The 72,089-nt window shown below is 43.8% G+C and overlaps 1 protein-coding gene across 2 annotated transcripts; it reads left to right on the top strand.

The window, feature by feature from the left end:
- Window positions 1-27,968: 27,968 nt before the first annotated feature.
- Window positions 27,969-64,669, top strand: ELMOD2 (ELMO domain containing 2). Of its 2 annotated transcripts, none has more exons than XM_068279584.1 (9): window positions 27,969-28,042; window positions 32,253-32,398; window positions 36,964-36,992; window positions 41,308-41,405; window positions 45,614-45,743; window positions 49,255-49,388; window positions 52,967-53,035; window positions 64,160-64,293; window positions 64,410-64,669. In XM_068279584.1, exons 1-9 carry the CDS (start codon window positions 27,969-27,971, stop codon window positions 64,547-64,549), a joined length of 954 nt encoding a protein of 317 aa, XP_068135685.1. In that variant the 3' UTR covers window positions 64,550-64,669. The 2 variants fall into 2 exon arrangements, with proteins under 2 accessions (XP_068135685.1, XP_068135691.1); XM_068279590.1 differs by lacking the exon at window positions 27,969-28,042 and adding an exon at window positions 28,049-28,188.
- Window positions 64,670-72,089: the final 7,420 nt, after the last annotated feature.

Here is a 72,089-nt window from a genome sequence, read left to right as displayed (position 1 = left end):
TATACATTACCATACTTTTTCCTATGTTGCTGTCAGTTACAGTAAGTAGTAGAAATCTGAAAGGTTTGGGGCTAGCCCATCTCCCCATGGGGGATTATTAGGGTTTTCTTTATTTTCAAAATCACTTAGTGAATGGCAGTTGCTCAGTCCAACTGCCAGAATAGTGTGCAAACAGGTAGTGGCCTGCATCTGTGTATAGATCCATTTTAGGGAGTGCTTTAGCAAAGAATTAATAAAACACTGAGAATCCCCCATGAAGAGATGGACCAGTCAAAAACCTGTCAGTTCTGTCAGATTTCTACTATTTACTGTAAGTGACAGCAACATAGGAGAAAAGTAATTTATAGCTCATTTTACTCTGGAAGACACATACTTCTTATTTTTATGCGTTGACATGTATTTTTAATTTTGCAATTTTTTGCAACAGTGGTGCTCTAAGTACAAGGAAAGGGGATGACATGAATCCAGAAATAGCAGATAGTTGAGGATAATAGAGTAGAGAGGTCAGGAGCTGAGACATTTGGGTGTCATCAGTTTAGAAGTCATACTAGAAACTGAAAGAGCGTATTCATTTTTCTAGGCCATGAGTATACAGGTCCTAGCATATTGTGATAAAGTTCATTATTTTCTGTAATGTACTAATAAAACATTAGACGTTCATATATTTTAGATTCATTACACACAACTGAAGTAGTTCAAGCCTTTTATTGTTTTAATAATGATGATTTTGGCATACAGCTCATGAAAACGCAAAATTCCTATCTCAAAATTAGCATGTCATGAAAAGGTTCTCTAAACGAGCTATTAACCTAATCATCTGAATCCACTAATTAACTCTAAACACCTGCAAAAGATTCCTGAGGCTTTTAAAAACTCCCAGCCTGGTTCATTACTCAAAACCGCAATCATGGGTAAGACTGCCGACCTGACTGCTGTCCAGAAGGCCATCATTGACACCCTCAAGCAAGAGGGTAAGATACAGAAATAAATTTCTGAACGAATAGGCTGTTCCCAGAGTGCTGTATCAAGGAACCTCAGTGGGATGTCTGTGGGAAGGAAAAAGTGTGGCAGAAAACGCTGCACAACGAGAAGAGGTGACCGGACCCTGAGGAAGATTGTGGAGAAGGACCGATTCCAGACCTTGGGGTACCTGCGGAAGCAGTGGACTGAGTCTGGAGTAGAAACATCCAGAGCCACTGTGTACAGGCGTGTGCAGGAAATGGGCTACAGGTGCCCCATTCCCCAGGTCAAGCCACTTTTGAACCAGAAACAGTGGCAGAAGCGCCTGACCTGGGCTACAGAGAAGCAGCACTGGACTGTTGCTCAGTGGTCCAAAGTACTTTTTTTGGATGAAAGCAACTTTTGCATGTCATTCGGAAATCAAGGTGCCAGAGTCTGGAGGAAGACTGGGGAGAGGGAAATGCCAAAATGCCTGAAGTCCAGAGTCAGTGATGGTCTGGGGTGCGATGTCAGCTGTTGGTCCACTGTGTTTTATCAAGGGCAGGGTCAATGCAGCTATCAGGAGATTTTGGAGCACTTCATGCTTCCATCTGCTGAAAAGCTTTATGGAGATGTAGATTTCATTTTTCAGCACGACCTGGCACCTGCTCACAGTGCCAAAACCACTGGTAAATGGTTTACTGACCATGGTATTACTGTGCTTAATTGGCCTGCCAACTCTCCTGACCTGAACCCCATAGAGAATCTGTGGGATATTGTGAAGAGGAAGTTGAGAGACGCAAGCCCCAACACTCTGGATGAGCTTAAGGCCGCTATCGAAGCATCCTGGGCCTCCATAACACCTGAGCAGTGCCACAGGCTTATTGCCTCCATGCCACGCCGCATTGAAGCAGTCATTTCTGCAAAAGGATTCCCGACCAAGTATTGAGTGCATAACTGAACATAATTATTTAAAAGGTTGAATTTTTTTTTGTTTTACAAACACTTTTCTTTTATTGGTCGGATGAAATATGCTAATTTTTGAGATAGGAATTTTGGGTTTTCATGAGCTGTATGCCAAAATCATCAATATTAAAACAATAAAAGGCTTGAACTACTTCCGTTGTATGTAATGAATCTAAAATATATGAAAGTCTTATGTTTATCAGTACATTAAAGAAAATAATGAACTTCACAATATGCAAATTTTTTGAGAAGGACCTGTAGTTGCCCCCAGCATAGATAGTTGCCCCAGTATAGGTAGGTTGCCCCAGTATAGGTAGCTAATAGAGTAGCCCTCAGCATAGCTAGTATCGTTGCCCCAGTATAGGTAGTATAGATGCCCCAGTACAGGTAGTATAGTTGCCCCAGTATAGGTAGTATAGTTGCCTGCTACACAAATCAAACCCCCCCCCCCCCCCCCCCCCCGACGGCCCTGATTTAATAGCTTCTCGGCTGCTGCTTCCTCTGCAGTCCCCATCCCCTCATGCATGAAGCCGCAGCACGTATACATCAGTATACACACTGCTACATGAGCTGCTACCTGTCACAGCGCACAACGGGTCGCTCTGATTTGAGGTCTGTGTGTAGCGGCTGCAGCTTCATGCAGGAGGGGATGGGGACTGTAGAGGAAGCAGCCGCTGAGAAGGTATTAAGATCAGCAGCCACAGCGAGGGTGGGAGGGAGGCGGGGCGAGATGCTGCTCCTGTGTCCATGCTGCCTGATGCAAAGGCGTCACTTGGCGCCATGAGTGGGACGGAGCTGTGAACCTCAGTGTCGTTGGCTGGTATGCCACATGCTCCAGTATTTCTGCATCTGAAATTTCCTTCCAACTAGCACTCAACATCCTGAAACCGGTCTCACTTCACCCAGGAGTCCTTCATAGTTTGCCTTTAGTCTCCTACCCACAACCCTGTATTCTGCATCAGTTCACCTTCTTCTAGGTTCCCCAGTATTCTCTACCATCCAAGGGTCAGCCTTCTACCGCCATTTATCTCTTCCTATACCCCTGTTTATCTGTTCCAGTGTTCTCTCCACCCCACTGACGTCTTATTGTGACTACTGCTTTCCTCACCCGTCTCCCATCTGGGAGCCGCCCTGTGTTCCTCTCAGCCCATTCTCATCTCAGGAATGGAATAAATCATCTTTTGTACTCGAACTATATTATTTGCTTTCAGTATTTACACTACAAAGTAAGTCAGAATGTGTAAGGAATCCTGCATAAAGCAGATGTTCTCAAACAGAGGCCCTCTGGGTATTTTCAGCAGCTGCCGTCAATGTCATGGTTGAAACAGCCCTTTGTAGGTGATACAAAATGTAAGATTTCTTGCATTCAATCTAACCTGCAGTGTCATAAAAAGTAGGTCTTAACATTTATTTTACAAATAATCAGCTTGTCAAGTGAGCAGTCACACTGTTAAAGCTAGATCAAAATGCACAGTGCTCAATATGCAGGGATTGGATTGCAATAATCATGCAACAGCTTGCACAGAAAGCATAGGTCTCACCAGTTAATGCAGGTACAGTACTGACACTGTGCTCCTCTGTCCACATTTCTGTGCAGCCAGGATGATACTCTAGTGTTGCAGCCTGTGGCGTAGCTGGAGATTATGGGGCCCCATAGCAAAACTTTCATGGGGCCCTCAGATGTAGGTACTCTTGAGTAATGCCACCTGCTCCTAAAATGTGGATATGAGTTGATTGGGCAATTTACATTCTCATAAATTGTACACTACACATTGTCCATGGGCACTGAGACAAAATCAGTGGGTGGAGGAAAACAAGAAAGTAATAAGACAACACATCAAGTACCACCTGGCTCCTCTCTGCACCATAGCAGCTGCTATTGCTATACCCCTGGTTGCAGCCATGCAGAAGCAAGTCACAGATGACAGGCAGTTCCCTCAGTAATCAGTCAGCAGCTTACACAGGAAGCTTAGGTCTCACTGGCTGGTGCTTTTGAGGTAATTCATGCAGGCCCAGAGTAGTGTGCAGATAGCGAGCAGGCTACAAGTGGCTATCAGCACACCCACCAACCACAGATCATGGGTCTCCAACTGACGTATGACACATGCTCCCGACTACTTTCCCCTGTAGTCGGATACTAAATATCGCAGGGGCTTACAGGCTTACTATAACAGAAGCTCTATTATATCAGTGTAACGTGCAGTGCATGCAGATTTGCACTGAATGCAGAATGTCACTTAATGTGGAAATACTGAAGACCAAAACCAGGGTAAATGTGATATAAGGTAAGGGTTTATTTACAAAGTGCAGGATATATACAGGTGAAACTGCAGTTGGTGCATAAACATACATACACGCGTAATCAAGCAACTGTACAAAATAGCAATACGATTGCAGGCAAATGTCTTACGATCAGACATACACAAACCAAATATACAGTATATACAGTGTGCACACAGTGAACCCCCGGACACTAACACACACACACACAGCAATTGGAATGTCATACAAGCCAAGATCAGATACCAGGACATCAAGCAATACAATCGGTAAGCAGAGGAATAGCCAGACAAAGCCAATATCATACACAGGGAAGTCAAGCAAACAGGAATCAGGAAAACATACAAACAGGTACAGGAACAGGAATCAAGAATCTATAACACAAATCAAGGACCGAGTATCAGAATACAGGCCCTAGGGCTATCCACATCAATGAACTAGCAAAGGTGTTCTGTCAGAGCTGGACTATTATATGCTGCAGGATGGTCATGTGACATCTTCAAATGCTGCAGAAACACAGTTCTTGAGCACAGAGACCTCTGCCGGTGGGCAGAGGGAACTTCAGGAGGTTCTTGCTGAGAGAGGGGACATCTGCTGGTGAACAGAGGAAGTCCATGCGACAGTTCACAAATGTCACCAGCAGGAACAGATCGTGACAATCAGGCTTTACTATACCATTATTTCCATATACTTATAATGGTGCTTGCCCAGGACCTGGACATTTAGTTTACTATACCTGAATGTTTACAACATCAACACAATTTGGATAAAGAGGCGCCCCAGTGTAAATAAAATTGGATTAAAAATAAGATAACATAAATAAAAATGAGGTTGCTTACCTCAATAACGAGATCTTTGCATAAACAAAGAAATATTTTAGCACAGGCAACGCATTTCACGGGTCTAAGCCCGCTTCCTCAGGCCAATAACAGTGCCAATTGCAAATAGCCAATCAGCATAAGAAACCTCTGATTGCAAAGCCTTTTTCTCTGATGCACTTAGCACCCTAGCACTGAGCACTTTTTCCCTGATGGTGGCTCCAATTAAGGAGTTGAAACATGTTGGATTAGTGGGGGTTTTACCTTAAAGTGGACCCAAATTAAAAATACAAGATTTCAGAAATAAAATCTATTTTCTAAATTATAATAATAAATAACAGCCTTTTTTCAGCTGCATTATGACAAATATAAAATATTTTACATTTATTGGAGGAACCCCTCCCTTCCTTTCAAATTGCCAGCATTTTTCCGACAAACTGGTGGAGTAGATGGTGTCCGGCAATGGAGGAATTGCTAATGGCTGCCCCCAGTATAACCCTAGCTATGAAAAGAGAAGGGTGAAAAGCATGCACTGAAATGCTCATAGGTTTGAAGGAGTGTTTATCTTTGTATGTGTCAGAGTGGTGCAACTAAATATTTTTAATTAAAAAAATGTTTGGTTTGGGTCCGCTTTAATGTAAGAGAGTAAAAAGCAATTTAGTCGAGGGATAGGATTTTTGATCATTTAAAGATCTGCCTGGATGGCAGAATCATATGATCTACAAATCAGAAGAATCCTACCTTGATCTGTTATAATATCTCTTATGAAAAATTTTATGAAATTATAATTAAATTATAATTAAAAGTTACTTTCTATATATACTTCCAAGAGGATCAATCCTGTGTTTTCACATCTCCTGTTTACGCAGTCCTCTCCCATTCCACCACTCTGCCTCTTGTTCGAGGGCCAAAGTGGTGATGTCTCGCCCCACTTACAGTGCTGGTATTCTTGTGGTTTCCCCCCCCCCCCCACACAGCTTCCCCCGGTGATCTAGTACCCCCCCCCCCACTTGCTACTGGTATTCTAGTGACCCCCCTTATAACTTCCCTTGGTGGTCTACTGAGCCCCTCTCCCACTCACAGTAGTCGCTGGCGGTCTAGTGCTTTCCCCATCCCTATATCGCTTTTCTTGATGATCTACTCTCCCAATTACAGTAGTCCTTGGTGGTTTAGCGATGCCCCTTACAGCTTTCCTTGGTAGTATATTGGTTCCCACTCACAGTAGTCCCTTGTGTTTTAGTGGTCTCTTCTCCCACACTCACATTAGTCCATGGTGGTCTAGTGGTCACCCATCCCCATATAGATTTTCTTGGTGGTCCATCGTCCCATTTAAAGTAGTGCCTGGTGGACTAGTAAAGTCATCTCAGCTATCCTGGTTGGTATAGTGGTTCCCACTCACAGCAGTCCTTGGTGGTCTACGGATTCCCCCTCCCACTTACAGAAGTCTACTGGTCCCCTTATCCCCAAAATGGTTTTCCTTGGTGGTCTAGTGGCCTCTATCCCACTTACAGTATGCATTGGTGATCTAGTGGGCTTCCCCCCCCCCCCCTCCCTATTAGTTCACATTGTTACCTGATATTAGTGTACATACCAAATGTAACTATGTTACGATGCTCAATTTCATCCTCAATGACCAAAGAGAATGTCATAGGAGAATTATTTCTGAGCAGCTGGAATATCAAAGGAGGGAGAAGCAGCCATGTATTAGCAGTTGGGAGTAATACACAAACATTTAAAAAACGGAACATATGCAGTAGGTAAACATTTCAAAGTTAGTAAAATGAAAAAGGGGTACTCCTTGTTCCTTATTGTTGTCCACTCACCTTTGAGAATAATAGTGAGTGCTTTTGATGATTTGGAAATGCTGAAAGAGGTAGGAAAGAACTCCAAAGCAAAGATGTCAATGCTTTCAGTTGGTGCTGGAGCTTATGGGGTTCCTTGTAAGCACCTGAAATAAGCAGCAAAGGTAGTGCAGCCACCTTGTGGTAGCTACAGTGTCTGCTTCCAAAACTCACACACAAATGTCGGGCACATAGTAACATTACAGTTCTTGTTCATTTACATTCTATTTGGATTGTGAATGTGGTGTGAGTTGCACAATTTCCAACCCTCTGATAAGAAAGTATTATCTTTCAGCTTGAAACTTCTTAATGTGTACCTGAGGTGACCTGTAACATAAGATACATTGGGCCTGATTCACAAAGCGGTCCTAACAGTTAGCACGCTGGTGAAAAGCCCTTTATCATGCCTAAACTCAGTTTAGGCATGATAAGTTTAGGCGTGATAAGTTTAAGCACCAACTGGGTTAGCACCGCAGTGCACAGCTGATCAAAAGTTTTGCGCTAGCAAAGTCTGGTGCACTTCGCATAGAGTATAATGGCGCTGCTTTGCGTGCGGGACTTTGTGCGCGATCTAAACTTATCTAAACTTATCATGCCTAAGCTGGCTTCTCACCAGCGTGGTGCAATGGTTATCACGCCTAAAGTCTCTAACTGGGTTAGCATCGCTTTGTGAATCAAGCCCATTATGTGGATGTACAATACCAGTCCTAGCTACAAAGAGTTCCATTTTCCTTAATTTCATAGTAACCAAGCAGCTCAGGGTGACCCAAACTACTAGGAATGTATAGGGGGATAAAAGGGACCAAAAAGCCCTCCTACTAAATAAACCAAAGCTACATGTGGGTTTGATAAGGCTGTGTAAAATTTAAAGCTATAGGCTTGCTATACACCATCGGCTCTGGATGCTTGCTTGGAAGACCCATGAATAAGAGCCCTATATGGCTGCCATATTCCTTTTAAAGAATACCAGTTGCCTGGCAGCCCTGCTGATCTATTTGGCTGCAGTAGTGTCTGAACACCAGAAACAAGCATGCGGCTAATCTTGACCATAATGTCAGAAACACCTCACATGCTTGTTCATGGTCTATCGCTTACAGAGAATCTGAACCTTTAAAAAGCGCCCCTGGGGGGTACTTATCCTGCTCCGTCCCACGGTGGTCTCGCTTGACTGCTCTGAACAGCGGCCATGTAAATATTTACCTTCCAGGCTCCAGCGCAGGCGCAATAGCAGCTCTCGGCTAGGAATCAGGTGGAAATAGCCAATCCCAGTCGGGTCCGCTCTACTGCGCAGTAGAGCGGACAGGACTGGGATCAGGTATTTCTGCCTGATCCCGACCTGAGAGCCACTACTGCGCCTGCGCTGGAGCCTGGAAGGTAAATATTGCAAACACTACTGCGCCTGCGCTGGAGCCTGGAAGGTAAATATTGCAAACACTACTGCGCCTGCGCTGGGGAAGGTAAACTATTGCAGACACTACTGCGCCTGCGCTGGGGAAGGTAACTATTGCAAACACTACTGCGCCTGCGCTGGGGAAGGTAACTATTGCAAACACTACTGCGCCTGCGCTGGGGAAGGTAACTATTGCAAACACTACTGCGCCTGCGCTGGGGAAGGTAACTATTGCAGACACTACTGCGCCTGCGCTGGAGCCTGGAAGGTAAATATTGCAAACACTACTGCGCCTGCGCTGGAGCCTGGAAGGTAAATATTGCAGACACTACTGCGCCTGCGCTGGGGAAGGTAACTATTGCAGACACTACTGCGCCTGCGCCACAGCTTGACAAAATGTCGGCTGTGGTTTACGAGGGGCACAGGGACGGAGGAAGCCTCGTTATGATCCAGAGGCTTTCCCCTCCAGAGGTAAGTGCCCCTCCAGGGACACTTTTTAAAGTTACAGAGTCTCTTTAAAGTATTAGAGGTAGGGGATCAGCAGGATACCCAGGCAACTGGTACTACCCGAGAGGACGCAATAAAAAGATTTTATACTTACCCGGGGCTTCCTCCAGCCCCATCAGCACCTATGCATCCCTTGCCGTCCTTCTGAGTACCTCCATTCGGACGCAATCAGTCCCATTAATCTGGCTCTGTCACACCAGTCACTTCTCCTGTGAAGCTCAGGTTCAAAAAGAGAGAATTACCTTAAGAGAGGGAAGCCTTAGGATCCTATTGAGCCTTCCCTCAGTATCCTCTGCCCTCCTGCTCGGGAGGGCGGCCTCTGCCACCAGTGCGGCCGTGCAGTAGCCACGCATGCGCAGTAGCACGGAGCCTCTCCGGCTTACTGAACATGAGCAACTGTACTGATGGCGAGGAGGAGGTGTGTGGCTCCAATAAGATTGCCGACAATCCGTTAATGGTAATCTTCCAAGGGAAGAGGGGACAGCAGATGGTGAAGAGCAAATCACATCTACACATCTTTAAACAATGCTGTCCTACTGATCAACTGCCTCTAATATGTCTAGTCATAGCCCCTGAACAAGCATGTAGATCAGATGTTTGACTGCATCAGCTGCATGCTTGTTTCAGTTGTATGATTCAGACACTACTGATGCATGAAAAATCAGCAGGACGCCAAGCAACTGGTATTGTTTAAAAGGTAATAAATATAACTCATCTACTAAATAATACATCCACCATCACAAAAAACGCACTTCATAAACAGTTACCTAAACAGTTACCTAGGCAAAATACCCCTCATTCCCAGTCCTAAAATGAGCCCTACCTATCGTCCGACTCACCTATTTATATACATACACAACAAAATAGCCTTACTCGCTTGACAGGCACATCTCCAGAAATACCTGGAAATATACAGAAAGTGTCTGGAGCACTCCAGATTGCAACAAGAGGTTCCCCAGATGAGAGACCCCTAAGACCTAAACCTAAATCTAGTACTACCTTTGGAGCATAAACATCCAACAGTTTCAATATTGATAAAGCAAGTGGTTCTGCTACAGTCTTAAGCTGGCCATACACTGGCCCGATTTGCGCCCGTTTCGACAGCAGATTCGATCACTGGGATCGAATCTGCTGCCAATCGTTCACGCTACACGCCGAATTTCGATCCATTTCGTCCGATCCCGTCGATCGCGCCGTGCGGAAAATAACCGTCGATCGCCCGCGGGTAAAGAGCGCATCGCTAGCGGCGTTCGAGTGCCCGACGACCGACGCCCTCTACTGTTTAAACTTCCTGCCGGGCTAGAAGAAGTGAGGCATGCCGGACCTGGAGACCAGAGCGCAGACGGAGCAGCGGTGACCGGGGGACTGGAGTCGTGCCGGCGGAGCAGGTAATGTATGCGGGCGGGCGGGGGCAGCAGCAGCACCACCACAACAGATTGTGAACGGTTTCAGGCTGAAATCAATTTACAATCTGTTTGCAGTAAAGCATACCTCCCAACATTTCAATGTCCCAAAACGGGACAATTAGGCCACACCCCTGGCCACGCCCCCAACCCACTAGTCACGCCCACCCCAGGGGGAAAAAAAGTTTTGTTTTTTGTAAAATAATTTTGTTATTAAATTACTCCCAAATGGGAGGGTGCCGGGGTGGTGGTGGTGAGGAGGAGGAGGGGGGTGGCCAGGCAGAGAGAGGGGGGAAAAAAAGCCGATCGAGGCACCAGCCCGCCCGGTATGCGGCATGTATGGCCGCCGCCGCCATCATTATCCTTCTCCCTCCCTCCTAATGTGTCCCCCAGTGTCCCCTTCCCCCCCGCACAGTAATATGGGCAGCGGAGCGGGCAGTGAGTCTTACCACTGCCTCTTCGCTGCGTACTGGGATCTCCTCTGATCTTCTCGCTTCCTGTGACGTCACAGGAAGCGAGAAGATCAGAGGAGATCCCGGTACGCAGCGGAGAGGCAGTGGTAAGACTCACTGCCCGCTCCGCTGCCCATATTACTGTGCGGGGGGAAGCCGGGGACACTGGGGGACACATTAGGAAGGAGGGAGGGAGAAATAAATAGCGGCGGTAATCCATCCCGCATGCAGATCCCCGGGGCTGGTGCCTCGATCAATTTTTTTCCTTCTCTCTGCCCAGCGGCCGGGACAGAAGGGGGGCAGCGCGGGATGGCGGGAGGTGCCCCCCAAATCGGTACAGTCCCGATCAAATCGGGACTGTTGGGGACTATGAGTAAAGGTAGCCATACGATCCCTCTCTGATCAGATTCGATCAGAGAGGGATCTATCTGTTGGTCGAATCTGATGGCAAATCGACCAGTGTATGGCCACCTTTAGAGTATAAGAACAAGGTATTGAACTATCTGCACGGATAATTGACCACTAGCATCCTTAAAAGATCAATTCAGTTGAGTATCGTTTTGGTTTGTACAATCATCATTAAGAAGTTGACATGGTGTATAGGACGTGTTTATTTATGTGTTCCTTTTCTTGCCTTATTTCCTCTTCTCTTCTTTCTATCTCCCTTCCCTGCCTCTCCCTTTTTCTTACCTTCTCTTTTTCTCCTCTCTCTTCTCCTTATCTACAGGGTTATGTCATATCTCTCTACGTAAAATAGACACCTCCGCTCCAACCTAGCTTAACAAAACCATTTGTTTCTGAACAAGACTAAGCAAGCTGCTATGACATGTGTATATTGTTTCAAATTTGATTATATTGTTATTGACTCTTCTCAACCCCTGTTTGAAAGGAAAAATTTTTTGAATAAAAATTATTGAAACTAAAAGGAAATAAATATGGCAGCCTTCATATACCTCCCAGGCCAGGTCTCTGCAGAGATTAGGAGAGACCAATGCCATTAGCCTGGCCATTTGTAAGTAGGGGACTGTCTATAGTTATATAATATTCCCAAATCTTACATAAAACCTGAAAGGTAGATTACATTTGAGAAGGAATAAGGGACCAGGGAATATGGCTCCAAACGAGGGACAGTTCTCAGTTATGCTGTAACATATTATGCAGGTATGTCCTTTTCACACTCCACTCTTCTTACTCGTCCAGCACTGTTATTTTGCAAATGTGTAAACAAAATGTATTAGCACAGATAAAGAAATGAGTGTAATATCATACCTCCCAACTTTTTGAGATGAGAAAAAGGGACACTTAAACCACGCCCCTGCCACACCCCTGATCACACCCTCAGCACATCCTTAGTCACGCATGCCATAAAGATTTCATAAATATTATGTTATATTATATTAAAATTATAAGTTGTATAATAATTTAATACACACTGGTCCTTTATATCCTGGTGCATTTTCCTTCATATTAACATTTGAAAATAAGAGATACCGTATATCAATTTAAAAGATGGGAATAAAGTTTAGAGGCAATTAAACACATTTTTCAGTAGAGAAATACATATATTTACATAGAAAGAGAGACAAAGTCCTAAAAGAGGGACAAATGAGGAGGAAAGAGGGACAGGGCTCCCAAAGATGTCCCTCTTTACAGTTTGGGAGCTATGGTAATATGGTCTAAATGCACAGAATCTTCATAACAAGAACACTGTCAGACGCAGAATCGAAAATGCACATGTGCACATTATGCTCGTTCTAGGACTCTGTATTGCGAACACATCTGTTGATCTCCATGACGACGGAGTCACGCGGGGTAAATCTAGCATACGACTGCAGTTGTGTCTGATTGCGCTGCCCTAAGGATTACGCTGCCGCACATGCGCAGTATCAAAATCGTGTAGAGTTACACAGACTCACATGATTTCTTCCATGGTGGTTTAGCACAGGCGCAGATGCAGTAAACTTTTAAGCTGCCCGAGCTGCACAGGCTGGCTGAGGGTGCAGTGCTTCCTGTTCCCCTGTTATTGGCTGGCTGCAGAGTGCTTCCTGTGTCATGGGGGAGGTCAATGGCATAACTCCCAAATGTCCCTCTTTTGGAGGGACAGTCCCTCTTTGGGAGCCCTGTCCCTCTTTCCTCCTCTTTCAGGTCTTTGTCCCTCTTTCTATGTAAATATATATATTTCTCTACTAAAACAATGTGTTTGATTGACTCTAAACTTTATTCCCATCCTTTAAACTGATATATTACTAATTTTAAAGTGTTATGAAGGAAAATAAACCAGGATAGAAAGGACCAGTGTGGTTTGAATTATAAAACAACATATTTTTCTTATGAAATCTTGATGTTATGTGTGACTAGGGGTGTGATGGGGCGTGATCAAGGGGTGTGGCAGGGGCGTGGTTTAAGTGTCCCTTTTTCCCATTTCAAAAAGCTTGGAGGTATGCAATGGTGACTGGAATGATGGATGCTTCACTGCGTTCCTCGCTGCTGGATAAATCCTACTGACTGGCCTGCAGCTTTTTAGAAAGACCACTTTACTTACGGTAAAGTCTTTTCCAGTAGTCATGAGGACAGCACCCCTGGATGAGACTTGTCTCCCTCCCCACTGTGGACAGAAAACTGTTTAAAGAAGAATTTGCATAAGCAATAGGCAGCCACATATAAGATGCTACACCTACCACAGTACCTCAGTTAATAAAAAGATGACACGGACATTTAATGATGCTTACACAAATGTATTTCTCTTCTCTACCCAAATAAGGGCGGGTTGCAGGGGTGCTGTCCTCATGACTACTGGAAAAGACTTTACCGTAAGTAAAGTGGTCTTTCCCAGAACGTCATTTCGGGCAGCACCCCTACAAGAGTTAAAGCCTTAGGGTAGGACCACAGCTTGCAAAACTTTCCTTCTGAAGGATAAAACTGCAGAGGCAGATACATTAAGGCGATAGTGCTTTACAAACGTATTGTGACCTGACCAGTTCGCAGCTCTGCAAATCTGATCTATAGAGGCCCCTGCCCTCTCTGCCCAAGAAGTCGAAATGCCTCCTGTGGAGTGAGCCATGATAGAATTTAATTGCTTCCCCTGTGTCTGCTATGCTGATGAAATAGCCCCCCAAAAAATAATTTATAATCTGTGTAGGATTTAGGCTACTTGCACACCAAGACGTTGCGTTAGGTGCCACGTTAAGGTCGCATAACGTGCACCTAACACAACGTATGGTGCTGCAAGAAAGGACGGTACAGTGAGCCGCGTTAGGCGGCTCTATCCCTATAAGGTCTCCCAGAGTGGCGCTGATTGGCCGGCGGGACCACGTGATGCGGAGCGAGACACTCCGCATCACGTGGTCTCGCCGGCCAATCAGCGGCCGCCAGTGCAGTGAATATTAAGTAGCCATGTGCGCGGCTACTGTAACTGGCTCTCCCCGCCTCCTCTCCGCCCCCCCACTGAGCATGTGCAAACAGTCTAACGCGGCTATAGCCACTCTAACGCCGTAGCATGCTGCACTGTCCGGACAACGTGCAGCTTTACATGTAACGCAACGTGGGCTGTGTGAACAGCCCACTTGTGTTACATTGCTGTGCGTTGGGGGAGCGTTACAGGCGCACGTAACGTCCCTGTGTGTAAGCAGCCTTAAGGAAGATTCCACCCAATTAATGATCTAACCTAGATCTTGTAGGAAGACTATTGTCGTAACAATCTGATCTCTTACCGAATTGGGAGATGTCCACCAAAACAGAAAATCATCAAGGTAACATAAATGTTAACTTTTCATTGTCTAAGAGCAGCCAGAACCTCAGACATTACCTTCATAAACAACCCTGGAGCTGAGGATAATCCGAAGGGCAAAGCATTAAACTGATACATTCTTACCTCTTCCATCTGGATGGTAAACCTTAAGCATTATTGAGAAGACAGATGTATCGGTAATTGAAGATACGCATCTTTTCGGTCTAGAAAGGCTAGGAAATCGTCCTTCTGTAAGAGATGAATAATAGATCGAATCCATCCTGAATTTTCTGTATTTTACCTTCTGGTTTAGACTCTTTAGATTTAGTATGAACCAATAATTTCCCTGTAGCCTCTTCACTAGAAAAAAAACACAGGGCAATAGAATCCCTGTCCTCTGACATTTCGGTACTTCTGGAATTATTTTTTTTTTCTATTATTATTAACAGGGAAAGGACTTCCGATTGTAGGGCTGAAAACGTTATTTGATCCTGCGAGCGGGGAGTAATGCAAAAGTCCTGAAGAGGAGGCTGGCTGAACGCTAAGGTCGCATAACGTGCCCCCAGCGCAACGCATGTGAGCTTTGAAGTTATGCGTTATATAGAGCCGCGTTATGCGTCCGTGATGCATACTTTTTGAAGCATACTATCGGACGAAAACGGCGCATGCGGCAAAGACTGTGGAGACCACGTGATCGGAAAACTCCGCATCACGTGGTCCCGCCAGCCAATAAGCGGCAGTTCCAGGAAGTAAACACTAAAGTGCATATTAATTAGTCATGTGGCTGGCCACAATAGCGGACTCTCCCCTCCTCTCCTGCACGAAAACATAAAAACACACATTACTGAGCATGTGCACACAGTCGAATGCGGCTAAAACCGCATATAATGCACAGTATGCTACACTTTTTTTTAACGTCCAGCGTTACACTGTAACGCAACGTGGGCACTGTGAACAGCCCATTGATTTTTCATTTCTATGAGTTGGGCTGCGTTACAGGTTGCTCTAACGTGCGCCTGTAACGTCCCATTGTGAAAACAGCCTAAATAACCAATGTTTTGTGAATTGTAGTTGCCATGTTTAAAAAAAAAAATCTGCAATTCTCCATCTCACTGGAATACTAGCGCAGTGGAGTAGCTAAGGAGCTGTGGGCCCCGATGCAAGTTTTACAATGGGGCCCCCCAAGCACTCTATACATAGCAATTGATACGGTGCACCAAAACCTGCCAATGGCAACTACAGTGTCAGAGGTGCAAGAAGGGGATGGGGAACAGCTTGTTAATGATTACCACTATTAAAAGTATCTAAAGAAGTGATTATTATGAGCACAGGACCAATAGAGTGCTAATACTGTAGTTGAGGGAGGACCCTTCGGGGCCCCTCTGGCCCAAGGGCCCCGATGCGGTCGCTACCGCTGCACCCCCTATTGCTACGCCCCTGTACTAGCGTCATTGCTTATCTGCCTTCTTGGTAAAAGTGAAGTTGGACTTGGGCTTCTGTGACTTGTAGGGAGCCCATCTCCTGCCCTTAGAGCAGTGGTTCCCAACCTTTTCCGGCCCGTGGAACACTTTCTGACCATATTTTTCTCCGGGGAACGGCGGGGGGGGGGGGGGGGGGTGCGCGTTTCTTTTCGCGACCTAGTGGACAGTGCCGTGCGCAGCAGGCTATGGGGGGGGGGGGGGGGGGGGCTGGGGTCGCGGCTGCATAGCTAGCATAGTTGCCCCAGTATTGGGAGTTTAGTTGCCCCAGTATGGTTAGTATAGTTACCCCAGTATAGCTAGTATAGTGCCCCAGTATAGCTAGTATAGTCTCAGTATGGATAGGTAGTGCCCCTGTATAGTGCCCAGTATGGGTAGGTAGTGCCCCAGTATAGCCAGTAAAGTGCCCAGTATAGCTAGTATAGTGCCCAGTATAGCTAGTATAGTGCCCAGAATAGCTAGTATAGTGCCCAGATAGCTAGTATAGTGCCCAGTATAGGTAGGTAGTGCCCAGTATAGCTAGTATAGTTTCCCCCAGTATAGCTAGTTTAGTTTCCCCACAGTGTAGGTAGTTTAGTTGCCCCCAGTAATAGGCATTACCCATGCGGCCTGGAGTCCTGAAGAGCCGGATTACCGGCGAAACCGGTTGACTATAGCCGTTTGCTATACAGCCTGGTTCCTGCACAGCCTACACTCTGGTCAATTCCGCCTTCCTTACACCTAATGGACTCTTTCCGTGGACATGCGGACAAACGGAGACCCACATAACTACAGGATGGGTAGCTATACTGCTGGTTTATCCGCCTTGCTGGATATTGCTGCTTCATGCTAAAAATGGCTTTCTATCTATGCATTCTATACAGGGAGTACAGAATTATTAGGCAAATGAGTATTTTGACCACATGATCCTCTTTATGCATGTTGTCTTATTCCAAGCTGTATAGGCTCGAAAGCCTACTACCAATTAAGCATATTAGGTGATGTGCATCTCTGTAATGAGAAGGGGTGTGGTCTAATGACATCAACACCCTATATCAGGTGTGCATAATTATTAGGCAACTTCATTTCCTTTGGCAAAATGGGTCAAAAGAAGGACTTGACAGGCTCAGAAAAGTCAAAAATATGAGATATCTTGCAGATGGATGCAGCACTCTTAAAATTGCAAAGCTTCTGAAACGTGATCATCGAACAATCAAGCGTTTCATTCAAAACAGTCAACAGGGTCGCAAGAAGCGTGTGGAAAAACCAAGGCACAAAATAACTGCCCATGAACTGAGAAAAGTCAAGTGTGCAGCTACCAAGATGCCACTTGCCACCAGTTTAGCCATATTTCAGAGCTGCAACATCACTGGAGTGTCCAAAAGCACAAGGTGTGCAATACTCAGAGACATGGCCAAGGTAAGAAAGGCTGAAAGACGACCACCGCTGAACAAGACACACAAGCTGAAATGTCAAGACTGGGCCAAGAAATATCTCAAGACTGATTTTTCTAAGGTTTTATGGACTGATGAAATGAGAGTGAGTATTGATGGTCCAGATGAATGGGCCCGTGGCTGGATTGGTAAAGGACAGAGAGCTCCAGTCCGACTCAGACGCCAGCAAGGTGGAGGTGGAGTACTGGTTTGGGCTGGTATCATCAAAGATGAGCTTGTGGGGCCTTTTGGGTTGAGGATGGAGTCAAGCTCAACTCCCAGTCCTACTGCCAGTTTCTGGAAGACACCTTCTTCAAGCAGTGGTACAGGAAGAAGTCTGCATCCTTCAAGAAAAACATGATTTTCATGCAGGACAATGCTCCATCACACGCGTCCAAGTACTCCACAGCGTGGCTGGCAAGAAAGGGTATAAAAGAAGAAAAACTAATGACATGGCCTCCTTGTTCACCTGATCTGAACCCCTTTGAGAACCTGTGGTCCATCATAAAATGTGAGATTTACAAGGAGGGAAAACAGTACACCTCTCTGAACAGTGTCTGGGAGGCTGTGGTTGCTGCTGCACGCAATGTTGATGGTGAACAGATCAAAACACTGACAGAATCCATGGATGGCAGGCTTTTGAGTGTCCTTGCAAAGAAAGGTGGCTATATTGGTCACTGATTTCTTTTTGTTTTGTTTTTGAATGTCAGAAATGTAGATTTGTGAATGTTGAGATGTTATATTGGTTTCACTGGTAAAAATAAATAATTGAAATGGGTATATATTTGTTTTTTGTTAAGTTGCCTAATAATTGTGCACAGTAATAGTCACCTGCACACACAAATATCCCCCTAAAATAGCTAAAACTAAAAACAAACTAAAAACTACTTTCAAAAATATTCAGCTTTGATATTAATGAGTTTTTTGGGTTCCTTGAGAACATGGTTGTTGTTCAATAATAAAATTATTCCTCAAAAATACCACTTGCCTAATAATTTTGCACTCCCTGTAACATTGAGACCTGGATGTTGCGATTGGACATTTGAAGTCCCCTACTTTGATCTCTGGTTACTGCTGGCAGCGGAAAGTATCTGGTCTGCACCAGAGTCAGCCGTTGTTACATGTTCAGGAAGCAGCTTGTTCATATTCCTGGAACTATTGCATATCTGGAACCGTTTGACATATGGAGTCATGTTTTATCTATAGTGTATACTGAATTCAGGATTTGAGATTACCCGCATATCTGTTGAAGGAACAGTGCATTATTCAGGCTGATATTAGCTATATGCTGAGCAGGCTTACAGACCGTTCATTCCTAACCATCATGCCTATTTTTAACTGTATTGATTATCTTGTTTTTATGATATACTAGGAGCATTTGTATTAATAAATGATTTTGTATTTTTTTCTACCACGTGACTCATTGAGTGCTTTGGCTTGCAGCTGAGTTCTGCTTTCTTCTTTACACAATACTAGCTAGTTTAATTGCCCCCAGTATAGCTAGTACAGTTCCCCCCAGCATAGATGCCCAGGAGGGGGGAAGCAGCGCTAGAAGGGGGGGCAGTGGAGGCAGCGGTGGGGAGGGGGGAAATATCCCCCCCTCCCAAACCTGGGACCCCTCCTTCTGCCTCTCTCCCCCTCTATTTAGCGGTGGCAAGTGCGGGCTCGGCGGCGAATTACTCACCACTTCCACGTTCCAAGCGCTGGCAGCGTCATGTCGTCACAGATCTCCGCCTTCAATGCCGCCCACTTCTGCTAATCAGGAAGCACAGTGGGCGACATTGAAGGCGGAGATCTGACGACATCACGCTGCCGGCGCTTGGAACGCGGAAGTGGTGAGTAATTCTCCGCCTCCCCGCCCGCACTTGCCACCGCTAAATGGAGGGGGAGAGAGGCAGAAGGAGGGGTCCCAGGTGAGGTGTCCCAGGAGGGGTCCCAGGGGGGGGGGATATTTCCCCCCTCCCCACCGCTGCCTCCACTGCCCCTCCTTCTAGCGCTGCTTCCCCCCTCCTGCGCCCTACAGTAGGAACAGGTCTGGCGAGAGGCCAGACCTGTACGGCACACCAGGCAACATCCCGCGGCACACTAGTGTGCCACGGCACAGCGGTTGAAAAACGCTGCCTTAGAGGACTAGGGATCTGACTTATTCTTAGAAGAGGGACGAAAGGACCGTTTACTTTGAAAAGGTCCTTTCTTAAAGGAATACTATCAATACCCAAGTGTTCTAAAATGACAATGTACAAATAATGTCTAAGTTGCTGTGTAAACATTTTCCTACCTTTCATGTTAAATATCAGAGGCAAAAGCTGTATTGCAGAAGGGGTGTCTGCTTCAATGCACAGCCAGAGTTGCATATCGGACTACAGAAAGCAAATATCAATCAAACTCAAAGCAAAAACAGTATGAAAAGCTGTGACAATTAGTTACATTTCCTCTGCTCTCTACAGACACTTCAGTCAGAAACACAGGACACAGAAGCTGCAGCTGTTCTCTCTGTCACACACAGAGTTACACAGAGTTAACTGATCAAGTGTGAGGGGAATTTCCCCTCTCTTCATGGCTCAGAGTCAGTTTTGTCAGTAAAGTTTGAAAGTATTTTGATAACAGTAAACAAAGAGTTTGCTACTAAAATGTATACACCAGTACTTAGCAGCACTTCCCAAACAATTCCTGTGTCAATTGAAAATATGTGAATCGATAGTATTCCTTTAACAGGAATACTTTTTTTTTTGTGTGTGTGTGTCTGCCGTTCTGTCTAGAGGGTCGTCTAACTGACTCAAACAGCAGACCCCCTTCACAAGGTACACCACATAACTTGATTTTGAAGAATTGTCATCATTCCAAGTTTTTACCCATACACCTCTTCTGGCTGAATTAACTAATGCCGTAGTTCTGGCCGTAAGTTTAACCGTATCATCTGAAGCGTCCACTAGATAATTGGAAGCGTTCCAAACTTTAGGGAAATCATTCAAAATTTCCCAGAAATCCTCAAAAAAAGTAGGTCAGTTTTGTTTGATACCCTTGAAAAATATGGATCTAATTTAGGCGGAGTTCCCCAAAACCCTGATCTTCAGGAGAAAGATAACAGAAGTTCTGCGCCTGCGCAGTACAGCCCGGAGGACGTCCGATGACGTCAGCGCGCACAAGTGACACGCAACTTGGAGCGCAGAAGCAGCCCGACCTGGCAGCCGGCCTGGCCAGGTCGGGATCGCCACCGGAGACCACCGGGAGCCTGCGGAGCGGCGCCGAGGGCACCTCCTGCCTGCCACGGGCTGGAGGAAGCCCCAGGTAAGTGGATTTGGATTTCTATTTTTTACAGCTCCTGCGTGAACCTTTCCTTTAAGAGTAGCATGGACTGGAATAAGACGAGAATGAGGACCCGCCAAACTCTCATACATTTGATCCAAAGGTGTCAAAGATTTCTGCTCAGACTTAATACCCATTGTCTCATGCATAGCCATTAGTAAGTCTTTCATTAATTCAGGAAAAAAACATTTCGGTTAGGGCTCTTTTCCACTATGAAATGCGATCGCAACCGCTTTTGCGATCCCGATCGCACTTCAATTTCCACTATGCGATTGAGCTACTATACTTATAGTACAGCAACAATTGTAACAAGTAACAATTGTACTCCTTGTTCTGCAGATTGTGGCTTTCACCTCACATTTAAGACAGCAATGCAATGCAGCTTACAGTCACCTGTCCTCCGGGCTCTCTTCCTGTGTCCTGTCTTCATCCCCACCGGTACACCTGTTCCCCCTGAGCTAACAGCATGGATGTGGCTATGTAACTGCCACTGGAGAACATGTAGCCAGCTGGAATGGATAGAGAACACAGGAGGTATCACACTGGTGGACAGGTGAGTGTAAGCTCCGCTGCCAACCAGAGATGCTCAACTACGAATTCAGGTGAAATCCGGATAGCTGCTATCCAGACTTCACCCAGTTACCTGTGCGGGCCGGGCGGGGGGTCAAGCTTACCTATCTGACATCTTCTTTGATCCGTCCCTCGGCGCCTCCCACGATGCGGTCCACACGCATCACGTGACTACAAATACTTCCTCCTTCAACCCGGAAGGAGGAAGTGTTTGTAATCACGTGACTGCCGCATGGACCGCATCGTGGGAGGCGCTGAGGGACGGACTGAAGAAGACGTCAGATAGGTAAGCTTGAACCCCACCCAAAAATGGGGAGAAAAAGTTCCATCAGGGAATCCCCAACTTCCCTGCCTGTGTGTGCCTGCCACCGCATGCCTCACTCTCTCCGTAAAAGAAAGGGATGTCCCGCTACACCGTTGTAGGGTAAAAAGATCTCTCCGACTTTATTTAACACAGCTATGATTAAGGAGCCATCCGGAGCTCCGATACGCGTGAGCTGTTGTCTGTGTTTTTGCTGATGTGTTTGTGACGCAGTCAATATGACATATCGAATGCGTCATGTCATGGAGTTACGAACGCCAGTTTCTTCGCAAACCAACCAAACTGACAGTTGTTGGTTTAAAATCCCCTTACTTTTTCTCTTACTCTCTGGCTGCTAACAAACCCTAGCTCTTTGGTAGCTTCTAATTACAAAACCTTGCACCTACATGGGACCGGGTGTTTCCTGGCCTTATGTGGCCCCCTAGAGAGTTTATAAGCTCATCCATCAGATGACGGGTAGATATCAGTTGACAGAAGCTCATAAATTGCAGCTTTCTCCAGTCTGATCGGCCCCAGTCTCAGCAGGAGATCTGACACCTAGGCTGCTGCCAGAGCTTCAAAAGACTTCTGACCTTAGGAAAACCTGCTGTGACCTTAGGAATCCCAATATTCATATGTTCTCCATATTTCCTTCATAATTCCTGGCATAGCAGATCCCCCTGCCCATGAAATCTGCACAGGTTGTGGGATTCCGCAGGGCGCTGGTTCTGACAGGTTTACGGACCAATCGGACTGCCAGATCTAGCGTAAGATTGTTTTAAAATAACCCTCTAATACCCCAGGGGTCTGACCCCCCAAGTTTGGTATCAACGTTCTTGATAAATTCTGACAAACTTAAAAATGTTACTAGATTTAACATAACTTGTATGGTTTGCAGATGAGCACACTTATCATGAGTCAGGTATATTTTGTGTTCATGCAAGGGGTGGAAAGATCTCCTGTTCCAAAGAGGTGTGTGATCCACGCCCCCTAACCCCTCCTTGCTGGAGTGGGGGCTATAACCACAGAGAGCCCAGAAAGCTCTGGGTCCTTTACCTTTCATCTGATGCCAAGTAACATCCTGGCAGCCCGCAAGGACATGGGCCAAAACCTCCATCTTGGAACTATTTCTAACAAAGGCTTGTTGGCCGCATGGCAACCGCCATTTTGGGACTTTCGCCAAAGACTTGCGATTGCCGCATGGACTACCGATAACGGTATTTGAACTGTATATAATCAGACATTCGGTTTCTTTACCTCTCTTCTCTCTGTCAAATCAATCTGTTCTAAAATAAGCTGTGTGTATGTAGTTTAGAAATAAACTAACGGTTTTTATCGTTCAGTCGTTTCCTTTTCTGGTCATCTGATTGCTGCTATAATGAATCTGCCCTCTGAAGAGTCAGTCATACTACCGCATAGTTTTATTACTTGCTTATACCTTGTTGATTTGCTAGCTAGGTTGTAAATAACCGTTTCTTCCTTTTAGGATTAGCTAGTACCAGATTTCCTGTGTGAAATCGATAACTTTCGTTTCTCGATTGTAAATACAATTTGATATTGCATCATATAGGGACCCAGTAACCTTTCTTTAACATCACATTGCTCACAGTCTTTAAGCCTTCGGAAGTGACTATTCCCCGAACGGTGACTGGAGCGTGTTGAACGTGATTGGGCTGGCTACCGTATTATGATAGCGTTGGGGTCTCTTTGCCCTAGTTGGAGACTGTCTGCTCCATTCATCCAATCAGGCAGTGGTGGCAGTGTATTTACCCGATTTCCAGCGCGAAATCGATATTTTTTGTTTACCGATTGTATATACAATCAGAATTGTAAATGTATGGGCATCTCCAACCGATCTTAACCGTTTACTACGCACACAGTGAATTTGCCTCCAGCAGTCTCCAGTGCATGAGACCTGCATGGCAACAGTGGCCTAGTAATACGGGATTGGTGGACCAATCTTTGTCAGTCTGTTCACCGTACTTCCTGCGAATGCTAATGGGAGCAGATTAGACGGGATTGGCACGCTCTGTCGCCTTAACCCTTTTCTTTCTTCTACCTCTGACGATCCAGCAACCGGTCTCGTTGTCCGTCTGCGCCCATACTTCCTGCGTACGCTAATGGGAGCAGATCTCGACGGGATCGCGGGGCTGGATTGTCACAGTGTTAAATAAAGTCGGAGTGATCTTTTTACCCTACAACGGTGTAGCGGGACATCCCTTTCTTTTGTTACTGCTGGCTGATGCTCCGGGTCCCAGGCTCCCGTTGGCCGCACTGGTGGTTGCAGCAATCCACACCTCTTTTCTCACTCTCTCCCTCGTGTCTCTGCAACCCCCCCCCAAAGCGGAGTAAATTATACTGAGGACACCTATACTTGGCTACCTATACTGGGGGCACTCATACTCACAATCAGTGTGCTGATCGATCATGGTGTATCAAAAATTGTGACTCGATTCATAATTTCAATTTTGGACAGAAATCGAGCAAACCAATCTTTTCCTAAAATCGATCAGGCCTACTATCCACTGCACTTTTTGTCATACCCCTCGTCCATTATTAGACCTCGTCTCTTTAAAGGACTTACGAGGCAAAAAACAAAAAAATTTAAATGCCTATTGTGTTTCATCATCCCTGGGGGGGGGATGATGAAACACAATAGGCATTTAAGATGGCTGCCAGGTCCTAGGCTCCAGGGCGGGACCTGATCCCTCGGGTCGTCTTCAGTTTCCCCAATTAAGATGGCCGCCAGGTCACATAGCCACAAATGCGGCGCACAGATCTGAGTCCTCCTCCAGTCCTGTCCTCATTCCCAGCAGTCTCGTGTACGTAAAGCACGCAAGACAGCTGAAACTGAGGACAGGACTGGAGGAGGACACAGAGCTGTGCAGCGGCACTTGCAGCTATGAGAACTGCGCAGCCGCGGCAGAACCTGGTGGCCATCATGATTGGGGCAGCTGAAGACGACCCCAGGGATTGGGTCGGGACTCTGCCAGGAGCCTGGGAGTTACAAAAAGACATGGCGGAATGAAATGGGGGGCGCAGATGGCGTCCCCTAAGAATGATAAAACGCAATAGGTATTTAACTTTTTTTACGTTTTTCGCCTCGTAAGTCCTTTAACCCCCCCCCCCCATGTCTGAGACACTGCTGCGTATGTTTGTCTCTGTAAGTGTTGGGATGTTCCCTCCAGCACACCCAATACAAGTGCTTCGTCCCCTCAGCCTTCCCTTATTATGCCAGCACCTTCTCCATAATGTTCGGCCTCTTCATCTTCAGCATCGTCTTCCTGCACACGAAGGAGAAATCTGAGAGGCTGCTGGTTCCACGCAGCATCGAGAGCAAGGCCTGTCCACAGGTGCCAGCGGGCAGCAGCAGGGCCACCATGTAGAAATTCCCCTTTCCACTTAAGTTTAGTGAATTTTAAGTTATCATTCTGTCATTACCATATTGTCTGTCGTATGACACACTTTTTCTCCCTAAAAAATATGGCGAGAAATTCACTGCATCTTATAATCCAAAGGCAGGGAATCCCCGACTTACAAACACCCGCCGTAATGATCCGCAGGCATGTCGGGGATTCCCTACCTGTGTATTTGCTTCCCTGCATGCCTCCTCTCCCTCCCCCTTCTATCTCCTGGCCCCTGCTATTTAGCGGCAGCTTGCCTCATCTATGTGCCTGTGGCGATTGCACACCTCCAGGCTCCCCATGCCTGCCTCCGCTCCCCTCCTCTCCCATTCCCCCTTTTTTCTCCTGTGTGTTGCTCTGTGTAGCGGCAGCTTACCTAGCCCCCGTGAGTATTGCAGACCTTTGTCTCGGTACTGCATCTTCCTTTAGTGAATGACTTGTAACCATCGCGTCATCAGTACAAGCTGCTCACTAGAGGGAGAAGTGCGGAGTAGACGGAGGTCTGCAATCCTCGCGGGCGCATGGGTTAGGTAAGCTGCTGCTACACACTGCAACACAAGGGGGCTCAGGAGGTATGCGGGGGGGAAAAGGGTAACGGACAGAAGGGGATACATGGGGCACACAGGAGACATGGGATCTTACTGCGCGAAGCGCCGCTGTCAATCATGGCCACGTGGTCCACGGCGAACTGCGCAGGCGTGGTGTGCAGTAGTTCTGCGCCTGCGCAGTTCGCCACGGACCACATGGTCATGATTGACAGCGGCACTTCGCGCAGGCGCAGTAAGGTCGACCCAGCGGTCGGCCTCTGCACCGTGCGGCAAGAGCAGGACAGCGTGGGACAGTCGGCTGTAAGGGGCTGGAGAAAGTCCAAGGTGAGTAAAGCTTTTGTTTTTTGCCTGACAACTCCTTTAGAGGACAGGTGAGAGGAGAAAAAGAAAATTAAGATCTACTTACCTGGGACTTTCCTCTAGCTCTGGCAGCCTATCTGTCCCTCGCCGCTGCTTCGGTGTCCCGTGATCCCCTCCTTTGCTCTAGACCATGTGAGTGCGATGGTGATACCTGGTGAGGTCGGCATCTGTCTAAAGGACACCAGAGCCAAAAAAAAAATGATGAGAAACAAAGGGAGCTGTCATGTACGATTAACTGTCCAGATGCCCACCACTCCCCCGTTCTCCTTTGCCTGATAAATTCCCCCGGCAACTTTACTGGGTCGCCGGAGTCGGGCAGCACCATGCCTGCGCTGGCCCGGCTGCGTACGCCCCACAGCACTCAAACCCAACTGGGAACGCTTTGTGCATGACGTCAAGACTACATCATGTGCAGAGCACTCCTGGCCACAATTGCATGCTGTAGGATGTGTGCAGGCGGACCAGGGCAGGCACGGTGCTGCCCATCTTCAGCAAGCCGTGGGGAACTTAGCAGGCATCATCTTTTTGGCTCTGGTGTCCTTTAGGGAACAGAGGAGAATGGGGGCTGCCCTGGCCATCAGGACAGCTCATTGTAAATGCCTGAAATCATAAGCGAGTCGGCTCTGGTATCCTTTACGGTAATTTGCTATTGGAATTCACCCTGACTGCACGGAAAATAATAATTTACTATATCTGTAAATGGACACATACTTTCACTCTATGGTAACAGGTCATCAGGACAGTTATTGACAAGACAATACGTACAGTTCTATATAAATACTAAATAGTAATAATAATAAAACCCAACTAAAACCTATCTTTGATCTTGGTAGTTGTGTCAAATAAAATAGATCTGTCCTGTTAAAAGAAAGTGAAGAGCAGGTAGAAGGCTGATTGGATTACTCTCTCAATACTCTAATCAAGCACTTCTGACTGCTGTCTGCCCTGCAAATTAGCTTAACGTCCTGTCCTCCTGTCAGTACACTTCTACAATCAGCCACATTCAGCGCATTACAAATGAACTCCATTCACAGCATGGAAGTGCTGCAAATTTATTACCATTGGACGGCAGCTCTGCAGTGCTGCAGAAGCACAGTCTGAGCTGTGCTATGTCTGATCGTGCTAGTGATGGGTCGTTCGCGAACGAGCCGGCTCTAAGAGCCGGCTCTTTGCTGCGAACGAGAGGAGCCGATGCTCAATTGAAAAAGAGCCGATGCCTGTGTGAGTCACTCACTCACCAGTGTGCTGAGCGGCACGCTATCCCTCCCGAGTCCCGTCCCTTCCAACACACACACAGTCAGGCAGCGAATGAGGAGCGAAAGGGAGCGGTGACAAGGGCTACGTCACCCCCCCTAGTCTGTGCCTGCTAACAACGCCCACCGAGCATCATAGCAACCCTCTACCCTGCTATAATCCAATTGCTGTGTGTTTTGTTTTCGTGCAGCCAGCCAGCGCTGCCGCTGACAGCCTGACACACAGTATATTACTATATTGTATGTTATAGGGGTGAGGGAGGCAATGGCATTGCTTATACAAGAAGTTTATATACAAAGTACATACATAAATAAAAACAGTGACACAAAATGATTTGTTAAAGTGGCAGTGGCACCACAGAAGTGAGTCTCTTCTGCCAAGCAGACAGGGACTGATATCCAGGAAGATCCAAACAAAACAGACAAGCCCAGAACATTGCAAGGAACACTGAGTAAATTGCAAATAGAATAAAGTTGAACATATAGCCTGGGTAAGACGTGGCCCTGCACTGTTGGAGGTGGAGGGATGAGGGGGGTTGTAAAGGTTATTTTCCTGTACTATCTGTTATGTTATCTTATTATACTATGCCCCTGTTTTGGGTAACGATTAATCAAGGTGGTGAAAATAAATAAAATAAAATAAAAGTTACAAAATAGTAACTGTGTATTTTTTGTAATGAACAAATGCTTAAAAATGCTTAATGTATGAATAAGAAATAGCTTATACACAAACAAACCATTCATAATTGCTTAATTAGGCTCAAATATAAGCATACAAGTGATATTAAATGAAGAGCCGATTCGGAGCCGTAAGAGCCGGCTCTTTAATGGGAGCCGATTCAAAAGAGCCGATTCTCTTAAAAGAGCCGGAATTCCCATCACTAGATCGTGCTGCCCTTCTCTCTGTGGAATGAGGAAGTGATCTCTGCAGAATGAGGAAGTCATGTCTGCGCATGTCTGTCATAGAGAGCAGCTTTGAGGCAGCGTAATCAGACATTACACCGGAGATTGGAATGAAAGAGGGCGGAAGTGATGTCATGAAGCTGCATCACATGCCCACAACAAGGTTGGACGTGGCAATAGGAAGGTAACGATAACAACTGTTGTACTGTAGCTGGGAGATAAGGAAAGGATTTAATTGAGTTCCCCACTCTTTAGACTGTACGATACCTTGTTATGTAAAATGGTAGTTTAATTCTGATTGATACTATCAAGAGTGTACTGTGCAACAAGGTGAGCGATCTCGGTGTAATAGTACTATGTGTCTTCATGTCATTACAGACATGAGAGTGGGTAGTGTAACTATCGTTTACATTGATTTACAGTCTTGTAGTTTTCCTTCTCTTTCGAGTTTATATTTAGCAGCAGTAGTATAACTTTTTCCCATTGCCTGGCAATAATAATACTGCTTTATTATTGTCAGCAGTGCTAGTCCTCATCATCAAGTCTGTCTGAAAATATGGAGGGGGTGCTTTGACCCAGTACAGATGAATCAAGGAACAAATGCACAACAGCAAAACTTTGCCCTGCAAAGTCTAGCTGCACTCTCATTCTGCAAGTGAATTGTTCCGAGGGAGCCAGGGCTGTGGAGTCAGAGTCGAGGAATCAGAGCAATTTTGGGTACCTGGAGTCGGAGGTTTCATAAACTGAGGAGTTGGAGTCGGATGATTTTTGTACCACAGCCACCACCCATTCTAAGGTACAAGTGGTGTCAGCAGTAGGCCTGGTGAGTTTGTGGAAAAGGAGTCCTGTAGAAGTGTGACTTGTGAAGGGTGAGGTAGTTGAATTGGTAGCACCTACCTGTAAAGGTGCGTACACACATGCGACTATAGTCGTTTGTAACGATCGTTCCCCGATCTTTACCAACGACGATCGTTACAAAAAACGAACCACCGACTATTAAGGCAAACGACGAACGAGCCAAATCGCTACAAAAGAAAGTTCTGTCTCGGCGGATTTTAACCAACGACGATCGTTTGCAAAAGTAGTACATCGTTGGAAACGATCGTTCGTACTAGGCTTGACATGCGCATTTCACTATTTCTCCATGGAACTTCTCATTTTTATGCGCAGGCGCAATAGTTGCTTTCTGTGATGTAACGTTCGTTCTAACGATCAGATCGTTACACACATTTTAAAACTACCTTTACTTAGGTCGTTCTTTCATCAATTAAAAGTTCGTTCGTCGTTCTTAACGAACGATCGTTGTCGCATGTGTGTACGTAGCATTAGTCTGAGTAAATGAGCAAGTGCAAGCATAGTCTGATGGGGGAGGGGGACCAGAAAGCGTCTTTCTGAGCAAGGGATCCAGCCTTAATCTAATCATAAGGCCCGTATCATTTGAGAGGAAACTTGGATGAGGCAGCTGATAACAACCGCCTCCTCCGAAAATCTAGTGTATGTACGGCAGCCCCCGATGCCTCTAACTACTTTGCCAGCAATCCATTCTGGTGGATTACTATGGCCAAACAACGTCAACCCTGCGCCACTCTGCACTTCTACATAGGACAGAACAAGGCACTTGCTTGCAATTTCTGGAAAGGCCAAAAAGGCCTGACCCTGCTTGACTGCTGGCCCTGAAAGAGGGGTTGCTGCAAATAGAAGCGAAAACTGCAAATAGGAATAAACACATGGAAGAGGCAAGCTGCTGCCTAAAGCGACTGCATATGATATAATTGTACAATTCTGACCTTGGAAAAGTGATAACGTACCACTTATTTGTTTAATACCTATGTAGCACTGACCTCTTTCACAGCAATTTACACAGTATATAGTCTTATCACTTGGACCTGTAGGCGTGCTGCACTGATCCATCAAGGATTATTGATTTGTGGTACATGATATGAGCACATTTAAAGTCTAATGCTGGGAATACACGGGTCGATCCGGCGGCCGATTAGCCACCAGATCGACCCCAGCAGCGTCCCCGCTCGTCCGCGTGTGCATAATGCTGGGAATACACGGTACGTTTCTGTACCGTGTATCGACCAGCTGATAATATTCATCTGGCCCGATCAAGCCGCTCGACCCCTGCCCGCTCGATCCCCGCTGGCAGACAATGGCAGGGAATTGAGCGCTGATAAATTTTTACGCATTGAACCAGTAATGCGTAAAAATGTATGTGTTAATGTTCCTGTACTAGCGGGAATGCGTAAAAATGTACACAATGCGTCCCGCCGACCTCCGAGGTCGGCAAGCTGCCAGCGGGAGACTGGAGCAGCAGTGAGTGACTACGAGGGCACATGATGGCTGCGTCGGGCTGGTAGAAGCCCCAGGTAAGTGAAACTCATATTTTTATTTTGCTTGGACATTCCCTTTAAGGCTAAATTCTTACTATGTGCATTGCATGATGCCTGCACTACAACACGAGCATATGTAGAGAGAGTGTAGCTAGTGTTACAACATCATACCTCAAAACTTTTTGAGATTAGAAAGGCAGACAATTAAGCCACACCCCTAGTCACGCCCCCAGCACACCCCTAGTCACGCATACCATAAAGAGTTTGTGAGAAAAACATGTTTTATAATTCAAATCACTGGTCCTTTATATCCTTCATATTATCATTTGAAAATAAGACATATTTCAATTTAAAGGCTGAGCCTAAAGATTGGAGTGAATTACACACATTTTTTCAGGAGAAAAATACATTTATTTACCCAGATTTGTACATCAGTCCTGGAAAAAAGACAAATGAAGAAATAGGGACAGAGGGATTGGGTTCACAAAGAGGGACCATCTGTCCAAAACGGGGACAGTTGGGAGCTATGCAACATAGGAATGTGAACATGCCCATATAAATACATGGGTAGTACACATGCAGCAACACATGCAGCAACACAACGTGCATAGTGTGAACGCACCTTAACCTCCTTGGCGGTTCAATTTTTCCGCCAAGGAGGCTGCATTGCACTTTTTTTGAAAACATTTTTTTGTTTCATGGAGCTACCTGAGTGGTAGCTACATAAAACGCCACTAGAGGGCGCATGTGTCCTTCTAGTCCGATCGCCGCCGGCAACAAAAGTAAACAGGAGATTGCGTATAGAACGCGATCTCCTGTTTGGCTTCTCCTGTCGCCATGGCTACGATCGGAATGACGTCAGGCGACGTCCTGACGTCAGACCCATCCGATCCAGCCCTTTGCGCTGCCCGGGACTGATTGGTCCGGGCTGTGCAGGGCTCTGGCAGGGGGGGGAAGCCCTCTTCCACCGCTGCGTGCGGACGATCGCCGCAGAGCGGCGGCGATCGAGCTGGACGCGCAGCTAGCAAAGTGCTAGCTGCGCGTACAGCACTTTACAGAACAGAAATCACCCCACCAGGGGCTGAGATATCCTCCGCGGCGGCTTACCCCGAGCTCAGCTCGGGGTTACCGCTAAGGAGGTTAAAGATTCTGAAGTTTGCAGTTGACTCAAAAATAGTTTGCTTTGTACACAGCTGTGATAAACCTGCTCACAGGGACTCCATGAAGCAGCTCTGTGCTTGGTGCAGAAACCACTATTTCATGCTTAAAGGAAACCAGAGACAAACTATATTAATAGTTTTATAGATACCTGGCCTTCCTCCAGCCCCATGCGCATGGATCACTCCCACGCCACCATCTTCAGTCTTCTGTACCGCCGGTACCGGGTCCCGTAACTTTAGCCAGTTGCGGCCAGTCTGCTCAAGAGAAGTGTGCCCTCTACGTATCTCTCTGGCAGTCGCCTGCTAATCAGCTCTTATGAGACACCATTACTCCACCCATGATTGTGTGGTTTCCTGCTAAGCATATGCGCTGTTAGTGAGCCTTGAGTACAGGGTTGGGGAATTCTGTTTCACCGTTCACCGTTTCAGTGCTGGGTCCCTCTAAATATATTTGACAGGGCCATCATGGAAAACAAATCTTTTGGCCTCATCCAAGAGTCTGAATATATCTTAGTTTGAAATGGAAACTAGCCTTTTTCCCAGGAGGCATGGGTAATATTTGGCATAGCTTGGTTTTTATTGCTGTTACTATTGGAGAGATTTCCTATCATGCCATCCCAAATAGAAAAGAGGAGCTGTCCCTCAACAATAATAACACATTCATGAGTACGGGTTAAGGGTGGAACCCCTGTTGAGTTTTTATTACTGTTCCAATCTTGGTTTGGGCGGTTGTTTCTGCCCCCGTCAGTCTGTAGCAAGTGTGCAGCATCTTCCTAGTGAAGACACAGGATTTATGATTACAAACCCATCCCAGGCTTTGTTTCTGTGCAAAGCTACTTTTTGGTTGGTTGCATGTTATGTATAAACACACAATCATTTTTTTCTTCTCTCGCTGCAGGATGCTTACTTACTTCTGGCGGTATCTCTATATCAACTACTTTAGGTTTTGGTTGAAATGGTTTCTGAGACACATTCATGGCAAATGTGAGTTGCAACGTATTTGTGATGGATCCAAGGATGGAGCTCATCGGACTCATAGAATAGGTAAAGGCTGTTATAGCTTCTTTACAAAAAGAATATATGTTCTGGGTGAACTCAATGGACATATGTCTTTTTCAACCCAAATAACTATGTAATAAGGTTTGCTGAGAGTTTTGTTTAAACTTTATTTTGAATGAGACAGGTGATGACAATAGGCAAAAAAGTAGTGCTACAAAAATGCAACTGAACACCTTTGTACATTTGTTTGCTGGAATAAAGGAAATTCAGATCAAAAGAATTCATACAATTGTTTATGCCTAGGTTTCTTTAAATTTCATTTTTCTTTACTTTAATGGGGTATGTTTCCTAAAATATAATGTGTGCAGCGGTATGTTTGCAAAATGCATTACACAGAACTGCCGATAGTGTGATTGCTAGAATGATTTCCTAAGGCCCCGTTTGCACAAGGATATTACATTTTGCATGCGTTTTCCGTATGCAAATTTTCACGTTATTGAAAGCGATTGTGAACTGCGTATGTGGAAGTTTCCTGTCGCTCATGCACAGTGAAAGAAAGCGCTTATGCATGAGCATTTCCTTTTGCTGTGCACAAGTGATTCAGAAAGTACACATGCGCAATTCTGAATTACTTGCTGCTGCTTGGGAAAGCTTCTGTGAGGCTGTTTGACAAAGGGAGCCAGTCGAATATGAGGAAGACCGGGAACTGTAGGGACCTTGAAGACGACAGCAGTATGAGAAGTCTCTGGATTGGTTAATCTAGGCCACCATGGGCTTTCTTAAAATTTTTTCTTCAGACGTACTTTAAGTTTACTGGCATTTATGCAATGTATTTAGTGAGTTGCATAAATTGCATAACTGGCTATATACATGCATCCCTTACGCTGCCTTCAAGCAATGTACGTGTATATAGCGAGTATGCAATTCATATAATTTGATACATTGTGTAAATTCTAGTAAACTTAACATGCGCTGTGTGTATCTGTAAATTTTACCAAGCTTTTCTAAATTTACCCCTTAGTCTTTCCAGGTTAATCCTCCTGCACTGAAACAGCACAAACATTTGTTTGTTTTCAATGTACAGGTCCTTCTAAAAAAATTAGCATATTGTGATAAAGTTCATTATTTTCTGTAATGTACTGATAAACATTAGACTTTCATATATTTTAGATTCATTACACACAACTGAAGTAGTTCAAGCCTTTTATTGTTTTAATATTGATGATTTGGGCATACAGTTCATGAAAACCCCAAATTCCTATCTCAAAAAATTAGCATATCATGAAAAGGTTCTCTAAACAAGCTATTAACCTAATCATCTGAATCAACTAATTAACTCTAAACACCTGCAAAAGATTCCTGAGGCTTTTAAAAACTCCCAGCCTGGTTAATTACTCAAAACCACAATCATGGGTAAGACTGCCGACCTGACTGCTGTCCATAAGGCCATCATTGACACCTCAGGCAAGAGGGTAAAGGCCCATACACATGTCGGATTTCCGTGAACGACGGGTCGTTCGCCCGGCGGATCGCTCAAACTCACTCTTATCAAGCGAACGACAGTCTGTACACACGCCCGATTTAGCGGGCGAACGACTGAATGACGGGACGTTCAAACGACCCGTCGTTCACGGAAATCCGACGTGTGTATGGGCCTTAAGACACAGAAAGACATTTCTGAACGAATAGGCTGTTCCCAGAGTGCTGTATCAAGGCACCTCAGTGGGAAGTCTGTGGGAAGGAAAAAGTGTGGCAGAAAACGCTGCACAACGAGAAGAGGTGACCGGACCCTGAGGAAGATTGTGGAAAAGGACCGATTCCAGACCTTGGGGGACCTGTGGCAGCAGAGGACTGAGTCTGGAGTAGAAACATCCAGAGCCACCGTGTACAGGCGTGTGCAGAAAATGGGCTACAGGTGCCGCATTCCCCAGGTCAAGCCACTTTTGAACCAGAAACAGCGGCAGAAGTGCCTGACCTGGGCTACAGAGAAGCAGCACTAGACTGTTGCTCAGTGGTTCAAAGTACTTTTTTCGGATGGAAGCAACTTTTGCATGTCATTCGGAAATCAAGGTGCCAGTGTCTGGAGGAAGACTGGGGAGAGTGAAATGCCAAAATGCCTGAAGTCCAGTGTCAAGTGCCCACAGTCAGTGATGGTCTGGGGTGCCATGTCAGCTGCTGGTGTTGGTCCACTGTGTTTTATCAAGGGCAGGGTCAATGCAGCTAGCTATCAGGAGATTTTGGAGCAGTTCATGCTTCCATCTGCTGAAAAGCTTTATGTAGATGAAGATTTAATTTTTCAGCACGACCTGGCACCTGCTCACCGTGCCAAAACCACTGGTAAATGGTTTACTGACCATGGTATTACTGTGCTCAATTGGCCTGCCAACTCTCCTGACCTGAACCTCATAGAGAATCTGTGGGATATTGTGAAGAGAAAATTGAGAGACGCACGACCCAACACTCTGGATGAGCTTAAGGCCGCTATCGAAGCATCCTGGGCCTCCATAACACCTGAGCAGTGCAACAGGCTGATTGCCTCCATGCCACGCTGCATTGAAGCAGTCATTTCTGCAAAAGGATTCCCGACCAAGTATTGAGTGCATAACTGAACATAATTATTTGAAGATTGACTTTTTTTTGTTTTAAAAACACTTTTCTTTTATTGGTCGGATGAAATATGCTAATTTTTTGAGATAGGAATTTTGGGTTTTCATGAGCTGTATGCCAAAATCATCATCATTATTAAAACAATAAAAGGCTTGAACTACTTCAGTTGTGTGTAATGAATCTAAAATATATGAAAGTCTAATGTTTATTAGTACATTACAGAAAATAATGAACTTTATCACAATATGCTAATTTTTTGAGAAGGACCTGTAGGACAGCCAAAAAGATCTACAATAAGTGCTCATTAACGCTGTGACCTTTCCCAAGCGTCCTGCTGTTTAACAACATAGCCTGTGATGGCTGATTCACACTGGGGCAATTAGCTGCTAATCGCCAGCGATTGCTAGCACTTTTAAAAGCACTAGTGTAACGTGAAGTATATGGCAGTGATCTCACAGCCGCAATCGCCAGCATCGTGAAAATGTACAGGCAAAAATATGCGTTTACTGTGAAAAATCACAGCCGCTAATCACTAGCATTTTGCGATCCCCAGTGTGAATGGGTCCTTACAGAGACACACAAATTGCTGCCCCTCAGACTGCTACTTAGTTACAACCCTGATTCTATACAGGACTGGACTGTTCTCAGCCATCCAGATGTGGTAGGAGTATCGGTCTTAGCATGAACTGAGCGCCGGGATCATCCTTTGTGCCGTTTTTTTCCTTTTAAACCCTGGGACTGGTTCTGTATCCCTGAAATCGTGAATCAAAATTGCAATTTCTGACAGAAAAATCACAATTCAATCTTTTCCTAAAATCGTTCAGCCCTACTAACTATGAGTGGCTTATTTTCAGCTAGCTAATATTGTTTTCCAAGATATAAAGCTATTGCCAGTGGAGAAAATACAACATTGGCACTTTTAATTTGAGGAATCTCATATTTATATGAGAGGTACAGACTAACCAGCAAGCTCATGGTGACCCAGAACTCATTGGAGTGTGTAAGGGACTACAATGGTCCTAAAAGCCCCCTTACTAAGATGTTAAGAAAAACAAAAATTTGCTTTCCTAAAACAGAAAGAATTTGCGATAATTCAGGTTGGAGTGAGCTCGAGATGTCTCCCAGGCACCACTGCTGAATATATGCAAATTAACCATTGTACCCTTAGAAGCTAAACACACCTCCAGAACCGCTGGAATGAGTTCTGGGTCACCATGAGCTTGCTGGTTAGTCTGTACCTCTCGGTTTACAAGCCCTACTCCATAGAGCCAAATTAATCCATGCCATGCACTGATGAGGATCAAACAATCCGAAACAGTCTGTATGCATGTTGGATTATTATGGCTCTGTACAATTTAACAAGCTGACACATCATTGCATTCCAGCGGTTCTGGAGGTGTGTTTAGCTTCTAAGGGTACAATGGTTAATTTGCATATATTCAGCAGTGGTGCCTGGGAGACATCTCGAGCTCACTCCAACCTGAATTATCGCAAATTCTTTCTGTTTTAGGAAAGCATATTTTTGTTTTTCTTAACATCTTAGTAAGGGGGCTTTTAGGACCATTGTAGTCCCTTACACACTCCAATGAGTTCTGGGTCACCATGAGCTTGCTGGTTAGTCTGTACCTCTCGGTTTACAAGCCCTACTCCATAGAGCCAAATTAATCCATGCCATGCACTGATGAGGATCAAACAATCCGAAACAGTCTGTATGCATGTTGGATTATTATGGCTCTGTACAATTTAACAAGCTGACACATCATTGCATTCCAGCGGTTCTGGAGGTGTGTTTAGCTTCTAAGGGTACAATGGTTAATTTGCATATATTCAGCAGTGGTGCCTGGGAGACATCTCGAGCTCACTCCAACCTGAATTATCGCAAATTCTTTCTGTTTTAGGAAAGCAAATTTTTGTTTTTCTTAACATATTTATATGACTGTCCTTATTATACTGAGCTGTATTAGTGGCATACACATGCATTTGACTTTATTTTTCTATTTTAGAATATTCTTTGGAACACTCGAAAAGTAAGGTAAGATCTGTAGCACATATGTTTCATGTGATAAACCCTGGTTTGTGTGCTAGATAAATTTACTAAAACAAATAAAATTGACTTAGATCTTGATAAATGCTGCTTAGAAATCGAGTTGGAACAGCCATGGCCACGGTTATAGATCAGTCCTGACGCTGGTCAGTAACAGTGAAGTTGAAGCTTTATTTTTTTTTTGTGGCCACACGAAAGGATTTGTATCCTAGCCAAAGTACTTGTAGGGACATTGTGGTACCAGTGCCTTATCTGTGGTGTCAGTTAACATATCTAGCAAAACCAGACAGATTTGCTTTTTATGTTGGTGGACTCGTATTGAGGGCTGGTTTTCTGTTGTCACTGAATGAAGGATTGTACATGGCCTTCCTGCCAATTGCCTTTGCTCCCATCTCAGGTTTCCTATTGCCTGATCTTTATAGAGAGAAGCTATCATCGAGGCCCTTGCAAACAGCACTTGCAGTTTTCTAATGGGAGAAATTATGCGTTTCATTTATCTTTTGTGTTCAGTTTCCATTTGCAAACTAATTACCGTAGTCCTGTAACGCAATACAGCTGTTACCGCTGAGCCTTTATTTAGCTGAAGTGGCCTGGCTGTTAGACTCTGTTGCTCATAGACAAATGTAATGTTAGATTACTGTGTATGCTCACTCATAGTCCATCTTTTATTCTGCTGTATTGTGCAGCTTAGAGGAACCTGTGGAATAGTACAGACCACAAATCGTGCAAGGGACAACAAGCTGTCTCCCAGGCTTAATTGACTTGTGTACTTATTTACCGTATGTATAGCTTTATGATTGTGGCAGGGGTATTTGTGATAATTCCATACAACCTTCAAAGTTTAGATGATAAATCTTTCCGATTTTAAATCCTTCATCCTCTTAATAGTTGGTATTTTTTATATGTTTTCCTCTTAGTGCCTTTTTCCAGTAGCAATCGCAATCACAAACACCAGCGATTGCAATTTTTCATTAATTTTGTTATGCAATTGCGATTTTGTGTTTGCTTTGCATTATCCCTCTTAAAATTGCTCCAGAAAGTGATTGCAGTTTGCAAATCGAATCACTATAGTGGAAAATACTTCTCATGAGTTCTATGATAAAGTAGCAACCCTAGTGATTTGAAAACCACTAGCAATTTGCGATTTTGCGATTCAGCTGAGCAGTGGAAAAAGGCCCTTATAAGCAGTTTTCTTTGAGATAGCTTGATGCAATAGCAGGACCATTCATTAGAGCTGAAAATACTGCAGCAGGTGCCACTGTTCGGATTTAAAGGAGACCAATACAGAGAAATTACGAGTTGCTGCGTTATATGGATCCTCTGCCCAGGGGCGTAGTAATAGCCATAGCAGCTGCAATGGGGCCCTGGAGCATAGGGAGCCCAGGTGGTACTTAATGTATTAACTTTTTTTGTGTTTCTCCACCCTCTTACTCTGTCTCAGTGCCCATGGACTATGTGCTGTGTTGTTTGCGTGATAATGTAAATTGCCCATTTAACTCCTATCTATACGGTAGGGGCAGGTGGCATTGCTTAATGCTGGGAATACACGGTTCGTTTTTGCCTTCGTTTAAACCTTCGTTTCGATTGTGCCTTTTGTCCTTTTCGATCCCGAAATAATCAGTCATACGGTTAATATCACCACCCACGGTTTAGGTTTTTTTTCCGATTCTGATGGCTTCGTTTTTCCAATGATCGAAGGCTGCAAAGAAACGAAACGAAAATCCCTTTTTACAGGGACTGACTAGCATAAACGAATATATAATCGATCTGAACAGCCATCAAGCCTACCAATGGCTCGATTAGATGGATAAAGAGAGATAATATCAAACATGTTCGATCACTAGTCGTTCGTTTTTGGGGTCTATTAATCGAAACTATAATGAGATTATGACTATTTTCACATACGTTTTCAACACTCGATTCGTTTACCGAACGAATCGAAGGTTTAAACGAAGGCAAAAACGAACCGTGTATTCCCAGCATAAGAGTGCCTCCATCTGAGGGTCCCATGAAAGTTTGGCTATTGGGTTCCATGAGCTCTAGCTATGCCACTGCCTCTGCCACTAATAAGTTCCCAAACATTGACCCAGGACAAGTCTCTCAGTATAGTTTCACTGGTCCTAAGAATTGAGGGCAGGCAGATCTCTGACCCAGAACAAGTCTCTCAGCATAGGTTCCCTAGTCCCAAGAATTGAGGGTAGTCAGATCACTGAGACACTGACCCAGAGTAAGCCTCTAAGCATAGGTTCCCGGTCCCAGGAATTGAGGACAGACAGATCACTGACCTAGAACAAGTCTCTCAGTATAGGTTCCCCGGCCCCAGGAATTGAGGGCAGGCAGATCTCTGACCCAGAACAAGTCTCTCAGCATAGGTTCCCCGGTCCCAGGAATTGAGGACAGGCAGACCTCTGACCCAGAACAAGTCTCTCAGTATAGGTTCCCTGGTCTCAGGAATTGAGGGCAGACAGATCTCTGCGAACACTGGCAATCCAGCGCATGAGACTTGGGCGCAGCTGGCGCCACCATAGACCATAATAGGAATTACGGCTAAAGCAGCGCACAGTGAGTAACTTCAGCGCCATCAGAACACGGAGCTGAAGTTAATTATAATACACTATAATTCGGCTGCCAGCAATTGCTGGAAGCCAAATTACGTTATTCCCCACTATCCAAGTGAACCTAGAGGGGGATTAGTATTTAACGTCGCCGTTAACTTGTGCAGCAGCAGGATAAGCCATATACAGGCTGTACCCTGTGCCCAAGTCTCCCGGCGGCAAATTCTCTTGTACACGTGGCTGTGAATTGCTGCTATTTGCATATTGGCATGCCTCTGTGCCCGCGATTTTATATTTATAGGCATTGGTAGAGAGAGGTTTTGGGGTTAGGCATTGGTAGATGAAGGTCTTAAAAAAAACCTGAACTGAAAATTGACCTCCCTAGCGTTCTGGACGAGCTAGGCTCGTCCAGAGACACCGGAGGTGACCGCTCAGGCCCTGCTGGTCGATGTGAATAATTTTTTTTTTTTTAAAACATGTCTTACCCGATCGCCGCTGCCGATCCGCTGCTACCCGCCGCGATACAGAGCCCCCCCAGCCGAGACCCCGTGCGCTGCCTGGCCAATCAGTGCCAGGCAGCACTGAGGGGTGGATCGGGTCTCCCTGTGACGTCACGACGTCGCCGACGTCGATGTCACGACGTGGGAAGTCCTCCAGGAAATCCCGTTCAGAACGGGATTTCCGGACAGGCCATTGCGCCGGCGGTGATCGGAGGGGTGGGAGGGACCCCGCAAGGAGGGGGGAATCATGTAGCTAGCGCTAGGCTAGCTACATGAAAAATAAAAAAAATGTGCAAAAAACGTTCCCGCAGGAATGCCAGGCAGGTTAAAAGTCAAAATCAACATGCACAAGTCATACTTACCTCCTGTGTACTCTACTTATCAATCTCTTTTTCCTCTCCTGCGTCCTGTTCATCCACTGTGATCAATGAAATTTTCTGTTCTCCATTTTGAAATTGACAATTACTCCATAACAGCTTTCTGGTCAGCACACAGGTAAACTGTAACATCGCCCACTTGAGCCATGGGGAAACATGGACACATCAGTTCTCCTCTCAGCTATAACTGACAGCAACTGATATATTTCATTTCTGACAAAATGTTGTCAGAACTGGAAGGGATCATTGTCAGATGAAAATGGTGAGCTTCTGAGAGGAACTGATGGCGAGGTAACTATGTAATGTTCATTTGAAGTTACCTCATGTGTTTATTTTAAATAATTTTACTCCGTACAGGTTCCCTTTAAGGTTAGGCATTTGTAGAAGGAGATGTGGGGGTGTCTGCGCCAGTGGTTGTGATGACATCTCACGTTCAGTTCAGGAGGTCTTGTAGTGAGCAGGATATGAAGCCTACCGTATGAATTTCCTTATAAACAATGCATGGTTCCTGGGTGTGCTGCTAATCCACTTCCTCTAGTACTTTTATCCACAGTCCTAGAGTGCGTATATAGATCATGTGTTGTAAAAAAAAATAAAAAAAAATCAGACTATATTAATCGTAGAGGTGTGCGATGCAAACCCTGCAGAAGCCAGTAATATAAGCTGGATATGACATTACTTAAAATGAAATAATATTGTGCCCTCCATAGCCCTTTCACTAAAGGATCACTTAAACTTTTAATAAGGGCATCTAGATGTATAATTGTAGAATATCTATATTTGAATATTATTTTAAATATGTGACAGGTTTAAAGAAAACACCGATCTTTCAAAGAGTCAAGTATTTTATATCACTCAATTTATTTTTCAGGTACTTCGATGTTCAGTAAATATAAATAAAGATGAAGTCGACAAATGTATAGCTGATATAATAAAAGCAAAACAAATAAATGTGGAGAAAGATAAAAGGTTTGTGAAGTTGCATATCTATGAAAGTGATACACCATTGCTTTTTAATATTTCTGAAAGTGTATATACTGTATAGCACTAGGGTCCTGAGTTCTCAGAAATTGGCTGCAATTTTCTAAATAACTCTTTATATTTGCTAACTATATTGCTCAATTTCATGGTTGTAAGCTCAGCTGTCACCAATTACCATATTGTTCAGACTATAAGATGATCCTGACCATAAGGCGCACCTAGGTTTAGAGTACAATAAGCATGGGAAAAAAAATACTATACCTGGTGCGTCCATGGTGCAGGGGTGTCTTGTGAATGTCTTCCCCAGTTATGTCCACCTTGTACATCTTCTGTCCTCCTCTGTTCCCCTTGTGTCCTCTGCCGTGCCCCTTTGCGTCCTTCCATGTCCTCTACTGTCTGTGTCCCTGTTTCCTTTGTTTGTCACGTGTCCTCCTCAGTCTCCCGCTTTTTGTTCTCCCAGGACCTCGTGTCCTCCTTTATGTCTCATTTCCTTGTTTGCCCTCCTGTGTCCTTCATCACCCTTTGAGTCCTCGTTTATCCCCTGTGTCTTTCTCTGTACCCTGTGTCCTCCTTTGCTTTCCTTCTACACCTCCGCTCCCCTGCGTAGAGTTAAAAGCTGCGTAATCCGACTGCGTGTCTCGCCTGATCCAAGTGGCATCTCCTCTCCCTCACTGTTCCCAGAGTGCTGGTCATGTCTAATGACGTGATCAAAAAAGCCGGCACTAGGGAAACAGCAAGGGACAGGAGATACAGCTGATCGCTGTGGGTGCCCTCACGTCAGGTGAGACACGCGATTGGCCTACGCTGCTTTTAACTGCAAGGGGGGGGGGGGGGGGGGGGGGGACAAAGGAGTGCACAGGACAGTACAAGGAGTGCCTGTCAGATATTAATTCCTATTCAAACAAGCTTTAGTAGTCTGTTTACTTAAAAGCCTTTTGTACTCCAAGAAGCTATTGTGAAGACCGGTTCTTTTAAATACTTCCCTTTAAAGCTGATTTCTAATATTACAAGGACACCCTTTTTTTTAGTCTTAAAGCTCGTATGCATGCCAAACAAAGGTTGAGGAAAATGCACCACCAATATGGCAGGAACAATTTTACTGACGACTTGGTTGAAGCGACAAGTCTTTTCCGCACACCGATATTGCAAATGACCAATTAATTTAAATACTATGAGCATGAGTGGAAACGACAGCAAGCATAACATGTTTGCATTCAGTAGAACAATGTTGGTCCACTGAGGAATCGAGCAAAATGCTTGATATCTGTCGTTTATCATGTCGTAATTTTTGCATATGATTGTCGTCCAATGCAGCGAAATTTTACATTGCTGGGCTCAACTAATCTAACTACTGGTTAGTCAACTAAAACATTGACAGGAGAGGTTTTTTTGTTTGTTTTGTTTTTTATATTTTACTTCACTTTCAGAGTGTGTACATCTGTGCAATCGGTGCTACCTCTAAAGATTGTTGATATATCATTGGGGCAGCACTGCTTGGAATGTGCACTATACAGATGTGTTGCTCAGCAATAACCAAGCAGCTTGTGTAATTTAGCGGAGACAGGAGGATTACTGACAGTTGGCAAATGGTGTCTATTGGAGCAGGGTAAATAGGAAAGCAAATGCATTAGTTTTGCCCCATTTATTGGGTGTTGCATGCTAAACGTTATTAGGCAGCTGTATACTCGCTAAATTCTTGTCCAAATCATCACAGAATGGCTGTCTTGGCCAAGTTTTTCTTTTTCTCTAGCATGTGTTAGGGACTTTGCACTTAATACTCGATCATGGTAATTTGCTCGGGAGGCAACAATTCCTGATATGCTAAAATTCCTCCTGGCTGGAATTTGAGTAGCATACTGCACTGTGCTATACAAATGAACAATTGAATTTGAAAATCCTGGCACTAAGTTGTTTGGGGCCGACTGTACAACTGCTAGCAATGTTTACTGTGCAGCTGAGTCCTTAAGCCCAATCTACACGATACGATTCTTTGTGCGATTCGATTATGATTCTATTTACTATCCGATTAAATCCGACATGTCCGATCGGGATGCGATACGATTCGATTCGATTTGCCATTGCAAAACAATGGCAAATCCATTGGAATCAAATCGAATTCCGATCGGACATGTCAGATTTAATCGGATCGTAAATAGAATCGTAATCGAATCGCAAAAAGAATCGTATCATGTAGATGGGGCTTTACACTGTGAAGAGGTTACTTTGTGTCAGGCAAGTGATAATACATTGTTTTTGTTATTGATATGAACAGCTAGAATACAGCTGTAGGACCCCAAGTTAGCCATGGGCTAAGGGAAGGGTTCATTTACTAAAGACTAGTGAAGTTGAGCTGTGTTCACCTCATTTGCCTAACGATTCATTTATGCCCACCCCACCTGTTGACACAAACCATGACAAACACATTGTTTTTGATATACATAACCAAAATGTCATCATTATAGCTAGGAACAGTGGCATTTTGCAGGAGGAGGTCAAAATCGGCCTTCATATCCCCTTTGCAGTAAAGATAGAAACTGGAAGATTTGATCAGATACATTACAGCGGGTTGTTAATTTTCCCTTTTTCACAACCTTCTCAATTGTTATTAGGAATTAAATTGTCTTAGTAACATGTTAAAGGAGAACTGAAGTGAGAGGGATATGAAGGCTGCCATATTTATTTCCTTTTAGGAAATACCAGTTGCCAGGCTGCCCTGCTGGTCCTCTGCCTCTAATACTTTTAGCCATAGACCCTGAACAAGCATGCAGCAGATCAGGCGTTTCTGACATTATTGTCAGATCTGACAGATTAGCTGCATGCTTGTTTCAGAGTTGTTTCAGACACCTTCTGCAGCCAAATAGATCAGCATGGCTGCCAGGCAACTGGTATTGTTTAAAAGGAAATAAATATGGCAGCCTTCATATACTTCTCACTTCAGTTGTACTTTAAAGAGAACCCAAGGTGGGTGTGTGAAATCCTATTATAGCACAGAGGCACATTCTGTATACAATCACCTGCCTCTGTGTCCTTACTGTGTGCCTCTAGACCCCCCCCCCCCCCCCCAACCACACCAAGACTCTGTTGTCCCCCATTATAAAAAGCGCTAGGCTAACGACACACAGATTGCAGGTAGCCTGTTATTTACCTAAGGCTGCCGCTCCCCCGACTCCTGTATGGCGCGATCCCCGTCTGTGTCTCTTCCCTCCCCGCCTCTGTAAGCTTCCTCCAATCGGCTTACGGAGACGAGGAGGGAAGGGACACAAGCGGGGAGCCGCGCTATACAGGAGGTGGGGGAGCGGCGGTCAGTGGCAGTCTGAAGTAAATAGCAGGCTAGCGACAATCTGCGTGTCGCTAGCCTGGTGGTTTTTATAATGGGGGACTGGAGGCACACTGAAAGGATACAGAGGCAGATGATTGTATACAGAATGTGCCTCTTTGTCTCAATATGATTTCACAAACCCAGCTCGGGTTCTCTTTAAGTCCAAAGTTGGAGGGTAAATTATATGTTTGCTGATGTTATGTTCAAACTCCAACACCTTCCAAAATCTGCAGGATTATATGATCCATTTAAAATGAAACTCCTGATTCTATACTTGACAAATTATTTCAGCTTTGACCTTGTTCTGAGGTACCAACTTAAGCCATTGCAAATAATCGCTCTCAACAAATACTAAGTGGTAATGTCATCTTTCTGTAATAATTTCCAAATAAGAATAAGGCATTTGGCCACTCCTATAGAGAGGGCATATTCTTTCCTCTGTATAAAGGGAATATGGATGGGAATATTTTGCTGCCTGCTGTCTACATCAGACTATTCATGCAAGAACATAGAACATTCAGGATAAAAGGTGAGATCTACCCAACTCTACTATTGCCATGGCTACAAATAAAATGTGCATTTACTAGCAAGACCATAGCTAACCGCCAATTGTAATGGGAAGAGAATTTTCAGCTGCATCAAATAGCTTTTGTTTCACAACTTATTTTGGGTCATTTTAAATATCGCAGCATGACTAAAAATCCAGGTCATTTAGGAATTTTGATTGCCAGATGGTCCTAGTGATCACACTCTATACCTATGGGGCTTGTATAGTGATGTAATATTGAGTGTTGTGGGGATCATCTGTAAACCCCTGTGTGACATATTTGATGTTAGAGGTGCAGAACAGTTCATTGTATTGTTTGTACTCTTGAAGATTTCAGATAAATCTGAGGATATGCATACTGCAGATCTCCGGCTATAAGAGGCTTTTCCTAGAGGTAGAGGATGTAAGAAAGCAGCCCTATGACTCTGACAATCCTGAGCATGAACAGCAGCTTATGGAGGTGAGTGATAAATATGGCATGGTATGATTATGAGTCACACTAAAGCAGGCCATACACTAGTCAATTAGCCTTTTGACATACAGCAGATTTGATCACTGTGATTGAACCTTCTGTGAAATGGTTAGTGCAAACTAACCTGATCAGTTTCACGCCAGAGTCCTAGTGTTTGAAATGTAGCTTGTGTCACATGACACGGAACAGAATTGACACACAAAGGAGATCCGCGATGTGGAGTTAAAGCACCGGACCCGAGAGGACACGCACCAGCCGGAGGGGAGCACAGATTGGGGGAGTCCTTGAGTACCGAGACAGGCTGCGGCGGCTCCACAGATTTTAAATACTGTAGATTTCATGTTGAAAGTGTGTGGGCAGCCAACAGATCTCTCTTTGATCAGATTCAATCAGAAAAGGATGTATTGGATGGTCGATCTGGTGGCCATCTACAAGTGTAGGGCTACCTTAAAGAGACTCTGTAACAAAATGTTCAGCCTTATTTCTTCTAACCTATAAGTTCCTATACCTGTTCTAATGTGGTCTGTTACTGCAGCCTTTCCTAGTTGCACAGTGGCTGTATTATCTCTGTTATATAATCTAATCTTCTTTACTCTGATGGCTTTGTCGGGCTCAGGCACTCAGGTTGGAATGTGCGGTTCTGCTTGTGATAGGATAGAAGCTATACACACCCTCTCCAGGCCCCCTGCAGGCTCTGTGTGAATCACAGACTGAGCTCCTCTCAGCCTATCACACTCTAATTAGCAGCCATGTCTTTTGTTTGTAAACACTGCCTAAAACTGGCAATTACAAGCCAGGATCGCAAAAGGGAGTGGCAGAAACAGCAAAGAGGGTCCCATGAGAACATAATGAATAGAATGGTATGCTTTTTATTGTAAGAATTTTAGAGTACAGATTCTCTTTAATAGGGTATTCAGGGCAGCCTTAGTAAATAGCTCATCGTTACTGTTATTGCTTGTAGTTCAAGATGTGACAGATGCATAGATTAATTTACTCCAGCCTCTTGCAGCTGACATGTCCCACGCAGCATCTCCACTCGCAGCCCCGGCCCAGGGTCCCCGCCAGTGCAGAGGCCGACCTCCTCTACTGCACCTGCGTGAGCTCAGTTGTCAATCAAGTCCATGTTGTCCGTAGTGTACTGCGCAGTAGTTTTGCGCCTGCGTGGTACACTGCAGACAGCGTGGACTTGATTGACAGCGGCGCTCACGTAGGCGCAGTAGAGGACGACCCCTGCACCAGCGGGGACCCCGGGTCGGCGGCTGCAAGCGGAGATGCTGAGTGGGACATGTCGCTGCAAGGGACTGGAGGAAGCCCTGGCTAAGTAGAGCAGTGGGAGGTTTTTTTTGGTTGAGAACTCCTTTAAGGTTTAGATGGGCTTCAGAAGTGTTTCTGGTCAACTCCTAAGAAAATTCCTGTGTGCCTCAATCATCACAAGCATTGCTGGCGTGTGTTGCATTGTTTGCCATTGTTTGTGTGCGTATTTAGAGAGGTTGATTGACTTAAAGAGAAACTCTGACCAAGAATTGAACTTTAGCCCAATCAGTAGCTGATACCCCCTTTTACATGAGAAATCTTTTCCTTTTCACAAACAGACCATAAGGGGGCGCTGTATGACTAATATTGTGGTGAAACCCCTCCCACAAGAAGCTCTGAGTACTGAGGTACTTCTGGCAGTTTCCAGTCTGTGAACCCTGTTACATTGTGGGAAACAGCGGTTTCCGACTGCTAAAACAGCAAGCCGCAGCTACATCACCTGCCAGCAGTAAAAATGTCACCATGTAATGTCAGAATATAAATCAGGGATTTAAAATATTTTACAATGGGCAAACACTGACTAAATCATTTATACATAATTATTGTAAAAATTAAGCACTTTTTTATTACATTATTTTCACTGGAGATCCTCTTTAAGTCCAGTAAGGATGTGGTTCCCGGTACATTTATTAGCACAGGAGACTGCACCTTAATGGATGCTGGATTCGCTGTACTACTAATGCGAGCTCTAGCTTATGTGTGAGTAGGTGCGATATGATGTGGCTTTGTGAGCTCATCAGCATCCATACACAGGGCAGCTCTATAATACATTGCTAAAATCAGTGATAAGTAATGCATCATAAATTTGCCATTGTTAACTGCCCTGCAGCCAAGAAGATCGATGTAATGCATTGTAAGTGATAAAGGTAGATAATTAATGAACACCAGTTGTCATACAGAGAAAACTTATCAAAGGCCAACACTACTGCATGTATACAGATATGTAACAATCACAAAACAAAAACATAAGGTAGCAACACTTTTTAAAACGGCCGTCATGTGTGCCCAACACTTCTCTCTGGCCTAAGCAACTCGCAATTTACCTCTGAAATCTCAGAGCAAGTGCTGTAGGGATGGTGCTGATGTGTCCGCATGACCTCTCTCCTGTGTGTCAGCCTAGTAAGTGAAAATGTGGTGCTCACTCAGCTAGCAGCCTGCACACACATTATATACCAGGGCTCTGCTTCTGACACAGGAGACCTGGGTTCAAATCTCGGCTCTGCCTGTTCAGTAAGCTAGTACCTATTCAGTAAGGAGTTTCTTGGGCAATTCTCCTTAACACTGCTACTGCCTACTGAGTGCGCTCTAGTGGCTGCCTCGCAAGCGCTTTGAGTCCGACAGGAGAAAGATTTCACTGCAGTATATGAGTCCTGCACATTGCCACAGCTGCATGACTGATCGGGGTAACCTTTTCACAACCATCACAATGATCTTATTACACAGGGGAGGACCTTCTAATAACAGGCTATTTGTCATAGAATTCAATCCAGGTTTGCTGGATCACACAACCTCAATGTTCAAGCACTGTATAATCATTGCATAACACAATCCACTGCTATCCAGCCATAGAAAATCAAAGATGTAGTTTTGAAACTTTTTCTCTTCCATTTTTTTATTTATACTTTTCAGATTTCTTTCATATACATTTTTTGATGGACTTTGCGATGACAGCCCCGGCACATGTATACAGTCTCTTGTAATACTTTGTCAGTAGCACGTTACGTTTTTGCTATGGCAGTCCTCAGCAGAGCCGTGGGGGATTGCCGCAAGTAAAATTCCTGGGGTGCTTGATAAAATTGTGGGGCAATGCATAGCAGGTGCTCTGCATCAATGTGTATATCGGCATGCCTCTGCGATTTTATTGGGCTCCTCCATGTGCCCAAATTTCCTTCTTTGCCACAAATCGCAGCTTTTATAATGGGCACCTATGGCTCCCACGCCTTTGTTTCGTTCCACAGTATTTATGACCTGCCAAAAAGCCAATCAGGCTGCCTATCCTCTGCTCCTCGCCCTCCTCTCACAGTATAGAAGGTGGAGGTGATGGTCACAGCACCATAGATCTCATCTGAGAAGTGTATCAATGGTATATCTTGGAATCTCACCTAAAACGTGCGATTGTTGGAAATGGTAGTACAACAGATGCTCACCAGTGTGTATAAGTTTTGTTTGGGGTTTTTCATTACAGCTTTGGGACTTGCTTATGCCACACGAGAAGCTGAAATCTAGAATAACCAAGCAGTGGGGCGACATTGGCTTCCAAGGAGATGATCCAAAAACAGACTTCCGTGGAATGGGCATTTTGGGACTGGCAAATTTACTGTAAGTCGATCACACGGCGGTCAGTTGGTTACTTTACATTTAATGAAAGGAAATAAACAATTCTTTTTAGTTTCATTTTATAGGTGAAAAAAAAACCGCTAAAACAAAATAAATAAAAAAAACATTTGTTTGATACACATTTAAACAAAAAAAAACAACAGTAACATTTATACTAATCTTTAAAGGGGATATCCTTTTATATTCTTGCAGTCAGATTACCTGCATGTTATGTCCTGAAATGCAGCTTTCCTTCTGCAAATTCTGTTGAAAAAAAAAAATCAGCCAAAGGAAAGGGGTAGACCAAATACTTTTTTTGTTAGATAACCATCATTGTGAAAAAATTGTAATTTAAAATATACAGTATACAAATAAATTGTACATTTCTCCTGAAGTATTACTTTTTTTCCTATGTTGCTGTCACGGTTGGTAGTAAAATGCTGACAGATCTGACTGATTTTTAACTAGTCCATCTCCTCATGAGGGATTCTCACTATCTCCTTTAATTTTTACAAATCACTCCCTGGAAAGGATCTATATAAAGATATCAGCCAGCTTCCCTGCTCCTGGTAATTTGGCAATTAGACTGGGTAACTGCTGTTGAGCTAGTGCTTTAGATGCGGTGCAAGCATAGGTCTGTGCAGGGCCGGATTAACCCACTACGCACCTCAAGCATCTGCTTGGGGCCCCAGTCAGAGTTTAAGGGGCCCCAGCAGCACGTAATCCTGGCCCTACAGTATCACTTTTCCTCCTCCCTCCAGCCTGGCTGGAGTTGTGGGCAGGCCGAATAGACCCAGCACTAGGTTGGGCTTGAGCAGAGGTGATGTCACAGCTATGAGGCAGATAGCTGTAGGCAGATCAGCTGATATATAATTGCCTATCTGTGCAGCTCTGTTCTCCTCTTCAAGTCTCGTGCCGCCCCTTTCCTCCACTCTGACACTGAGGGGTGGCGCTAGCAGCAGGGCAGGAGACTCGAAGAGGGTATGGAGAGTGCAGGCATCATGGGCAGACAGGTAGTTACTGAATAGCTGCTCCGCTACTACCATAGGCTGAACGTTATGTGCTGTATTCTGGCTTTATTGCTGATTGCAGTGCTGCCTTTTTGCACACTGTCCCAGTCTGTTCTTTTCCCACTAGCAACATTCTTGTGTTTTAAGTCCCGGGCTCTCTCCTCTTCCCTTCTTGCAGGGCATCTAGGAGGAGTAAGGGCTGTCCTGCAAAGAGTCTCTGTCCTTCTCTGCATCATTATAGCAAGTATCGATGAGAATCTGTGAAAACACTCTGTAAAAGCCAGGGGGAAGGGTAATGAGCTGCCTGTGTGTGCCTGACATGCAGATTTCAGTTCACCACTCGCTGTCAGTGTTATATTCCAGCCTCATGAGTCAAAGTCTGCAAAAACTGTTTTTTGCTCTACAAATATGTTAAATAACAATTTTGATCATGTTGTGTTGCAAAAATAGTGTTTACTATCGGTTTTGGAACTTACAACATAAATGGATTATTTTGGGTTTGATCATTGCTGAATATGCTGTAGTATTGCAGCTGTTGTTGTTATAGGATCTGTTTAAAGCACCTAGAATGATAAAAAAACAAAAACAAAAAAAAACCCATAAGCCTGTGTCATTGAGGTGAGCATCATAACCTGGCTACAGGGTGCTGCGCCACTGGTCTATCGTCACACATCTGATCGGTCATCCCACACTGGGATGCACATTTTTCTCCACAGACTGAACGCACAGTGCAGCATTCTCATTTTCCCAGTGAAGGTGCTGGGAGATGAAGTACATGAATTCACGTCCAGTTCTTGCATCCATGGACTACATCTCCCGGCATGCACTGCGGCAGGATTGCACATACTCCTTTGCTGGGAAAAAGAAAATGCATCACTGTGCGGTCAGTCTGTAGAGAAGATGGTGGAGCCCATGGGTACAAGAGGCCACAGGAGCGGCTCCCCCCAATGTCCACCACCATTGGCACACTACATTACAAACATCCCTTATGGGGAGCTTCATTTGAAAAAAGAAATATTTCAGGTGCTAAGTTAGCTTTAAAGGTTTTGTAAGGGAGCCCAGGTCCCAGCTGCCCTTTTTTGGAGGGACGACTGTCTTATTTGAGTCTTTTTCAGGGCTGATGTGAAGATATGTGTACTGTAAATATCTAACTAAAAATATTTTAGAGCCTTAACACTTAAAGCAAACCAGAAGTGAGAAAATGTACTTCAGGCAGGGAACACACTTGACAGTTTTCGTACGCGTTTTCTGCACAGAAAAACTGAGAACTCATGTTAATCAATGGGCTAGTCCACACTTAATATGTTGTTCGCGCGCAGAAAAAAAACTGACATTCTGTATCCTGATTCTGCACATTTTGTCAGTTTTCTCTATCAATTACATCAGCTGCTGTGAAAAAACGCGCGCGTTTTCCTGCATGGAAACACACTTGGTGTGCAGAAAAAGTGCGCAGAAAATGCACGCGGAAAACTGAAAGTCAAGTGTGTTCCCTGCCTCAAGCTTTAGACTTACTGAAGTATAGAGAAGGCTCCAGATAACATAGAGCCTTCCTGAACTTTCTCTTTGCTCTAAAGATAAGCAACAGCATAATAACCTTTAAACTGCAGTGTGTCTACTTCCTGCTTTCATGGAAGCAGACATATTGTGAACATCCAGTGCTTTCAATGAGCTTATCTGCCGTGACAGTCAGCTGACACAGGTGAGAAATCAAATTACAACTTGTGATTAGACACAGATGAGGGTGGAATTAGACAGGCTAAACTCTCTACGCACCGGGTGCATTTCTCTGCTTTCCTTCTGGCTTGTTCAAGAATTCAGGCCCACTTTAAACAAAATAAAATAAGCCAATGCGAATGTTATCAGCCCCCCTCCCCCCAATTAGTGGTATCAGTTGCTGTCTGTGTCCTCCATCCCCCAAATTAGCAGTACAGGGGGCCACCCACACCTGCCTCTCATTCAAAGTGCGCACAGCATAGCCGCCTCGCCTGTCCAGGAGCCGCACTACCATTCTTCATCCTGCGTCCTCCCATCTCCATACCTGCAGCATCTCTCTGTCCCTGTGACCTGCCAGCATGTCGCATACATGTCACCGGGGTCACAGAGACACCACAGGTATGAAAACGCAAGGATGCTGAAACAAGAAAAGGGAAGCGCGCCTCCTCGAACACACACACACACACACACACACACACACACACACACACACACACACACACACACACACACACACACACACACACACACACACACACACACACACACACACACACACACACACACACACACACACACACACACACACACACACACACACACACACACACACACACACACACACACACTATATTCGGAGGGGGGCCCAAATCTGCTAGTTTGCTGAGGGTCCCATTGGGCCTTAATCCAGCTCTGCATCTGTGGACTGTATGCGTCTCATCGGGATGTGCAATGTCACTGTTGATCACCGATCCTGTTTTTCTAGATGCGCAACGCAAAGGTTATAATGTTAAAGTAGCCTTAATGTTAACTTGGTTATCTTCTTTCAGTCATTAATTTTTCTTTTTTTCTTTGTAGGTACTTTAGTAGACATTACAAGGAAGAATCACGTCAAATCCTTTCTCATTCCAACCATCCAAAAATTGGGTAAGAATGCACGATGGATGCTTTACATTGCGTATTATGGTATTTTCTTAACTGTTGGTCAATGTGCCTTTTGAGGTCTCACAAACAGGATAAGATTGTGTGTAGTCAGTGAGCTGTGCACATGAATTAAAGTGAACCTAAGCTGTCGTTTAAAAAAAAAAAAACTTTAACTTACCTGGGTCTTCTACCTGACCCCTGTAGCAGCCTTGTGCCTGCGCCGTTACAAAGCGATCCTCTGCTTCCACACAGCGCCCTACTTTGGTTTTGATATGTGGCTCCGGTCTGTGCAACTCCTGATCACGCTCCCGTCCTGGAAGCACTCTGCGCACGCGCAGTACGGAAAAATCTCTACTGCGTGCATAGAATGCTCATGGCGATAGGAGCATAATCGAGGCAGTGCATGTACAGTGGCCCGTCGACTCATCAGTCGGCCGGAAGAGGGTCATTGCGGGGACTGGAGGGACACTTAGTGACAGCGCAAGCACAGGGTGGCTGCAGGGAGCTAGTAGAAGCCCAGGTAAGTTAAACTTGTTTTGTTTTTTCTTCAGTTTAGGTTTCCTTTAACCAAAAACTCTCCTCTGCAAAGGGGATATCCTAATGGATCTTGCAAACTTGGATTGGCTATTAGTTTGAGTAATCTACCCCTTCTGTGCCTTGCATGACCTGGTGAGTGCATCTGCTTCTTCTACTTCTGCCCCCACCCCTCAATGTTGTTCTGGATATTCCGAGTCTGTGGTTTGCTCGCCTGTATATTTGTGGACATATGGAACCAGCAATCTTCTATTGCTGATATTGTGTTTCTGCTGACTTCACATGAGTTTGAGCAGATGTCCTTTTACATTTCTGCTTTATTTTTTTTAATTCTGACCAGAGTTCTGCTTGAGCAAATATTGCTAATAATGTATTATTAACAGCTGTTCTCTTTGCATGTACATCTAAATATCACTTATATGGCTACAGTTGTGTTGTTACATAATTTACCCATCGCATGACTATGAGATGAATGATTAATCCAAGGTATTCCATAGACAAAATGTGCTAAAATTGCACATGACCCCTGCAATTGGGACTTTTAAAGCTTTATTCAGCATGCTGCACCTATCTGCATGCTTTTATAGCTGAAATCTGGACTGATATAACCCCTTTATTTCACTAGATGGCAGTAGCAGTATGTTGTGCAGGTCTTGTACTTTATTTGCTGTACAGATAGAATGTGTGTCAAGAGTGCAAAGTGGTCTAAAGAAAGAATGTTGCTGCCTGAGGCTGAGCCAGTTACAACCATCTTTTTTTTTTTTACTTTAGATATTCGCTGTGTCTTAAAAGTGGTATCTAATTGGTTGCAAGAGTACTTTCTGTACTTTAGTCTCATTATGATCAAAGTACAGTGTTATAAAGTTTTATATCAGTCACATAACACAGCTTCTTTCACTATTTATCTTTGTTATTTGGATATGGTACATGTATACCATAAAATGTTGGCAGGCTGTTTTAGTCATCACCCTATTCTCCTGGAACCCTCTCTGGTGGGCTGTCTCAGCAGTATTGAGTACTGAGGTGCAAGATACTAATTACTAATGAAATCAATCAACAAAGGAAGATTTGGCTCTTGGGTGCATGTGAGGAAAAATGTCAACATTTAATAAAAAGTCTAATCAAATATGACATACATATTAATACCCCTAGTAGCTCATACCCTATTTCTTAAAAAGCCATCTAATAGCCTGCAAAGATGGAGCTGCAGTCCCCGAAATCGTGTGGATGTGCAGAGAAAATCATACAAAAATATTATGCCCATACACAAGCTCCTCAGTTTTTTACAAAGTTCTCATTGGATATCGCATGTTTTTCCACCTGCACCAGATGTCCAACCTTGATAAAATCTAGGGGTCAGTAACAAGAAAAAAATACATATACCCAGGCACATCGCCTCTAGTTAGGACATTATATAAGTTATTAAGGAAAGGGAGGTGCTGAAGGGGATGTGGCTAGAAACAGCAAAAATCTATTAACCCTTCGCACTCTCACATGCAAATGTTCAAACAAATGCATTCACAGATTCACTCATCCAGGCACAACTGTTATCCCTACAGCTAAGTTAAAAGCCGGGGTTTTAGTTCACAGAAGAATGCATTCTTATGCTTAGTCACCTATACTGCGCAGAAGTACCCAGGTAAACATAGGTGTCCTAACTCTGGCCCTGTAACATGCATAGTGCAGACATGCATAAATGTGGTTTAGCAGTTTCTGAGGCTGTACCCATTCGCAAACGGCATGCAAGTTGATAGATTGCAAAAGCACATATAAAGAAAAAGCACAGTTTATCCACTGTGCAGGGGTGTAGCAATAGGGGGTGCAGAGGAAGCCACCGCATCGGGGCCCTTGGGCCAGAGGGGCCCCGAAAGGCCCTCCCTTAAAGAGGAACTCCAGCCTAAACAAACATCCTGTCATTAAGTTACATTAGTTATGTTAATTAAAATAGATAGGTAATATAATCTCTTACCCACACTGTTTTAAAAGAACAGGCAAGTTTTTAATTTCATGATGGCAGCCATCTTTTTAGTTGAAAGGAGGTGACGGGGAGCATGAGACACAGTTCCAACTGTCCTGTGTCCTGAGCACCTCTCCCAGTTGCTAGGCAACGTGAATAACAACACAGGAAATCCCATCATGCTCTGCACAGCATCAGGGGAAAAAAGCCTGGGCAGTTTTCTTTGATGGATGGAGCTTAGATAAAAATGCAGCTGAAAATGATGCTTTGGTAAGAAAAACAAAGTTCTGATGCTGTGAAACTGTTAGGGCTTGTTTCCACTGTTGCGACGCGATTTCGGCCGCATTCCGACGCTTGTAAAAACGCATGCGGATGCGTTTCCACATGCGTTTTTACCCGCGATTTCGCATGCGATTTCGCATGGCAGGGTGCCATGCGAAATTAACCATGACACTGCCAGGGCTAAATAAAATTGAAAAAGGTGCGAAATCGCACGCGAAATCGCGGGTAAAAACGCATGTAACAAACGCATGCGTTTTTACTATTAAATACATTAGCGGCGATTCGCACGGATTCCCGACGCAGGCGAAATCGTTGGCTCTTTTGTGCGTTTTTTTCACGCTGAAAAAAACGCACCTCAACAACGCTACAGTGGAAACAGGCCCATCCACTTGTATTACAAGTGCGGATCTGCATGCGTTGGACGCATGCAGATTCGCGATAGTGGAAACGAGCCCTAATAGAAACACCAAGCCTTTTCAGTTCTGCTGAATAGATTTTTAGTCCGGAGGTTTACTTTAAAGAAAACCTGTACTGAAAATAAAAGTCAAAATAGGCATACACAAGTCATACTTACCTTCCATGTAGTCTACTCCTCAGTGTCTTTCTCCTGTGGTGTATCCTATTTGTTCACTATGATCAAGGGAATTTTCCGTCCTCCATTTTGAAAATAGCCATTACCCATAACAGCTTTCTGGTCAGCACACAGTTAAACTGTAACATCGCCCACTTGAGCCATAGGGAAACATGGACATTGCCTGGTACATCAGTTTTCCTCTCAGCTATAACTGACAGCAACTGATATTTTACTGACAGCAACTGATATATTTCAGATCTGACAAAATATTGTCAGAACTGGAAGGGATTATTGTCAGAAGAAAATGGTGAGCTTCTGAGAGGAACTGATGGCAAGGTAACTATGTAATGTTCATTTGAAGTTACCTCATGTGTTTATTTTAAATATTTTTACTCAGTACAGGTTCTCTTTAACTACAGTATTAGCTCTCTATTGGTCCTGTGCTCATAATAATCACTTCTATAGATACTAGGAATAGTGGTAATCATTAACAAACTGTTCCCCATTCCCTTCTTGCACCTCTGACACTGTAGTTGCCATTGGCAGGTTTTAGTGTGCCGTATCAATTGTTATGTATAGAGTGCTTGGGGGGCCCCATTGTAACACTTGCATCAGGGCCACAGATCCTTAGCTACGCCACTGCCACTGTGTGTGTGAGCAGCATGCTTACCCATCTTGGGAGCGGTAAATGGTGTCCAGGAGTCCGGGTTCCAAACAACTGAGATGTATGGGTTGGGGGAATACATCCACAGGTGTATGTTGCAGGCAGATAACATGTGGCATAGATTGTGCCTCCAAAGTCTAACATGTTTTGCCGATAAATCAGCCTCATCAGGGACAGGCACAAGAAGTTCCCAGCTCAAATCACATCCAAACATTTGTTACTGCCAGAAATGCTCCGGGTATGGCCACTCACCCCCGGCCGCTTACACTCACTGTACGCCCCTACCTATCAGGGCTGTGCATGCCAGCTCACTGCCAAAAACTGCTGGGTGGTGACACACCCTGCACTCCACCGCCGCCCATGCCTCCAATCTCTGCTGCATCTCCTACAATTGGTAAGTATCTAACTCTTGCTTCAGGCCTGGAACCCACTAAAAAGTGCAAAGCTCTATCGCTAGCGATTTGTGACAGCATTTTGCAAGCAATTTTGGGAGCGTTTCCCTGCTCCTATACAATTCATTAGATTCAAAGCACTCCCAACATGCAGCATGTCCTGCGATTGTGATTTCCAGAGCGTTAAGGGAAATCGCTAGCGATTTAAAGCGCTCACTAAACACTCGAAAAAAACTCTCTAGTGGCTTTCAGGCCTTATTTTTGCTCGCAGGTTTAGTTTAAAGGGATACTATCGATTGAAACAACTTTTTTTCTAATACTCTATATTAGTGTACACATTACCACTAGTGCTAGGGGCACTTTATTTATTCACCCAGGTCTCTCTCCCTCTATTTCTGCTTAAAAATTCCTTTCTCACACAGCTCACAAATATATTTCACTGTGTCACTCACAGCATGCAGGAGACATGAGGAGAAATAGGCTGATCTGAGGTGGTAACAGGTAACTAAATGAGCTGTAATATTGCTGGAATATAACTAGCTATAACACTACAAAAAATATATTAATAATAGTATATTTAGTTCAAATGTGACTATACTTGCAGAATTGTATCAAAAAATAGGTGCAGACACTGGCAACACCAAACCATCGACAAAAACCACAAACTGCCAAGCTAGTATATGTCGCACACTATAAGTATACAACAAAGTACATTACCATTTAGATATTGCAAAAATATAAAATGCTTTATTAAATTGTAAGAAAAAGATTGCTAAAGCTAGTATAAGCTTATATCAGTGAGCGCCAAGCCAACCATGGAGTGCACTTGTATAACCCATCCCATCATAAAATAAAACCCTCTCCATATATACAGTGGTGTGAAAAACTATTAGCCCCCTTCCTGATTTCTTATTCTTTTGCATGTTTGTCACACTTAAATGTTTTTGCTCATCAAAAACCATTAACCATTAGTTAAAGATAACATAATTGAACACAAAATGCAGTTTTAAATGATGGTTTTTATTATTTAGTGAGAAAAAAACCTCAAAACCTACATGGCCCTGTGTGAAAAAGAAATTGCCCCCTGAACCTAATAACTGGTTGGGCCACCTTTAACAGCAATAACTGCAATCAAGCGTTTGCGATAACTTGCAACAAGTCTTTTACAGCGCTCTGGAGGAATTTTGGCCCACTCATCTTTGCAGAATTGTTGTAATTCAGCTTTATTTGAGGGTTTTCTAGCATGAACTGCCTTTTTAAGGTCATGCCACAACATCTCAATAGGATTTAGGTCAGGGCTTTGACTAGGCCACTCCAAAGTCTTCATTTTGTTTTTTCTTCAGCCATTCAGAGGTGGATTTGCTGGTGTCTTTTGGGTCATTGTCCTGCTGCAGCACCCAAGATCGCTTCAGCTTGAGTTGACGAACAGATGGCCGGACATTCTCCTTCAGGATTTTTTGGTAGACAGTAGAATTCATGGTTCCATCTATCACAGCAAGCCTTCCAGGTCCTGAAGCAGCAAAACAACCCCAGACCATCACACTACCACCACCATATTTTCCTGTTGGTATGATGTTCTTTTGCTGAAATGCTATGTTACTTCTACGACAGATTTAACAGGACACGCACCTTCCAAAAAGTTCAACTTTTGTCTCGGCGGTCCACAAGGTATTTTCCCACAAGTCTTGGCAATCATTGAGATGTTTTTGTAGCAAAATTGAGATGAGCCTTAATGTTCTTTTTGCTTAAAAGTGGTTTGCGCCTTGGATATCTGCCATGCAGGCCGTTTTTGCCCAGTCTCTTATGGTGGAGTTGTGAACACTGACCTTAATTGAGGCAAGTGAGGCCTGCAGTTCTTTAGATGTTGTCCTGGGGTCTTTTATGGCCTCTCGGATGAGTTTTCTCTGCGCTCTTGGGGTAATTTTGGTCGGCCAGCGACTCCTGGGAAGGTTCATCACTGTTCCATGTTTTTGACATTTGTGGATAATGGCTCTCACTGTGGTTCGCTGGAGTCCCAAAGCTTTAGAAATGGCTTTATAACCTTTACCATACTGATAGATCTCAATTACTTTTGTTCTCATTTGTTCCTGAATTTCTTTAGATCTTGGCATGATGTCTAGCTTTTGAGGTGCTTTTGGTCTACTTCACTGTGTCAGAGAGCTCCTATTTAAGTGATTTCTTGATTGAAACAGGTGTGGCAGTAATCAGGCCTGGGGGTGACTACAGAAATTGAACTCAGGTGTGATAAACCATAGTTAAGTTATTTTTTAACAAGGGGGGCAATCACTTTTTCACACAGGGCCATGTAGGTTTTGAGTTTTTTTTCCTCACTAAATAATAAAAACCATCATTTAAAACTGCATTTTGTGTTCAATTATGTTATCTTTGACTAATAGTTAACGGTTTTTGATGTGCAGAAACATTTAAGTGTGACAAACATGCAAAAGAATAAGAAATCAGGAAGGGGGCAAAAACAAGTTTTTTGAAAGTGGAAGTCCAAATAGGCCCTAATAATATATGAGTTATATGTAATGAGTTTACCACGTGCATTATGCTTGAATTTTGAGCTGGCGGCAATATATGTGTGATCATATTGGTCCCTACTTTTTTGCCTCTGTGAGAGTATTAAAATTTGTTTACCTGGTCGTTGCCCAGAGGGAAGACTCAGGATACCTCACGTTACTTACTGGAGGCTTTGAGGAGTACCACTATGGCGCTATATATATATATATATATATATATATATATATATATATATATATATATATATATATATATATATATATATATATATATATATATATATATATATATATATATATATATATATATATATATATATATATAATATAGCGAGGGTTTTATTTTATGATGGGATGGGTTATACAGGTGCACTCCATGGTTGGCTTGGCGCTCACTGATATAAGCTTATACTAGCTTTAGCAATCTTTTTCTTACAATTTAATAAAGCATTTTATATTTTTGCAATATCTAAATGGTAATGTACTTTGTTCTATACTTATAGTGTGTGACATATACTGGCTTGGCAGTTTGTGTTTTTTGTCGATAGCTATAACACTAGTCTGTGTTTACACTCAGACTGGTTGCCTGGCTGCCTGCTTGTGGTGATTCACTCCAGGCTGCATCCACTTTACAAGCTGCTGAGAGGGGCAGACCACTGTTTACAATTAGCATTATTAGTATCTTTATCAGTCAAGAGAAGCAAAGATAATAAACACACATTGCTAGAATCTTTAACCCCTTACCACCATATCAACAACATTCTTTCAGCATGGTGATAATTAAACTATAAACTGAGGAGCTGATAGCAACTCCCCTGTGCAGAGACATGGTCTAGCCCTCTGGGAGCTCAGTATTAGATACATTTTGTATCCAACACTGACGCCAAAACTGACAGAGGATTTTACAGCTGAGAGGAACAGCTGTGTGAGGAATCAAATTGCTCCTAGTACTTGTCCTAATGTGTGCTACAACATACAGCATTTAAAAATAAATGCATACATCGATAGTATTCCTTTAAGGGAGGGTTCACACTTATCCCTGCAATTTTCAGCTGCATTTTTATATACACATTTTTCAGGACACTATTTGCATTCGCATGCGAATCTTTGCGTGCATTTTTCTTCCATTCTTCCACAGATGATTAAAGTTAACTGGAAATTGAATGTGATGTGCAAATTTTGTGCTGCAGGAATTAAGTATTTTTTCATGCATGAGAAAATGTGAATTTTAGCAAGTGTGATTTTTTTTCCATTGACTTTCATTAGATGTGTGAAAAATGCACACAATTTTTTTTAGTTGTGTTAAATCAGCCTAACGGCTATTTTCCAGTAGGAATTGCAAACTCTATTCCTAACGCACCCAATACATGAAATAGTGGTGCGATCCAACAGGTGTCACACCGCAATTGCATTTAACTCGAGCACAAATGCACAAACATACTGCAGCACTGACAATTGCTACTCCCCTGACTATCTCCTGTGAATGAAGATGAAATGGGAAGAGGAGTGGGAACAGAACTGACTGTGCACAGTCAATCAGTTTCTGTCATTACTACAGAAAACTGGCATTGCACACCCAACCAGCAATGTAATAAAAATAATACTGCAAAAATGGTTAATTCACAAAACTTTGTGCATTGAAATGATGATATCACACACAGCATACATTAAAAAAACATGAGCCTACATGAGGTAGGGCTTTATCATAAACGCCATATCTGCCTCTTAATATGTAGCTTAAAGCGGTATTGTCACCATAAAAATCAAATTTCAACAGCAACTGGTCTGAGTGTATTAAGTGATAAAGATGCTAATCCTGCATTTAAAGGGGTTCTTCCGCGAATGAGGAAAAAAAATCTAAATGGTTTATGCATGTTTTATTAAAAATCCTTCTAAAATAGTGTGAAAAGTTTTTCAAAAAAATGAATGGTTTCACCAATACAACATGTAATGTATACAGTGACGGCTGACGGGACTGTGAGGCTAATCCATTTGTTAGGGGTGTTTTTTTTGTTACTGTCATTTCACAAGCTGCTCCCTACCTAGTTTTCATTGCTGTAATGCAGGGGTATGATGAAGTGCTGTGGAATGGCACTTACAGCTGTTAAAATAACGGCTGTGCTGCTCTGTAGTTTCTGCTTGTACTTCCTCACAGAGCTGACCCCCCTCCCCCCCCGCCTCTCCCTGTAGGCAGAGGTCGGGCAGCTCTTCGGAGCAAATCACGTGTTTGCCTGGTTGCCCGGCAACCAGACTTCAGCGTCTGTGCAGAGGACTTCCTATCCATTGCACGGCAAGTTAGCTGCCTGAGCTACAGTTCATTGTAACTGCCATTCCACAGCACTTCATCATAGCCCTGCATTACAGCAATGAAAACTAGGTAGGGAGCAGCTTGTGAAATGTCAGTAACAAAAAAACCACCCCTAACAAATGGATTAGCCTCACAGTCCCGTCAGCCGTCACTGTATACATTACATGTTGTATTGGTGAAACCATTCATTTTTTTAAAAAACTTTTCACACTATTTTAGAAGGATTTTTAATAGATTATGCATAAACCATTTTGATTTTTTTTCCTCATTCGCGGAAGAACCCCTTTAAAGAGTAACTGTCAGGCTGCAGAAGATAATTTAAACCTCTATTCTCCTGTGTTAGGGCTGGAACCCACAGGAGCGCTTTTGGCAGCGTTTTGGCAGCACTGCGATACGCTAGCAGTTTGCCAAAACGCTGGGCTAATGTTAATGGATGGGGCAACTTCCACAGGAGCGTTTGCGTTTCTCAGAAACGCAAACGCAGGACATGCAGCATTTTGGGAGCGTTAGCGCTTCAATGTAAAGTATTGAACCGCTAGCGGAAACGCTCAGCAAAACCTAAACTGAGCGGTTTTGCTAGCGTTTTGCGGTTCAGCACACTGTAACAAAATGAAAAATAATTCACAGGACCAATCAGGATAAAAACGCAAAACGCTAGGCACCCGCTGGGGAAAAAAATACAATGTTGCAAAACACGACCAAAAACGCGCATGAATCCGCTTGCAAACCGCTCAGACAAAACGCTAGCGGTTGCGTTTTGCGTTTGCGGTTTTCAGTGGGTTCCAGGCCTTAAACAGTTTAGAAGGAAACCAAAAAGGCATTACTGAAGATAAAAATCTCAGTTACCTTTGATGTGTGCTTATCAGCAAGTCTGTTACAGAGCCATAAGGACGCAAGCCGCATACTAAACTGCAAAGCATTCTGGGGCCCTCCCCTCGGCTGCTAATGAGACGTTACAGAAGCTTGTAATCCTTCCAGCGCGTAGCACTGATAAATCTCCGGGCAGAGTACACTGCAGGAGTCAGCTATTGTTCCTAGCCACATGGCTCATTAATATTCACTGCACACTGTGTTGTTCAAGTAGGAGCTTATCTGTGATCAGGAAGCAGGCAGGACATGACGACACATTTGACAGAAAAACATGGAGCCTGCCATGAGCTGTCAGGAGCATCTATCTCTGCATATACTATATACAAATTCTGTGAAATCCAAACGTGGACAGTGAAATGCATATGTAATGTAAGTACAGCCAATCTTTAGCTACTGATATATGTGTTTATTTTCTCTGAGACCTTATACCTAACAGCTCCTCTTTAAAACTTTTATTCTGCTGTTATGGTTTGGAGTTATTACATACTATAGGAGCACTGGCCCTAGTGCCAAACAGTGCCAAAAAGTTGAATGCTGGGAGTTCTTTTGAATGCTGGGAGCATTTTTATCTATAATCTATTCCTCCTCTTCCAATTTTTTTCCCCTCCTAGCTGATCACTTGTGTTTACAAGCAAGGCTGAGGTGACTCGGTGATTGGATGTGTAAATTAAAAAAAAGACTCTGGGAGGAGGGCAGCTAATGAATACACAATGAGCAGAGAAGGGAGGGGGGAAACAGGAGTCAGGGTGGATATGATGTCAGCATTAGCTTGGCAAGATGGCCACTGCCTAGAAAAGGATTTTCTGCTTTTCCTTTGTAAAATTCACAGGAATCATTAAGTGGATAGCACAATACATCTGTTATGTAAGTAGAGGTAGTATTTATCTACTTATATATGTGTTTTTATTTCTAGGTTAGCATGGGTGTTGCTTGTTCTTTAAAGTGTTATGCTGTATCACGTGCCAGTGTACATGACCTTGTAGATACAGTCCAATCATGCTGTTGCTGTTGTGTCTTACTACAGGTATTCCTATGCAATTGTTGGAATCAATCTAACAGAGATGGCTTACAGTCTTCTGAAGAGCGGTGCTCTGAAATCCCACTTCTATAATGTGGTTCCCGGGTCTCCAGAGATTAAATGCTTCCATCAGTTATTTTGTAAGTAATTATGTGGCATATCACTATATACAATTGGAACTCTCTCAATCTAAATTATCCTTGTAGTTTTGTTATTTAGTTTTCGCCTGTTGACTGAAGTATCTCATTTATTGCAGGCTATCTTCTGTATGAATTTGACAAGTTTTGGTTTAAAGAAGAACCTGAGAGTATTATGCTCTTCAACCAGTACAGAGAAAAGTTCCACAGCCAAATCAAGCATCTCCTAAGTAACCCCAGTGTCGTTCTGACCCTTTAGTACAATCAAACTGTCCATAAGTTATGAATTCCAGAATCCGGGTACCCTGTCTTATTTAAAAAAAGAACCTCCACAATCGTACGTTGTGTTTTGTTTTACTAAAGCTAATGGACAATCAAATTTACCACTGGTTTGTACAGAGGAACAAAAAGCTCTATCTTGCTGTTATGTATGGTTTATACACACTATTGTTGTTCTACAGATGGAGTGCAGTTGAATTACATTTTCACTTTTCTTACTTACAAATTCCATTCCCACAGGAAAAGCTGTGCAGTGTGCACAGACATTAGACTTGTTGGTGGAAACAATTATTTTTGTGCCTGGCAGCCTGCGATAGTCACACATTGCGTAGCAGGGGAAGGAGAAATGGGAGGCTTTCCACTGCAGGACAGGGACAAGTGGTCATTCTAAAGAATCCGGCTTTGCCAGTTGCTACTCATGTTCGGTTCAGAAAGTGAAACTGTATTAGGTATATGTTTTCACCATCAAACCCTGTCTGTATATAACTTCATTGATAGGAAACATTTCTATAACACAGTGTTTTAGCCACACTACTAAAGCAGCGTTCACTAATTCTTACAAGTTGTTATAAGGCACAGGAGTTTTGGGAGGTCCAATTATAGAAAGTTATGAGGCACAGGAGTTGTGGGAGATCCAATTATGTAAAGTTATAAGGCACAGGAGTTGTGAGAGGTCCAATTATATACTGTTAGAAGGCACAAGAGTATCTTGAATGTCCATTTATATACAGTTATAAGGCACAGGAGTAGTTAGTAGGTCCATTTATATAAAGTTGCTGGGAGGTCCGTTTTATATCAAAGCCGTCGGTTTCCCCAACGGCCATGTAGCACTTGAGTTGGACACCGCTATAGTTCACAGCACACGCTCGGGTAATTTGGGGTTCTTGTGGTCGCCAGAGTTACTTCCAATTTGCTATGACTTAGAGGGGGAATAGTATTTTATGCCGCTGGGAATATGAGCAGCAGCAGAGTGAGCCCTCATTCGGCTCCCCGTGTGCCCAATTCATTGGCGGTGTACATATACATACACTGTTTACATAAATGTGGTCCCTTTTTTATAAATATATCAATGTGCTGAAGGATGAAAAAGAAATTTGAATTTTTTGGGTTTTTTTTTATTGTTCCTTAAACCCTTCAAACTGCTACAAATTACATTTCCAATTTCAAGCCATATGACAGTCAGACTATGATTGTTCTGTCTGAAGCGTTTGTGACCTCAGAAATACTCCATTGTACTTATAGTAAGCTATGAAAACAATATAAACTGTAAGTCAGGAATTCTGCTCATAAACGGTACTACATTAGGCCAAGCTAAGAAAATGGCTGTGTGCTCATTGCACACGATCCTTCATTAATTTTCACCCATTATCCTTTGACCCTCTGTAGCAGTCTCTGGCACCTGGTGGCACTAGATGTTCCTCCCAGGACTGAGGGTCCAGTTGTGCTGGGTCTACTTACAAGTGCTCTTCCTATTGTTTTGGGCTGCGGCACTTCATACAGCCTCTGTGTTGGAAGTGGCTGGGCAGCTATACACAAGTTTAATTGTGGATGGGAAGCTGCACCCTTCTGCGGGTTTAAAGGAGCAGCTGGAACATGAGCTAGCAAAGCGAACTGTGGCAACAGACTCTAGCTAGTATCCTGGTCCCATAAGGAACATCTATTGATCCCAGGTACAGTGAGTAATGGGGAGGGGGTGTTAGAAATTAAAAAGGAACTTTACCGAAAAATAGTAGTGGGGGCAAAAAAGTAAATCAATACATTGCAAAGTTAGAAGTAAAATAATATAAGATGGATAACAAAATGATTGATACCTGTTGTGTAATACATTCATGTTGTTTGATCCTCAATGAGCTTGCATGTCATCAGCTTTACTACTGGCAGACAAAAAAACAAAAACTAGAGGGCACCAACTGCTATCATCTATAACCACACCCACTAACTATGGGATAGGCTAAAAGTTTGTTTTTTTATAGTAATAAATATGCGCAGAGGGAGATACTGGTTGCTTGTCAGCTGGAAGCAGCTGTTCTTTCCCGCAATGCAACACTGCTCACAGAAAGGAAATATGCCAACATGGCATGTCATGCCATCACACTGGGGGAGGGGTTTCACCACAATCTCAGCCACACAGACGCCCCTGATGACCTATTAGAGAAAAAGTAAAGGTTTCTCATAGGAAAAGGGGTGTAAGGTTAAAGTTCCTTTTTAAGTGCCCTGTCAAACCCCTCACAATCATAATTCAGTGTAATAAATGGAATATCTGGCAGGGCCCGTTTCCACTGTTCCAGCATGCGTTTTACGTGAAGCATGCCGGCACTTGCAGTGATGCGAGAGCGTGTGCAAATCTATCTAGCCATGCCATGCACAGCTATAGGAATTAGGATGCACAATGCCCCCCGAATGAGTTTCTCCATCTCATTTTGCATGCAGTGAAATTAAGCAAATTGGACGTAGTGGAAACAGGGCCTTACGAATGACATCTGATGGTGCTAGCTGTGGTGTGGGTGGAGGAGGTGAGTTTGAACATTTTAGCCATGAAGGATTATAGTATAACACTAACATCCTGCACTCCATCTGTATGAACCAAATAATAACTTTACGATAGCCACGCCTTTGTCTTTTTCTGATGTTGAAATAATATGTTACTGAGCAGAGCACATTGTGTGTTATTTGCTCAGAACATGCTGTAGGAACACACATTATATCTCACATGTCTGTTATTTTATTTCCTTTATATGGCTATGATGCTGCTCAAAGCAGAGACCATCTTTCACAAACACTCGTAATAAAAAAAAATACTGCTAAATTAAAAGAAAAATATTTTATGTGTTTAAGAAAATGATTAGTTTAAATTTTTAGAAGAAATCAAAATATATTATTTGGCATGAGTTCATTGCTGGCAATGAATCCTGATGTTTAATGTCCTGGCACTAACCAGTAATTGCTGTGTTTGCATTTCACGCTTAATGTGTATGTGTGTTGCGTAATGCTATTTTGTCCCGTGCATGTTATTGTTGTTGTAACCCATATTTGTTGAATCTATAGCATGTCACAGATTTGAGAAAGTATGACAGGTGTACTAGAGTTTTATTGTTAGGGTAAGTGTAAAGTGAACCTGTATACTGTAAAACCTATCAAGAGTGTTGCATTGCTGAAGACACCATATGATGCAATGATTACCTTTGTCCACACTGTCAGCTGCTGCCCTTCTCCCTGCAGCCCCTTTCAGTCTAATATTAATAGTGATTTCTTACTGGGTCACTGTTTGGATTAACGTCAGGCAGCCATATAACAAATACCTGCATTTTCCATGTGGTCACTAGAGATGATCAATGATATGCAAATACTTCTGAGTTCATGCAAATGTATGTACATTTTAATGCTAATATATACAGCTTGAAATGTGACCAATCAATTTAAACCTGGGTGCAACTTGATTGGTCAATTTTCAAGCTGCTCATATTTGCATTAAAAAAAATACATGCATTTGCATAAACTCTGAAGTATTTGCATAACATTGATCATCCCTAGTGGTCACATTGATGTAAGAAATAAGATTGGGAAAGTAGTTAGACTTCTGCAAACAGAAAAGCTCATGCCTCTATGGAAACTGCTGTTACATAAGTAAATACCCACAGGTTTATCTTATGCAATGAGAAAATAACATAAATTAAATTATATTTAAGTGTCCTTAAAATGATCACCCGCTCAGTAATGCAGTATCCTCGCTTTACTGATTTTATAGTTGTGGCACATCACTCCCAGTATGCCACATTTTATAGTTCTGACATTTCATCTCTAGTATGTACCGTATAGCCCCGACTTACTACATAAAAATTTAGGGGTCTAATGGAGGACATACATTTTTGACTTATAGCCTCTCTCACCCCCTATCTCTGTATATGCAGAGCGGTCACAGTGGAGCACATTTACCTAATCCAGTGTCTGATCTCTTCACTGTGGCCAGTTTATGTCCCTCAGTAGGTTCTTGATGTCACACATCATCAGTCGGGATGCACCAACCAACCACAGTAGAGAGTATACTAAGGGACCCAGCACTGGAGTAGGCTTTTGTGATCTGCTGCAGCTGCTCTGCGTATTCGGATGGTAGGAGAGAGGAGGGCCCCCTTAACTAAACTATATAATGGCCACTGGGGATGGTCAAGGAGATGCCAATAGTTCTGATTTGATGCAGAATTATGCAAAGGTATGCAGTTTGAAAATAGACCAATCAAACCCCACTAAGATGGAGTTGTTTATTTTCGATCTGCATAAAGTTGCATACATAATTTGCATAATCCTGGATCAGCTAGGAATAATTGCATTTCATTAGCCACGCTTAATTGGGAAAGGAGGGGGGTAGCTACAGATACTGGCCAACTTTACCGATGTATAGTGCATCAGGCCCATAGTTTATTGCTTTCACTCTCAAATAAGAAGTTGACATTTATTGTGTTACCTAGGTTGAGCTGTAATCAGGGGCACCCTTTGTCAGTCTGACCTTGTCATATATTTGGTTAATACCAAGGCATTGATGCTGGTAATTCTGAGTCAGGCGTGGTCAAATTGTGCATTGCTAGCCATTATAGAATCAGAAGTGTCAACTTACCTTGTCAATTACAGGACTTTCATTGCCTGTTTCTTCAAGGGTTGGTAGGCTACTGGTTGGACTTGCGTACATGGAAGAGTAGCATGTATGTTTATATAGTTTTTACTAGGCTTCTGGTGTTCTGTTCAGTGTATTTTTTCAAAGCCCTGTTAGAGGGTCAAGAGCCATATATAATAACTTTAGGTGATAGCCTACATCATTTATTAGTAATGAAAGTATTTGCCACTTCATTTAACTTGCATCTATCATCTCTCCCTGCTCCTCTTGTCATGTGACTGCAGAACGCTGGTAGCTGTTTGTTTAGCAGCATTACTCTAACCCGTATCTCCAATCTCTTCAACCCATTGGTGAGGATTGTGATGCTGTTACAACAAATAGATGGAAAACCTTGCAAACAGATATGACGAATACTTAAATAAAGTTATCAGAAGATGCAATGTATCTAAAATATTTTTAAATATTAAATGGACACGACTTTTACTTTTTCGGGTGACCGTTGTAGTTTAGTACACTATATTTTTCAATCCTTTCAATGCAGCTGGTATTTTTACAAAAAATAAATTATCTGTCTTTACACAGGTTTGACACATACCAGCTGAAAGCTGAAATTGGGATTGCAGTAGGAGTATTAGCTGTTATAATAAAATTAAAAAAGGCAATGTGTTGATTAGTGTCAGAGAGCCTGCACTATTGCATTTTGTGATTATTGGGGGTGCTATTTTTGTACATCTGGAGTGGATCAGCAATTCTGTGTGATATGTTCTTCAGAAACAAAAGATCCTCTGTATGTGACATGATGAGAATTAACAGCTGTTTTGAGCTGCTAGCCCAGGGCACATGGCCTCCATTCAGATGTTGGCTTAAACATTATTGTACTTGTACAGTTATGTAATACTGAAATGGTCTCCCACCAGATTTCATAGTCCACATTATTTTGAGATCCCTCAAAACAAGTTCTTGTTAAAGGAGAGCTCTTGTGCCATGTTGCTCGGTATGCCCTGTTAAAGTTAACCCAAGCTTGCCACTGGAAAAGGGTTAGCTATTTACTTAAGAATATTTAGGCGTCACCTCTGCTTATTTGCTTGCTGTTGTATCCTGCATGATTTAGGCCTCCAGGAGAACTTGTATAGTAAAGAAGAGTTAGATTCTTACCTCAGTAGTTAGAAGCCTCTTGATGGACATGAGGCTTCATGGATCCTCATAGAGCACTCCATTCCAGCGCAGGGTCCCTCTCCATCTTCTGCCAGCGCTCCCAGCTAGTGCACCACGACTGAGCACGTGAGTAAGGTCTGCACATGCCTAGTAGAATGAAGCTGCTTTGTTCTACTGGGGATGTGTGTACCTTGTATGATCAGTCCAGGTGTGCTTTTCTTCACAGTCACCTCTCATGCACTTTCAGTGAGTCTGGCACTATAAAAGTGCTTTACACATTTTAGCCTTCCATTATTTATTTATTTATTTTTAGAAGTTCACAGATTGTATCTTTGGTACATATTGTCCAGATAACAGTAAACACTACCCTTTCTGTGATCCCAACAAAGCACCAGGTTGAGTTGTGCAGTCTTATGAAAATGGGTCATGTAGTGTTCATAAACTGTGCCTTGTCCAATACTTCTGCGGTTGAACCTTCTGTACCAGTCCTGCGTTACATAAAGATCTGATACATTACCGGTAAATGATACACATATTTAATCGCCCGCATTCTAGACCTCTAGAATATGACTTCCTGTGATGGATACTGCCTATGAAGCCAAATGTTTGCTTGCAATGTAACTTCCATTACTGTTATGGGATAAAGAGAGTAGAGCAGTGAAATTTCTGTAACTCATTTCTAAGGCACAATTTCTATTTGTAGTTAAAGGGATACTGTAGGGTGGTCGGGGGAAAATGAGTTGAACTTACCCAGGGCTTCTAATGGTCCCCCGCAGGCATCCTGTGCCCGCGCAGCCGCTCACTGATGCTCCGACCCCGCCTCCGGTTCACTTCTGTAATTTCTGACTTTAAAGTCAGAAAACCCCTGCGCCTGCGTTGCCGTGTCCTCGCTTCCTCTGATGTCACCAGGAGCGTACTGCGCAGGCGCAGACCATACTGGGCTTGTGCTATACACTCCTGGTGACATCAGCGGGAACGAGGACACGGCAACGCAGGCGCAGGGGTTTTCTGACTTTAAAGTCGGAAATTCCAGAAGTGAGCCAGAGGCGGGGCCGGAGCATCGGTGAGTGGATGTGTGGGCACAGGATGTCTGCGGGGGACCATTACAAGCCACGGGTAAGTTCAACTCCTTTTCCCCCGACCCCCCCCCCCCCCCCCCTTACAGTATTCCTTTAAAGCCGCTTGTGTCTCCATATAAATGGCTTGGTGGATAGGTTTTCAGAAGATGCTTGGAGGGCCACATCAATAATTCTGTATGCAGTAATTCTATCTGTATCTACATGTTGTGTTGCTTGTTTCTGTTGTGTAGTATTTTCTCACCTCACTCTGGCTACTTCTAAACACTTTTATACTTCTAGTTAACATTAAACTTGGCAAAATGCTGCATGTGGTTTTCTTTTTTCATTTGTTTCATTTATTCTTTCTCTATTTTGTGAATAAACTTGGAACTTGAAATCCTATTTAGCATAATTCTAAGAGCTTATGCACAAATTGCATTGCCATTATGCACCAGTACTGTCACCTGAGGGGATGAGAGTTTGGGGGCAGAGTGCCATGCAAATGTGTTGTGAGCCTTAAAGAAAACCTGAACTGAAAATTAAAAATCAAAATAAGCATACACAAGTCATACTTACCTCCCATGTTGTCTACTCCTCAGTGTCTTTCTCCTCTCCCGCGCCCTGTTTGTTCACTGTGATCAAGGGAATTTTCCGTCCTCCATTTTGAAAATGGCCATTACCCCATAACAGCTTTCTGGTCA

The sequence above is a fragment of the Hyperolius riggenbachi genome, chromosome 1, assembly GCF_040937935.1.
Source record: "Hyperolius riggenbachi isolate aHypRig1 chromosome 1, aHypRig1.pri, whole genome shotgun sequence".
NCBI lineage: Eukaryota > Metazoa > Chordata > Amphibia > Anura > Hyperoliidae > Hyperolius > Hyperolius riggenbachi.
Note: the sequence above shows the minus strand (reverse complement) of the source record. Positions and strands in the feature narration are given on the sequence as shown.

Coding starts and splice junctions, on each gene's coding strand:
- ELMOD2 (XM_068279584.1), top strand. CDS start 27,969: ATGAAAGAGGGCGGAAGTGATGTCATGAAGCTGCATCACATGCCCACA. Junction 28,043..32,252: donor TTGGACGTGGCAATAGGAAG/GTAACGATAACA, acceptor CTCTCGCTGCAG/GATGCTTACTTACTTCTGGC. Junction 64,294..64,409: donor ATGCTTCCATCAGTTATTTT/GTAAGTAATTAT, acceptor CATTTATTGCAG/GCTATCTTCTGTATGAATTT.